Source organism: Aquarana catesbeiana, linkage group LG12 (genome assembly GCF_042186555.1).
Source record: "Aquarana catesbeiana isolate 2022-GZ linkage group LG12, ASM4218655v1, whole genome shotgun sequence".
In the NCBI taxonomy this organism is placed as follows: Eukaryota; Metazoa; Chordata; class Amphibia; order Anura; family Ranidae; genus Aquarana; species Aquarana catesbeiana.
The window spans coordinates 20,677,921-20,750,009 of NC_133335.1; the positions used below are offsets into that span (position 1 = coordinate 20,677,921).

The 72,089-nt window shown below is 45.8% G+C and overlaps 2 protein-coding genes and 1 long non-coding RNA gene across 4 annotated transcripts; 2 read left to right on the top strand and 1 right to left on the bottom strand.

Moving 5' to 3' along the window:
* The first annotated feature begins 15,852 nt into the window (after positions 1-15,852).
* PSMF1 (proteasome inhibitor subunit 1) lies at positions 15,853-39,190 on the top strand. Its single transcript, XM_073607350.1, has 7 exons — positions 15,853-16,035; positions 26,042-26,188; positions 28,005-28,087; positions 30,474-30,644; positions 32,616-32,669; positions 35,907-36,047; positions 36,142-39,190. Exons 1-7 carry the CDS (start codon positions 15,901-15,903, stop codon positions 36,191-36,193), a joined length of 783 nt encoding a protein of 260 aa, XP_073463451.1. The 5' UTR covers positions 15,853-15,900; the 3' UTR covers positions 36,194-39,190.
* A 7,480-nt stretch (positions 39,191-46,670) lies between these two features.
* Positions 46,671-56,179, bottom strand: TMEM74B (transmembrane protein 74B). Of its 2 annotated transcripts, XM_073607352.1 has the most exons (3): positions 55,679-56,179; positions 49,955-50,029; positions 46,671-47,999 (listed from the first exon to the last, which is right to left on the bottom strand). In XM_073607352.1, exon 3 carries the CDS (start codon positions 47,943-47,945, stop codon positions 47,268-47,270), a length of 678 nt encoding a protein of 225 aa, XP_073463453.1. In that variant the 5' UTR covers positions 47,946-47,999; positions 49,955-50,029; positions 55,679-56,179; the 3' UTR covers positions 46,671-47,267. The 2 variants fall into 2 exon arrangements, with proteins under 2 accessions (XP_073463453.1, XP_073463452.1); XM_073607351.1 differs by lacking the exon at positions 49,955-50,029 and having other exon boundaries at positions 55,679-56,177.
* On the top strand, positions 55,659-61,990 carry LOC141113965 (uncharacterized). The gene is made up of 2 exons (XR_012236837.1): positions 55,659-56,192; positions 60,990-61,990. It is a non-coding gene; the product is annotated as an uncharacterized lncRNA (long non-coding RNA).
* The last annotated feature ends 10,099 nt before the right edge of the window (positions 61,991-72,089 follow it).

Genomic DNA, 72,089 nt, shown 5'->3' on the forward strand with positions numbered 1-72,089 from the left:
GGGTGCCTGAGTTACAGTGGCGGGGGGTGGTTTTGAAGCACCTGATTGGAGCCATATACTTTAATAGGCATCAAAAAAAGTCACTCAGCTGTGTTAGAAAAGCGAATGAATATTCGCTTTCCTAACACTAAACTGCCTCTCCGCCAATCAGGTGCTCGGATCTGTTACCTGTCACCTGATTGGCTGAAACGACAGGTGCTGTGATTGGATGCCAGGCATCCAATCATAGCAGAGGATGGTTGGAGAGGACGGGAGAAGACATCGAGGAGCTATCCCACCGAGACAGTTAAGTGCAGATGGTGGGCCGGCGGGGGGCACACTGGCAGCATGTGTGATATGGCACAGTGGCTGCGTTTGACGGGGCACAGTTGGAGCAATTGATGGGCACAGTGGCGGCAATTGATGGACACAGTGGCTGCATTTGACGGCACAGTGGCGGCAATTGATGGGCACAGTAGCTGTGTTTGATGGCACAGTGGCTGCGTTTGATGGGCACAGTGGTTGCATTTTTTATTGGGCGCAGTGGCTGCGTTTGATGGCACATTGTCTGCGTTTAATGGCACATTGGCTGTGTTTGATGGCACAGTGGTGGCAATTGATGGGCACAGTGGCTGCGATTGATGGCACAGTGGGGCTGCAATTGATGGGGTTTTTTCAGAATTTTTTCGTTTGTTTGCGCCCCCCCCCAAAATTTTAAGCACCAGCCTCCACTGCTGTAGGTAAAGCCCACCTGTGATGCTGAGTTTTCATGATCGAGAGAACTGAAATCCGGTTAACGAAAGGGGGAGGTCAGGAGCAGCCAGGCTGGGGAAGAATGGGTTAGACCAGGGGTGGGCAACCTTAAAGAGGTGAAGATCTACCTGAACAACACGGGAGAAGTCAGAGATCACCGGACACAATGTCACCTCCTTACACCTAATTTAAACCTCTAATTGCCGTACCACCATGTCGCAATCACGTGCATTTCACGGCAATCATGGGTTTAAATCAGGTATTGAAGAGGCAACATATCGCCTCATCTCTACGTGTCAAACACACTCTGATCGCTTTTCAGAGGAGCAGCAGTGCCTGCTGCACTTGTGAATGAATCCTTAGTTGCATTCGGCAGCAGCACCCTTAGGGCTCATTTACATGTAAAGTTGGGGGGTGAGGGAGCAGCCATAGGTGTACACATGCTGCAGCAGGAATTAAAGCCCCCTGTTGCTTTTGGTGGGTGCTACAGCCTGCCAAATACGACCCATTCAAGTAAATAGGGGACACTCTGCAAGTGCCCTGCAATTGCATGCTTTTGTGGGGTCCATAGGGTTAAAGCAGGTGGTGAGAAAAAAAACACAACTGCCTGCTTTAACCCTTTGTTTGCTGGTGAAGGTTGAAGGTTCCAGCGATGTGATGTCATCGCTGGAGGCCGCTTCCATCTTCAGCCAACTTGCGTCCAAGTTTGTGGACTCCGGCTCTGTGACTGGCCGGAGCCGTGATGAAGTCACTCCCACGCAGGCACGGGGCTCTGAAGGGGTGGCCATTCCTTCAGAGCGCATGCACCAGTGATGTCACTGGCTGCATGCACAGTAAATATCTCCTAAACAATGCACGTTTAGGAGATATTTACACTGTTTATAGGTAAGCCTTATTATAGGCTTACCTATAGGTAAAATTTAGTGATGGAAGTTTACTTCCTCTTTACCAGTGCATGTCAGAGCACAAACCAAGCCATGAAGTCCAAGGAATTGTCTGTAGACCTCCGAGACAGGATTGTATGGAAGCCCAGATCTGGGGAAGGGTACAGAAAAATGTCTGCAGCATTGAAAGTCCCAATCAGCACAGTGGCCTCCATCATCCATAAATGGAAGAAGTTTGGAACCACCAGGACTCTTCCTAGAGCGGGCTGCCCGGCCAAACTAAGGGCCTTAGTCAGGGAGGTGACCAAGAACCCGATGGTCACTCTGACAGAGCTCCAGTGTTTCTTTGTGGAGAGAGGAGAACCTTCCAGAAGAACAACCTTCTCTACAGTGCTCCACCAATCAGGCCTGTATAGTAGAGTGGCCAGACGGAAGCCACTCCTCAGTAAAAGGCACATGACAGCCCACCTGGAGTTTGCCAAAAGGCACCTGAAGGACTCTCAGACCATGAGAAACAAAATTCTCTGGTCTGATGAAACAAAGATTGAACTCTTTAGCCTGAAAGGCAAGCGTCATGTCTGGAAGAAACCAGGAACCGCTCATCACCTGGCCAATATCATCGCTACAGTGAAGCATGGTGGTGGCAGCATTATGCTGATGTTTTTCAGTGGCAGGAACTGGGAGACTAGTCAGGATCGAGGGAAAGATGAATGCAGCAATGTACAGAGACATCCTTGATGAAAACCTGCTCCAGAGCGCTCTGGACCTCAGACTGGGATGAAGGTCCATCTTCCAACAACGACCCTAAGCACACAGCCAAGATAACAAAGGAGTGGCTACGGGAAAACTCTGTGAATGTCCTTGAGTGGCCCAGCCAGAGCCCAGACTTGAACTCGATTGAACATCTCTGAAGAGATCTGATAATGGTTGTGCACCAACCCTCCCCATCCAACCTGATGGAGCTTGGGAGGTCCTACAAAGAAGAATGGGAGAAACTGCCCAAAAATAGGTGTGCCAAGCTTGTAGCATCATACTCAAAAATACTTGAGGCTGTAATTGGTGCCAAAGGTGCTTCACCAAAGTATTGAGCAAAGGCTTTGAATACTTATGTACATTTGAATTTTTTTTTTGTACAGTAATATGTCACCTTTTAATTTTTTGTGAAAATGTGAACGTGTACTTTGAGCGTATTTTTAAATGCAGTCAGTATATGAATCTAAATTTGGCCTGATATCAGCCTCTTGGTGTCCCCTATACGGTAGAGCTCATACTGGAGGAAGGAAAACAACCCAAGGAGCGAATTAAAAAAGTTATCCCGCACTAGTTTGGGTCTCACCAGGTGTAAAGCTGATCTTGCTCTCCAGAGATGAGAGGTTCCAGGTGCTGGCTCATGCTAGTAGAGACTATGTGCAAACGAGAAGATCTGGACAGCCGCACTCCAGGAAGTAATAATCCAAGTTTCTTTATTTTAAAATCAGGAACACATCGGATACAGGACATCATAGACAGAGTGTACAGATCATAGGCTAACGCGTTTCACACTTGTCCAAGTGCTTACTTGAGCTATGAGTAAGCACTTGGACAAGTGTGAAACGCGTTAGCCTATGATCTGTACACTCTGTCTATGATGTCCTGTATCCGATGTGTTCCTGATTTTAAAATAAAGAAACTTGGATAATTACATCCTGGAGTGCGGCTGTCCAGATCTTCTCGTTTGCACTAAGGAGCCAATTAGTTGTGCTTGCGTTGCAGTCCAATACGTATGCTGATAGGAGGAGAGAGCAGAGTGACAGAGAACTGATCTCATTCATCTGCTGCTTCTCCTTTCACTGTCTAGACACAGGCTGGGGGAGGAACAAGAGCTGTACGTCTTACCTAACAGCAGCAGAGAAAAATGTGGTCTCCTGTCATGCTAGAGAGGCTGAGCTGTGTAAATCTCAGGACTGGATGGACCAAAATACAAATTTTAGTGTATTTAGCTATTTGCCTGGAGTTCAGCTTTGGGGCATCTGATTTTGTTAGCGGGATACTAAACCGAGCCAGTTGGCTGCAGTAGGGGGGCGGGTGATACTGACTAGCTGGCCGAAAAACGCAGGAAATATAAATCTGTCTTTAGTGACAGTTCTTTTGCCCATCTCCCAGTTCTTCCCCCGGGTTGTCCCTCTGTCACACACAATTGGCCATGCTGACGCACTCTGAACAGTTCCACCGCTGTCACCTTCAGGAAACATGTCCTGACAAATGCCCTGCCGTTATCGCCGGAGTGAGTCAGGAAGAGGCTAAAAAAAAGTTTCAAGATATCAGCAGCGCTGAGATTAAATAAAGGCTGAAAACAAGTATCTTGTTTTAATGGCAATTGTTGCATTAGTAAAGTAAATGTCATTCAGTCAGCCCCCTTTCACTTGAGGCAATGTCTGTGTAATGTTGAGGTCTATGGACCCCAAGTCGCCTCAAAGTCGGACCAAAAGTACTGCAGGGACTACTTTGAAGTCGCTGCCACTTGAAGTCGCACAGATATGAACGGTACTCATTGAAAATCATGGAGTATGACTTGTCATGCGACTTTGCAGCCCCAAGTATCAGGAGTCGCACAAGTTTGAAAGGGGCCTCCAGGGTTTTTTTATCTACTTTAAAGTGGTTGTAAACCTTTACATATACCCAGGTGATACACGGAGATGGAACAAATCCTCCTACATACACTATATTACCAAAAGTATTGGGACGCCTGTCTTTATGCAGCGTACACACGGTCAGACTTTTCGACCACACTTGGCCGGCGGACAATCCGATCGTGTGTGGGCTTCACCTGACCTTCAGCGGACTTTTCCAGTCGCAAATCTGACGGACTTTAGATTTGGAACATGCTTCAAATCTTTACGTCGTAACTCCGCCAGGCCCAGAAATCCGCTTGTCTGTGTGCTAGTCCGACGGACAAAAACCCACGCTAGGGCAGCTATTGGCTACTGGCTATCAACTTCCTTATTTTAGTCCGGTGTACGTCATCACGTACGAATCCGTCGGACTTTGGTGTGATCGTGTGTAGGCAAGTCCGTTCGTTAAAAAGTCAGTCGGAAGTCCGTCAAAAGTCCGCTGGAAAGTCTGTCGGACCAGTCCGGTCGAAAAGTCTGCCCGTGTGTACGCGGCCTTACACGCACATGAACTTTAATGCCATCCCAGTCTAATGCCCCGTACACACGGTCGGACTTTGTTCGGACATTCCGACAACAAAATCCTAGGATTTTTTCCGACGGATGTTGGCTCAAACTTGTCTTGCATACACACGGTCACACAAAGTTGTCGGAAAATCCGACCGTTCTAAACGCGGTGACGTAAAACACGTACGTCGGGACTATAAACGGGGCAGTGGCCAATAGCTTTCATCTCTTTATTTATTCTGAGCATGCGTGGCACTTTGTCCGTCAGATTTGTGTACACACGGTCGGAATTTCCGACAACAAGGTCCTATCACACATTTTCCGTCGGAAAATCCGACCGTGTGTACGGGGCATTAGTCTGTAGGGTTCAATAATTGAGTTGTCCCTCCCTTTGCAGCTATAACAGCTCAGTTCTTCTGGGAAGGCCGTCCACAAGGTTTAGGAGTGTGTCTTTTGTTCTTTTCAACTTTTAATAAAGATTTGATTGTGAAAAAAAAAAAAAAACAGGAGTGGTATGCCGACGCCTTAATGGGGCGTACACACAGTCGGACTTTTCAGCTACAAAAGTCCAATGGACGCCGACGGACCAAATCCGGCGGACAATCCGATCGTGTGTGGGCTTCCCAGGACTTTCAGCTGACTTTTCCAGTCGCAAATCTGACAGACTTTAGATTTGGAACATGCTTCAAATCTTTACGTCGTAACTCCGCCGGACCCAGAAATCCGCTTGTCTGTGTGCTAGTCCGACGGACAAAAACCCACGCTAGGGCAGCTACTGGCTATCAACTTCCTTATTTTAGTCCGGTGTACGTCATCACGTACGAATCTGTTGGACTTTTGTGTGATCGTATGTAGGCAAGTCCGTTCGTTAGAAAGTCCGCCAAAAGTCCGTCGAAAGTTTGTCGGACGGGCTGTCGGACTTTTGTAGCCGAAAAGTCCGGCCGTGTGTACGCGGCATAAGAGTTCCCTTCACTGGAACTAAGGGGCCAAGGCCAACCCCTGAAAAACAACCCCACATCATAATCCCCCCTCCACCAAATGATTTGGACCAGTGCACAAAGCAAGGTCCATAAAGACATGGATGAGCGAGTTTGGGGTGGAGGAACTTGACTGGCCTGCACAGAGTCCTGACCTCAACCCGATAGAACACCTTTGGAATGAATTACAGTGCGAGCCAGGCCTTCTCATCCAACATCAGTGCCTGACCTCACAAATGCGTTTCTGGAAGAATGGTCAAACATTCCCATAGACACCCTCCTAAACCTTATGGACATCCTTTCCAGAAGAGTTGAAGCTGTTATAGCTGCAAAGGGTCCAACTAAATATTGAACCCTACAGACTAAGACTGGGATGCCCTTAAAGTTCATGTGCGTGTTAAGGCAGGCGTCCCAATACCTTTGGTAATATAGTGTAAGTTGTACCTTTATCTGCAGTCTTCTGTTCTCTACAGCTGTTTAAAGTGCACAATTTATACAGCTTGTCTGAGCTTTAGAAAACAGGGGGCAGGAAGCTGAAGTTACGGTGGTAGCTGATTGGAGGGAAAGGATACGTCTCTCTTCACGCAGCACACAGGAACAGAGCTGAGGCTGTCAATCACAGGCTGTGTGCTGGAGTTCCCTCACCATTGCCATTTTTCTCTCGGTGTCAGAAAAAACTATGAGAAGAGACTCATGGTGATAGCAGAGGATGGAGGCAGCAGACAAAAATGACACTTAGTGCTCTGAATTGAGACAAGTACACACTATAGAGGGATATACTTTCTTCATTTTTTTTTCGTCTGAAGTTTACAACCAATTTAAGGCTACAAACTCACAAGCAATAGTACAAGATGCCAGGGATGGGCCCTGGATGTCAGGTATGTGTCCTCTTTGCTTGGCTTGTGGGCCCTTTAGGTTTAGAGAGATGAGAAGTAGCAGAATGAAGTATTTAGAGTTTGTCACCTATGCAGGATGAGGTGATCCGACAAAAGGGGGAAAACTAACTTGCAGTTTCCCCAGGATTGTTGAGTCCTTATATAGGACCCACAACTTGGAGGCTCAGAGAGATTTTGGATGGGAAAAAGCCTCCAACCCTGACTATAGATACTCTTGTCCTGAAGGGGTGAACCCCCCCGCACCTGTCAGAGAGGGCTGAAGAAAGGGCAGGAAGCAGTCAGCAGGTGTCTATTGCTGTGTACACATGAGCGGACTTTTCAGCATCAAAGGTCCGGCGGTCTTTCGACAGAGTTACGACGGACTTTCGGACGGCCGGACTTGCCCACGCACGAACGGACTAAAGTCCGTTCAAAAGTCCGTTGGTTTGAACGTGATGACGTACGAAGGGGACTAGAATAAGGAAGTTCATAGCCAGTAGCAAATTGCTGCCCTCGTGTCCTTTTTTTGTCCGTCGGACTAGCATACAGACGAACGGATTTTTCCACTGGACTCGAGTCCATCAGAAAGATTTGAAACATGTTCCAAATCTAAAGTCTGTCTGATTTTTGACAGGAAAAAGTCAGCTGAAGGTCCGATGAAGCCCACACACGGTCGGATTGTCCGACGGATTCGTCCCGTCGGACCAGTCCGGTCGAAAAGTCCGCCCGTGTGTTCGCGGCTTATGAGGTGTGATGTGGAACAGGACAGCTTGTATGGATGAGCTGTAGGCTGTTTGTTACTAAGACACGGCTGGCTGTAGTAATCTTTTTCTGTGGACCCCTTAAAGCAGGCGGGGACATTAAAGCCCTGTTAAGGGACACGTTTCACTGGCGGTAAGCTGAAGTTTTATTTTGATCTGGAGTTAGTTTGTGTTTAGTATACTTGTTTTTTTTTTTTTTTTTTTTATTTAAGGAATGCGGCTTTTACAAAAGAATAAGAAATTAAGCATGTCAACCAACCATTTCCATTATTGAATAAGGATAGAAACTTTTCCGTCAGGACTTTGTACATTAGTGAGAAAACAATCCTGGTTCCATTACCTCATTATAATAAAACGTAAGACTGTGGTCTAAAAACTCCACAACAGCTATACAATGCAGATTAACTGAAACCGTAGAGGATATGGAAGAGCCCTGGCTTTGAAACTCAGAAATCTTGACTTTTAATCACAGAATTCTGACTTTTAATCTCAGAATTCTGACTTTTAATCACAGAATTCTGACTTTTAATCTCAGAATTCTGACTTTTAGTCTCAGAATTCTGACTTTGAAACTCAGAATTCCGACTTTAAATCTCAGAATTCTGACTTTGAATTTTTTTTTTTTCAAACTCATAATTCTGTATTTTTTTTTATGATGGCCCCAGGGCTCTTCCATAAGAGGAAACCTCCCTAGTATACTTGTTTTTTAATCATTCTGTACAATAAACATTTTGCACTTTTTAATGAATGTATCGATTTTTTTGGTGCCGTTAAAATCCCATCCATTATTCTCGGCGTTTGCTAAAGGAAAGCTATTTCTGTTTGGTCATTTTGAAAAGTACAGAACATTTTGCTTTAACAAAGTCGGCTGGCTGGTGACCCGAAACCCCAGAATATCACACAATGTGTATGGAAATCCCATGTAAAAACCCCAATGATTTATTGATAGGAGTAGCAATTGATTTTCTACAATTATGAAACAAAAAGCTTCCTGCCAGGTGCAGCTTGTAGTAGTTAGTAGACACACGCATTTAGCGCCTAAAAGTTTCCCATGTACTTCTAGTCATGATCAGGTGACAATCTTGTATCTGGGTTGAGGTCTGAGCCAGGTGCCGGATACAGATCAATCACTAGTAGATCAGGGGTCTTCAATCAGACCAAGTGGCCTAGGTTTGGATGCTATCCCAAGCAGGAGCCCCCCCCTAGAGGTAAGAGTTGCCCAGCTTGAGAAGCCTACATTTGTTAAGCCAGAAAGGTGCCAAACAAATGTTTTAAATGTCCCTAAATATTTTATTGGTTTTGAGACAACAGAAAAAAACATAAGGCAAGCAACACGTTTTGAAAAAGGATTCCACCATCCACAGAACAGAACCAGGTGTTCTGTCACCACATCCCAAAAGTATCAACACAAAAGAACAACCCCCTTGGAGAGACAGGACTTTGAGGGTGACAAGAACACCAAATAGTATAAAAAGTATATATTTAATTACATAATTAGGGTACAAAGACAGGTAATGAATGTGCATGATTCATTGTAAAACATGTACAGATACTTCTGACATCTCTGGTGTACCCAACGTTTCTGGCTTGAGCGCCTTTCTTCAGGGGTTTATGCAAACAGAGCAGTAGTCGTACAGTATGTCATTAGGTATCTCGTGACTCCATGCATAGGTAAAAAACAGCAAAAGACCTGCAGAGGGTCCTATAGCATAGTGAATGCCGGATGGGCAAGAAGAAGAGGTGGCCGCCCCTCAGTTCAAAGGATGAACCTACAGAGGTCCACCTACGGAGGTCCACCTAAACAGGGGCCACAGTTAAGAGACACCAAAGATAGTTTGGCCTGAAATGTTGCTAACATGAGTGTAACAAGAGAATACCTTTAGTCAGAGTATCCTAGCTTGTAAGGTCTGACAATGAGGGGAATATGCCTCGAATCGTCAGCTCCCAATGTGTATGGTGTCAAGTCCGTCGCGGCTCTTAGAGACTTGACATCATACACATTGGGAGCTGACGATTCGAGGCATATTCCCCTCATTGAAGGGAACCCTCAAACCTTACAAGCTAGGATACTCAGACTAAAGATATTCTCCTGTTACACTCATGTTAGCAAAATTTCGGGTCAAATTATCTTTGGTGTCTCTTAACTGTGGCCCCTGTTTAGGTGGACCTCCGTAGGTTCATCCTTTGTCCTGAGGGGTGGCCACCTCTTCATCTTGCCTGTCTGACATTCACTGTTGCTATGGGACCCTCTGCAGGTCTTTTGCTGTTTTTTACCTATGCATGGAGTCACAAGATACCGAATGACATACTGTACGATTACTGCTCTGTTTGTATAAACCCCTGAAGAAAGGCGCTCAAGCCAGAAACGTTGGGTACACCAGATGTCAGAAGTATCTGCACATGTTTTACAATGAATCATGCACATTTATTACCTGTCTTTGCATAGACAGTTTTAACTGTATTGTACTCTAATTTTGTAATAAAATATATACTTTCTCTACTATTTGGTGTTCTTGTCACCCTCAAAGTCCCAACTCTCCAAGGGGGTTGTTCTTTTGTGTTGATACTTTTGGGATGTTGTGACAGAACACCTGGTTCTGTGGATGGTGGAATCCTTTTTCAAAACGCGTTGCTTGCCTTATGTTTTTTCCCGTCTCTCCAAGGGGGTTGTTCTTTTGTGCCAACACGGTTTGAGGGCCACAAAATCCCCTTCGTCAGAGTCTTAGCGGTTATCAAAATGTCTATTGAGCTCAGAGCAAACGGTCACTTATCAGCCTGAAAATGCCCGCTGGCTGACCTGTCTGATCACTGCAGTGTTGCCAACCATCAGTATTTTTACTGGCAGCAAGTAAAAAACTGGCACTTTTCTCCCGCCAGTAAATGCCAGTAATGCCGCGTACACACGATAGGAAATTCGGTCAGCAAAAGACCGATGAGAGCTTTTGGTCGTAAAATGCGACCGTGTTTATGCTCCATCGGACTTTTGCTGGCCGAATTCCAGCCAGCAAAAGATGGAGAGCATGTTCTCAATTTTTCGATCGGAAAAAGTCCCTATCCGAAAATGCGATCATCTGTAGCAATTCCGACGCGCAAAATTCCTACGCACGCTCAGAAACAATTTGACGCATGCTCGGAAGCATTGAACTTCATTTTCTCGGCTCGTCGTAGTATTGATAGGTCACCGCGTTCTTGACGGTCGAAAGTTCAGCGAACTTTTGTGTGACCGTGTGTATGCAAGGCAAGCTTAAGCGGAATCCCGTGGGGAAAGCCATCGTATCTTTTTCCGACCAAAATCCCGATCGTGTGTACACGGCTTTAGAAGAAAAGTTTGCCAGTAAAAAATATGGCTGTGACGCTTGGCTCGGAACTGGGCATGCGTAGCCAAGACCAGAAAAAGTGTCGGCTGCAGTGTGTTCGGACGGTACCTGTGGGGGGCTGGTCTGGCGGAGGCGGTGCCTGAGCGTTTTGTGTGATGTCATGGTGCAAGGGAGCCGACCGGAGTGGCCAGAGCCTTGTGTGCTGGTCTGCGGGATGGGAGCAAGGCAAGCCGGGAGCGGCACTGTCAGTGCTGTTTGGACTGGAGGGGACTGAAGGCACCACCTAGCATGGAGAGAAACTATCACTGTGACTCAGGAGGGGGGGCGCGTTGTGTCGGTGATCTGTGCTGCTACACACTGCTGTCAGTGTCACTATGAGAGTCAATATCATTTGTGTGCCACCCATTCTAATTTCCTGTCCCCGAGCCACTTACTTATTATATTATATTGATTAATTAATAAGAAATATGCTTTTTGCCTGAATAGCTACCTTAAATCACATTGCTAATTGCATATTATACTTATATGTAAAGCGCTGCATAAATTGACGGTGCTATGTAAGTAACTGAAATAAATAAATAAATAAAATAAATTTGTAGCCCAAATATTGAAATTTGCACTTAAAACTGTAAATTTGTAACTTTTGGAAATGCCAGTAAAAACGTGGCTGTGCCAGTAAATTGTGGGTGTCATGTCTGTAAATTTCAATCTGGTAGGTTGGCAACAATGGATCAGTGGATCACCCAGGCTGGTGTGAATTTTCTGTCTGGTGGCTAACATTCCCCCTGAAATAGATGGCACCGGGATTTTCTTGTTTGTTCTGCACCGTTCTGCTAATTATGAATGCTGTGGTGAAGCGGGTACACATGATCAGAAGTTGCACAATACCGGGCAGATCAGCTTATATGTTTGTTGCTCTTTTTTGGAGTAGAAGGCTTTACTGTTTTCATCCAGCAGTTTTCCATTTCACAGGGGAAAGTGCCCTAAGCAGATGATTCACGATGTATTAAGAAAGAGAAGGGGAATGGTTGGGACTTTAGATGATTCACGATGATGGGCACATTAGGAAGTCATCACTTGGTGTAGATTACTCTTGAAAATATGTTGCAACAAACAGAAGGACCTGTTGAGGCAAGCATGGTACAAAGGAAAAGTGGCCATTGGGTAAAGCGGAAGCTTCATAATAGTCTGAGGAAACAGAGCTGATGATACAGTTATCACTATGACGAATTAACAATAAAACGATCTTACTCAGCGTTCAGCATGGGGTAGGGACGGCGCGTGTCTCATCCTGACCAGCTGCACTTCCATCCTGTCACTTCCTACTGAAAAAGAGCAAAACAACAATACAGGTCAGATCAACCAGGAGACATGCTACTGACCCTAATGGACGGGCTTTTTCGTAATCTAAGCAAACATACAACTTTTATTTCCTGACTGTTATTCCCAGTTTGTTATTTATTAAGTGTACACATCTAATAAACTATAACAGAAAAAGACAATCCAAGAAGATTGGAGCTTGGCCTCAAAAAGGAGAAAGTGGTACAGTAAAACCTTGGTTTGCGAGCATAATGCGTTCCAGAAACATGCTTGTAATCCAAATCACTGGTATATCAAAGTGAGTTTCCCCATAAGAAATAATGGAAACTCAAATGATTCGTTCCACAACCATTTATCCATAGGTCCTTCAGTTTATAGTCCATATAAAAAGATTATAGCAATGTGACCAGGTTGTGTAACCATAAAATGTCCATCCACAAGGGGATTAGAGGCAAAATCCAGCAGGAACTACAGAGTATAAAAGAGAAGAGAGGCGCCTCTAAGTGTAGAAATATGGTTACATTTAATGAAGATACAACGCTTAGTAACTCGCATGGTTGATGAATAAAAGAGGCAAATCTAAGTATGCAGGCATCCGAGGTAAAGCTGTCCACATAGACCATCCTCCACACCGCCGGCTCTCACCGCTGTCAGTCTGCCATCGTGACCGGGAAGACTACCCTGCAGTAGAGCGATCTGGAAGCGAGGCTTGAAACGCTCGTAGAGCGCAGCGTGGAAGGGATGACGTTGATAGTGGTGCGGAAAGCGGTCTATGTGGACAGCTTTACCCCGGATGCCTGTATACTTAGATGTGCCTCTTTTAATCATCAATCATGTGAGTTGCTAAATGTTGTACCTCCATTAAATGTAACCATATTGCTACACTTAGAAGCGCCTCTCTTCTCTTTTATACTCAGTTGTGACATGACGCTACTTGTATATAAAGACATCGCTTGTATATCAAGTCAAAATTTATTCAAAAAATGTTGCTTGTCTTGCAAAACGCCCTCAAACCAAGTTACTCTCAAACCAAGGTTTTACTGTATTTTATCACGTTATCTGGTATTTTACATTTTTAACTGGTATTTTAACAGGCAAGGAGCAATTTCTTTTCTTTTTTTTTTTTTTTTTTTATATTAAACCTACAATAAAACTACACATTTAACCACCTCCCTACCATAGTCAAACGACGTCCTCGGTAGGAGGTGGAATACCAGGGTTACAGCTGCAGCAATGTGCCATAACCCTGGTGTTGTTTTTTTTTTTTTTCAGCCGGCGACTCTCTAATCAATAAAAGTAGTCAGAGCGATGGATTTGCTGGATGACTTTTAGAAGTGGCGGGTGTGGTCAAAAGGGGCAGTGTAAAAATAAATAGTAAAAAAAATTAAACCGCCTTCATCCCCCCATGCTCGCCTGCAGTGGTGAACACATACTTAGGTCACACCTACATATGTAAACTGTGTTCAAACCACATATGTGAGGTGTCACCACGAACTTCAGAGCGAGAGCAATCATTTTAGCACTAGATCTCCTCTGTTACTCTACACTCGTAACCTCTAAAAAAAAAAATTGAAATCATCAAAATTTTTAAATGCAGTCGTTTTGTGCCATTTCATTAAAATTCCATTAAAATTGCGTGTACAATTTTAAAGCATGACATGTTGGGTATCTATTTACGCGGTGTAACATCATCGTTCATATTTTACAAATATATATATATATATATATAGTTATATTGGATTATGTATTGTGTTTTGTTCTTTTTTTTTTTTATCAATTAAAATGTTTTTTTTCCAAAAAAATTGCATTTAAAAAAATCGCTGCGCAGTGTGACATAAAAATTACTGCTATTTTATTCTCTAAAAAAACACAGAGTTTTACATATATGAAAGAAGTGTCAGAATTGGCCCGGTAAGTAAGTGGTTAAAACATGTTACCTTATATAACACGGTCTTTAAAGTGTAACTAAAGGCAAAACATTTTTTTTTTCTTTTTCTATTTTGGATAGAGTAAGGGAGAGTTTATAATTCCTGTTAGTTTTTTGGGGGTTTTTTTTTTTTTTTTTTTTGCCATAGTAACATAGTAGATGAGGTCGAAAAAAAGACACAAGTCCATCAATTCCAACCTATGTGTGTGATTATATGTCAGTATAAATGTATATGTTGTGTTCCATTGGGGAGATTTCCTCTCACTTCCTGTCCCATAGCCAAAACAGGAAGTGAGAGGAAATCCCTCCAAAGTGAGTGTCACCAGAAATAGTGCCCCCATGGGAAGATTTCCTTTCTATTACTGTTCTGTTGTCAACCCAAAATTTGGGATTTTCTTTTACCTTCTCTTTCAGTGATACCGGTAAAGTGAACAAATAGAGAGGGTGGATCTCCCTAAAAATAGGCAGGGGTTCCAATCCCTCTCCACACTATCCAAAAGAAAAAAAAAATGAAGGTTACATACTGTAGACAGTGACACCGCTTTTTACCAAATAAGCAGTTGGTGAAACCACTTCACTATTTCATTTCCTAACATAAAAAGTGTATTCAGACACCAAACAATTTGTAAATAGAATGGTGAAGGACTAGAACCCCTATCATTTTCTACTGCTGTCCTGGGCTCTGTTAGAGAGATTTCCCCTCACTTCCTTTCCCAGTCTCTGGTGTTTAGGTGCGGATGGAAGGTACAGGCGCTCCATCCAGCCCCAATGCTGGCTGCCTATAAAACTCTATGAGTGGCTGACAGCTGCTGCGGCTGGACGGTGCACAGGGTGGTAATAACGTTTAGGGCAGTACCTGCCCAGGGATGAATGCCTGGATCACAGACTGCTTGTGTTTCAGGTATCTGTCCCTGGGAGTATACTGCCCTAAACATTAGTGCCGCTCGGTGCACCGTCCAGCCGCAGCAACTGTCAGCTTCACGTGCGTCTGTACCTTCCACCTGTACGTAAATACCACCAGAGTCTCATACACCAGAGCTAAACCTGTCAACTGCCAGCATGCTACAGAGAAGGACCCTTGCTCTGTGTGTGAAAGCAGTGGTCTCTCTGCAGAGGTCTGGCCCTGCTATGTCGGAGCTAGAGCCCTCCAATCAATAGGAAGCAAGAGCTTTGCTTAGTGTTAAAGAACAACAGTGAACGTTTTTTTCTTATAAGAACTCAGCAGTGCAACATGTCGGACTGCTGCAGAGAGACCGCTGCTCACGCAGAGCACCAGTTCTGCAGTCTGGGCCTTGTTCTTTGGCCTGGGAAGGTCATTTGACTTCTAGTTACAGTAAGAAATGTACATTTTGCACCAGAAAAACATATCTCTGATTCGTGTTAAAGCTTTCATCGGAAAACATCAGAATATAGACTGCTGCATGCTGGAGTCCTTCTTTAACCCCTGGCTTGTATGCTGGAGTTCTTCTTTAAAACCTTAGCTTATGTGCTGGAGTTCTTCTTTAATCCCTGGCTTGCATGCTGGAGTTCTTCTTTAAAACCTTGGCTGGCTTGCATGCTGGAGTTCTTCTTTAAATCCCTGGTTTGCATGCTGGAGTTCTTCTTTAAACCCCTGGCTTGTATGCTGGAGTTCTTCTTTAAACCCTTAGCTTATGTGCTGGAGTTCTTCTTTAACCCCTGGTTTGCATGCTGGAGTTCTTCTTTAACCCCTGGTTTGCATGCTGGAGTTCTTCTTTAAACTCTTAGCTTGCATGCTGGAGTTCTTCTTTAATCCCTGTCCTGCATGCTGAATGTTTTGGGGCGGGGCGTCCTCTGTGTTCTGTCCCGCAGACAAGCTGCGATCTCTGTCGCCATCTAGTGTCCAATATAAGAAATTACACTGAAACTTTCCTTTCTGTTTCGTTGGTGCCATCGAAGCCGGCGATCCCGGAAGTGGCAGATTCCCCATAAACATGGCGTCGCCGGGTTTGGAGCTGCTGTACGCTTTGGCGTCTCCGGAGATCAGTCAGCCTCAGGACCCCCTGGTCTGCTTCGTCCACTGGGAACTGATCAGCCAAGGCCTCCGCTGCCTGGGGAAAGGAGAGAAGGTAACACAAGACACTTCCTGTGTGATCAGAGCTGTAGTGCAGGGCTGGAGGCTCATCATATAATGTCCATAGAGGGGAGACTGATAACTGATTGTTATAGAATTCATCTGTATCTTTATGAAGATTGCTACATGAGAACTTTGTTACATTGTCACAGAGATAGGAGAATTGTAACTTTCTGTATCCAAAAATGTCAACCTAATGACTCCACAGCCCCCTAGATCAATACTCCCTGATCACAGACCCCTAGATCAATAAACCTACCTGATCACAGACCCCTAGATCAATACTCCTTCTACCTGATCACAGACCCCTAGATCAATACTCCCTGATCACAGACCCCTAGATCAATACTCCTACCTGATCACAGACCCCTAGATCAATACTCCTTCTACCTGATCACAGCCCCCTAGATCAATACTTCCTGATCACAGCCCCCTAGATCAATACTCCCTGATCACAGACCCCTAGATCAATAAACCTACCTGATCACAGACCCCTAGATCAATACTCCTTCTACCTGATCACAGACCCCTAGATCAATACTCCTTCAACCTGATCAAAACCCCCTAGATCAATACTCCTTCAACCTGATCAAAACCCCCTAGATCAATACTCCTTCAACCTGATCACAGACCCCTGGATCAATACTCCTTCAACCTGATCACAGACCCCTGGATCAATACTCCTTCAACCTGATCACAGCCCCCTAGATCAATACTCCTTCAACCTGATCACAGACCCCTAGATCAATACTCCTTCTACCTGATCACAGACCCCTAGATCAATACTCCCTGATCACAGACCCCTAGATCAATACTCCTTCAACCTGATCACAGACCCCTGGATCAATAAACCTACCTGATCATAGACCCCTAGATCAATACTCCTAATACCTGATCACAGACCCCTAGATCAATACTCCTTCTACCTGATCACAGACCCCTAGATCAATACTCCCTGATCACAGACCCCTAGATCAATACTCCTTCAACCTGATCACAGACCCCTGGATCAATAAACCTACCTGATCATAGACCCCTAGATCAATACTCCTAATACCTGATCACAGACCCCTGGATCAATACTCCTTCAACCTGATCACAGACCCCTGGATCAATACTCCTTCAACCTGATCACAGCCCCCTAGATCAATACTCCTTCAACCTGATCACAGACCCCTAGATCAATACTCCTTCTACCTGATCACAGACCCCTAGATCAATACTCCCTGATCACAGACCCCTAGATCAATACTCCTTCAACCTGATCACAGACCCCTGGATCAATAAACCTACCTGATCATAGACCCCTAGATCAATACTCCTAATACCTGATCACAGACCCCTGGATCAATAATCCTTCTACCTGCTGGATGTGTGTTATACAAGTGCCTGGGTTTTCTATTGATCACAGTCCGCACTCCATTTCTTTTTCACATATATATTATATATAATATTTTAGGACTGTCAGTTGTTCTTCTGCCTCCCATGTATTGGACCCGTCATTCCTGTTCTTCCAATGATTCATCATCAGTTGTTGTTTCCCATCACTAACTACCTCCAATGTGTCATCATCGCCCATTAACTTTTATAATTGCTTTTTTTTTTAATTTTCACTTTATTTTTTGGAGTAATTAAAATTACACTCAATGATATCTGTGTGCTCCAAAAATAATCCATATACATCCAATACTTAATGGCCTTGTGATCTATTTTTAATGTCATTGTGTTATATGATGTTTTTCCTGCCTCCTTCTAACATCCTCCCACAAGCTCCCTAATAACCTTCTTTTTCCCATCACGTTTGTTTGAAATGAGTGGTGCCATTTAAAGGCGTTGTATATCCTCCCCCCTTTAAAAAAAAAAAAAAAAAATGTATATATATATAATATTTTTTAAAAATAACAAGCATACCTATACTTCCCTGCTCTGTTTTGCACAGAGCAGCCCCGCGCCTCTCCCTCTGAGGTGCCCTGGCGCTCCTGGCCCCTCCCTCTCATCGGGTGCCCCCACAGAGAGCCGCTTTCCATGGGGGCACCCGCACTGGCTCACTCCTGAGTCCCACTGCCGTGTCCATTGACACAGACAGCGGGAGATTTGTCCCCCCCCCCACCCACCGCCCTCATGTCACTGGATTTGATGCTATCAATCTGTCCAGTGAGGAGAGAGGCAGTGGCTGGAGCCGCTGCTCACATGCACATTGCTGGATCGGGCTCAGGTAAGAAAAAAAGGGGGGGGGGGGGCGGTCTGGTGGAGCTGCAGCACAGAAGGTTTTTCACCTTCATGCATAGAATGTATTAAGGTGAAAAACCCTGAGGCTTTACAAGCGCTTTAATTGTGGTCATGTGCACAGTATAAATCCCATGGTCCAGTGGTCATGAGATGGCGGGCCGCGGTACTGACCCAGACCAAATGACACTCCTGTGCAGACCATCAGCCCACCAGTCTGCAACGCTAGATCCCCGCTGCTCAGCAGCCATTGGTTGCTAGGACCACTGCCATCATAGCAACCAATGACATCACGTGTGTCCCGCTTCTCTGCCGAAGTCCTGCCCCCTGCAGGTCACCTCTTCTCCAGCCACTGCCCCCTTCCTGCCTCTCTACAGGGACATATCCATCAGGTACAGGTACACTGTTCACTTTGAAGGGCTCTACTCTGATGGGCACATCTGATGTAAGGGGGCACTCTTATGGGGACAAATTTTTTTTATTTTTTATAAACAAAAAAAGAGCGACAATTTTGGAAAAAAAAAAAAAAACAATATTTTTTACTTTTTGCTGTAATAAATAACCCCCCCCCCAAAAAAAATGTTTTTTTTTTTTTTTGTTTTTTTTTGTTTTTTTTTTTTTTTTTGCGATATTGCGGCGGACAGATCGGACACTTTTAACACATTTTTTGGGGCCACTGACATTTATACAGAGATCAGTGCTATAAAAATGCACTGATTACTTTATAAATGTCACTGGCAGGGAAGGGGTTAAATGCGTTCCCTCGTTTGTGTTTCTAACTGTGGGGGGGGGGGTGGGACCGACTATGGGAGGAGACATTGTTCCTAGCTAGTAGGAACAGACGATCTGTCTCTCCTCACAGAACAGGGATGTGTATGTGTGATTGCGAATTTCCGCCAGCAAAAGTCCAATGGAGCATACACATGGTCGGAATTTACGACCGAGAGCTCACAGCAGACTTTTGCTGGCGGAATTTCCGATCGTGTGTACAGGGCATAACAGATTTTCTTCTAAGATTGCCCTGTATTTGGCTCCATCCATCTACCCATCAACTCTGACCAGCTTCCCTGTCCCTGCTGAAGAAAAGCATCTCCACCACATGATGCTGCCACCACCATGTTTCACGGTGGGGATGGTGTGTTCAGGGTGATGTGCAGTGTTAGTTTTCCGCCACACATAGAGTTTTGCTTTTAGGCCAAAAAGTTCAATTTTGGTCTCATCTGACCAGAGCACCTTCTTCCACATGTTTGCTGTGTCCTCCACATGGCTTCTCGCAAACTGCAAACCGGACTTCTTATGGCTTTCTTTCATCAATGTCTTTCTTCTTGTCACTCTTCTATAAAGGGCAGATTTGTGGAGAACACGACTAGTAGTTGTCCTGTGGACAGATTCTCCCACCTGAGCTGTGGATCTCTGCAGCTCCTCCAGAGTTACCATGGACCTCTTGGCTGCTTCTCTGATTAATGCTCTCCTTGCCCGGCCGGTCAGTTTAGGTGGACGGTCATGTCTTGGTAGGTTTGCAGTTGTGCCATACTCTTTACATTTTCGGATGATGGATTGAACAGAGCTCCGTGAGATGTTCGAAGCTTGGGATATTCTTTTATAACCTAACCCTGCTTTAAACATCTCCACAGCTTTATCCCTGACCTGTCTGCTGTGTTCCTTGGCCTTCATGATGCTGTTTGTTCACTAAGGTTCTCTAACAAACCTCTGAGGGCTTCACAGAACAGCTGTATTTATACTGAGATTAAATTACACACAGGTGGACTCTATTTACTAATTAGGTGACTTCTGAAGGCAATTGGTTCCACTAGATTTTAGTTAGGGGGTATCAGAGTAAAGGGGGCTGAATACAAATGTACACCACACTTTTCAGATAGTTATTTGTAAAAAAATGTTGAAAATCATTTTCCTTCCACTTTACAATTATGTGCCACTTTGTGTTGGTCTATCACATAAAATCCCAATAAAATATTACGTTTTTGGTTGTAACATGACAAAATATGGAAAATTTCAAGGGGTATGAATACTTTTTTCAAGGCACTGTACCTGAGCCCAACTCAATCCAGCGATGTTGCAGGAGTGTCTTGGCTGCCCTGGGACTCCCCTCCTCATTGGCTGAGATGGCAGGATGGTGCTGCTGCTGTCAATCAAAGTTGGTGAACCAATGAGGAGAGAGGGGGCGGGGGCTAAACTGCAGCTCATTGTCTGAATGGACACACAGAGCAGTGGCTCAGCTCAGGTGCCCCCCTAGCAAGCTGAGCTGCCAGAATTATGAATTATTCTGGCCAATGAAATGAATTAATGCCCAAGTGCTTGACGCCTGTAAATGCGACTAAACGCTTGTAGAAGCGTCGGGAGTTATTTCTGCAAAAACGCTGCTTCCAGGAGGAAGAATTCTAGGAGAGTTGTTGTGTTTTTTTTTTATTTATTTATAACGTCCTGTGTGCATGAGGCCTTACTGTTATGGGTTCACCACGCAGGGTCGGCATGGCCAGAGTTAACATATATAGTATTGGTAAGCCTTGGGCAGAGCGCAGGACCCACCAAATCATTGTGTTTTCTCCGGTGTCGGTTGCCTCCCATCTCCTCTCGTACCTTTTGGGCTGAGTATTACCTGTGTGGACATGCATTGAGAGCAGCCGTAGACACCGCCGATAACACATTGATTATTCTAGATGTCACCAGATGCAAAGATGAGGAAATCTAACTCATGCAAATCTTGAATTACATAAAAGAATTTCAGAACAACCTATATTTATATCAGGGAGTGTCCGCATATTCTGGGAGTTTCTTGTTTGGTGTTTGCCTAATACCTATAAGCTCTTCTATTAGCCAGAAAACCTCCTTGGCGCGCCTTTGATGCTTCTTTCACTTGTTAATGTGGTTTCACTATTTTTAAATCTACAGGTTTCATTAAAATAGTACCTGATTATCCTGTCATAGGTCCCTGTTCAGTTATTTCCCGTTTTATGGGGTGCCAACTGAACCCTAGTTGTACAGCTGTCCTGTTACATGCACTTCCGGTGGGGACTACAAGCGAAGGTGCTGATATGCATTGCATAGACATGGTCCACTGTTGCTACTGTAGCGGCACCCCCGACTTCTGAAGGCCTGATAGTGACCTCCAGAGTTAGGGAGAGCTGACCTCCTTCTTCACAGTATGGGTTACTAGGCATGGTGGGTGTAATGCAAGTTGAAAACATGGGTGCCAGTCACTTTTTGGATGCAAACAAAATAGATTTATTGTCTCTATTATTATTATTATTATTATTATTATTATTATTATTATGATCTTTTTCACATATACAAAAAACATTCCATATCATTTCAAGTTCTTATGTATAAACATCCTTTTAAAATACATATACATACAAAAATAAGACATATAAAAGACCACAATCAATATAACCGTCGCGACGGAGCCATGCACACTACGTCACCTCCGGGAACTCGAGAGGGTGGAACGCAGCGGGCCGCTGCCGCCCCTTATCTCGGGCTCACATTTAGCATTTTGTCTGCGGCTTGCTCGCCGCCAGCTCCAGAGCTGGCCGTAGACACATACGCCGTTTGAACTTTTTTTGTATGCTGCTTTTTATTTACTTTTTAATAAATGGAAGAATATAACTTTTACTACACTATGGGAGCCAATCTCTTCTTTTCACGAGGAATATACTAATGGTCATGTCAGCCTTATCTGGAGTCAAAGGGATATCTTTGGGACCTGCATAGCAGACACCTGGGTGAACCGGCGAAACAGAGTGTAGCTACATGCGTAATACCCCTGCAGGGGTGATAGGATCTGGTGAGTAGGGACCCTTGAGGGGGAGCACATACCGTATATACTCGAGTATAAGCCGAGTTTTTCAGCACATTTTTTTTTTTTTTGTGCTGAAAATGCCCCCCTCGACTTACACTCGAGTCAAGCACTTTTCTGCAGCAAAAACTGTCATTTTCCGAACTGACTTTGGTGCCCTATATCTCGGGGCCACTTGGTGCTAGGAACCCCAAATTTAGTGTGCAAACCCATTGGAACTAGTACCACAACACATCCAACTGAGGTTCCTAGCACCAAGTGGCCCCGAGATATGGGGCCCCAAATTCAGTTCAGAAAATGTAATTCTCTGCTGCAGAAAAGTGCTTGACATTTTCTGAACCGACTTTGGGGCCCCGTATCTCGGGGCCCTTGGTGCTAGGAACCCCAGCTTTAGATATGTTGTAGTGCTAACTCCACTGGGTTTGCACACCAAATTTGGGGTTCCTAGCACCAAGTGGCCCAGAGAGACGGGGCCCCAAAGTCTGTTTGGAAAATGTAATTCTCTGCTGCAGAAAAGTTCTTGACATTTTCTGAACCGATATGTGGGGCCACGTATCTCGGGGCCACTTGGTGCTAGAAATCCCAGCTTTGGATATATTGTGGTGCTTGTTCCACTGGCTTTGTACACCAAATTTGGGGTTCCTAGCACTAAGTGGCCCCAAGATATGGGGCCCCAAATTCGGTCAACTATGTCCATCTGCAGCAATGTCATTTCGGGACCCTTTGGGTCCGGAGACCCCAAATTTTGGCTGCAGCTAGGGGGCATCTAGGAACCTTTAACTACGGCGTTTGAAGTTCGGGGGACCTATGGCTGCAAATGGGCACAGTGAGGCTGCAGATGGGCATTGTTGACCCTCTTTTCCACTTACAGTAGCTGCGCATTTCTCACCCTAGGCTTATACTCGAGTCAAGAAGTTTTCCTAGTTTTTTGTGGTAAAATTAGGTGCCTCGGCTTATATTCGGGTCGGCTTATACTCGAGTATATACGGTAAGTCATCTGGAGATACTCCAAGCACTCAAGTCACCTGTGATGATCTATGTTATATCCATGTGCACATTTCTGATTAATACCTATATGTGGGCTGTTATTTACCCACACATATAGACGTTATACGCCTTCTTTTGTGGTGTTTTGGATTTTTGGAACTTTGCTATAACCCTATTTTTATGAATTTTTGGTTTGTGGGACTTTATCATTTTATTATTTTTTCAATCTATTTTTTGGATATCTTTCGCTTTGTAATTTCTTTAATTAATATTTATTTTATGTATGCAACATTTGTGTACATTTACTCATGGATTTTTCTGATTGTATATACACATTTTATCACTGTAATTGGTATAACGCATATGTTATACATTTCTTTTATTTATATTGGTATCTTATGGATTTGCGCATATATACACACTATGTACCCACAGGACAGACCCTGTGGTCACTCCTTTTAGGTAGGGCTCTGCATGATAGGTTATTTACACGGTTTCTAAGGGTGTATGTTTTTTACACCTATGCACCTACATATATCCGTAAGGAGTCTCCTCATATGAGGTAGTTTTTAAGCTGGGATATTGGGAGCTGAGTTCTGGTGGTGATCGCATACCTTAGGCATAGTCCACTGCACACTTAGGGTACAGCATTCCGCTCCTTCCCATACCTTTTTGTGCCCTCCGGTACCAGGTAGCGCCACTTAACCCCACTACTAGACTTCTTTATTTATCTAGAGCTCCACTAGGGGAGCCCTATTAGGGGAGGCAGCAACCTTTATTCATTTTTTAGTTTTGCCCTAAGCGCTGCTTTTCTCTCTATCATTATTATTCTGGCAGAAAGCCCCAACCCCGCGCTGCTTCTCTCAAACCTGGATAGGCCTCAAACAGCTTAGCAGCCAGGTGCTCCCGGGATAGGCTTCAGGCTTCTGGCTTAGCAACCCGGAGCCTTGTGACACACGTCCACCCAGACAGCCATCCGGGTGGCACAGAACCCCGATAAATAGGCTCTCCCCGCAGGCCAAGGGACTAAAGAAACCCCTGCCAATTGGCTGAGACAACCCATCCACTCCTAGTCTGAATTCACTATGCCCTAGTCATTCTAATGCCACAGGCCACAATGCCACCTAGTGACAGGAAGAGAGAGGTGCATCAAATCCAGAGTTGGGGAAAAGCCAGTGAATCCCCTATCAATCAGCCAGGCTAGTTACCACCTAGCAAACTAAATTTGTTAGCAACCCTGCCTACTACCAGGGTGCTACACTACTTACAGGAAGCCAGTCTAAAGCAATGATGTTCAGGCCACACTGGATCAAGTCCATGTAGACAGTAATGCAGCGTACACACGGTCAGACTTTTCGCCTGGACTTGTCCGACGGACGCCGACGGACCAAATCCGGCGGACAATCCGATCATGTGTGGGCTTCACCGGACCTTCAGCAGACTTTTCCAGTCGCAAATCTGATGGACTTTAGATTTGGAACATGCTTCAAATCTTTACGTCGTAACTCCCCCGGACCCAGAAATCCGCTCGTCTGTATGCTAGTGCGACGGACAAAAACCGACGCTAGGGCAGCTATTGGCTACTGGCTATCCACTTCCTTATTTTAGTCCGGTGTACGTCATCACGTACGAATCCGTCGGACTTTGGTGTGATCGTGTGTAGGCAAGTCCGTTCGTTCAAATGTCCGTCGGAAGTCCGCTAGAAAGTCTGTCGACAAGTCCGGTCGAAAAGTCCGAACGTGTGTACGCTGCATAAGGGGCTCAAAGAAGCTAGAAGATCAGTCGCACTGAGATGGGAACAGGGCTAAAAAAAACAAAAAAACAGGAGTTTATGTGGAAAAAAAAACATGGCAGTTGTATAGATACTCCGAGCTTCATCAAACAAAATGTCACCCAACTAGAGTTTAAATCTATTTTTTTTAAATATATAAAATTACTTTCAGCCTTGAGCTAAGCATATAACGACTTCAGCTCCAGGAGGTTTTAATGGAATCATTCCGTCAGACATTCCGATCGTGTGTGGGCTTCATCTGACTTTTTTTTTCTAAAATTCTGACGGACCTAGAAATAGAACACGTTTCAAATCTTTCCGACGGACTCAATTCCTATCGGGAAAACCGTTCGTCTGTATGTTAGTCCGACAGACCAAAAATGACGCAAGGGCAGCTATTGGCTCCTCTTTTCTAGACCTGTCGTACGTCATCGCGTTCTAAATGAACGGACTTTGGTGTGATCGTGTGTAGGCAAGTCCGTTTCAGCGGAACTCCGTCGGAAAGGCCATCAGAGTTTATTCTGACGGAAAAAACGGTCTTGTGTACGCGGCATAAGGCAGATGGGATCCAGGGTGAGATGTGAGATGAGCTTGCTGAGGGAAGAGCCAGGGGCTTCTCCTGCCGGCCCAACAGGAAGTGGGTCCTGAGACCCGATTGGCCGGGAGTCCTAAGACTCCCGGCCAATCGGGTCTCAGGACCCACTTCCTGGTTTGGCCGGGAGGAGAATCAGGAAGATAATAGCGAATATTAATTTGCTATTGTCACACAAGTGGGTGGGCTTGGGGCACAGTGCTCTGCCTCGGGTGCCTCGGGTTCTTATCATGTGCTTCAAAAAAAAACTCCATTGAAATCCATGTATCCAGCACCCTGCATGTAGATTAGGGGGCCGGGCGCATGGATTAGGGGGGTCTCCGGCTCACACTTCCTAGAGGTAGGGGCTGGGGGGGGGGGGGATCGCAGTAAATACAGGGGGGTCGCTAGCATCCAACACTCCTGGAAATGCCAGATGCTGAAGATTCTGCCAAAGTTGTAGCTTTTCAACCCAGGTAAGTTCGGTGTCACGCTTGCTGAAGAGGTAAGTATCGAACGTCTTTTTGCAGGCTGCCTATGTAAGAATTTGTTTTAAACAGGTTTGTATCAATCCTGCAATCTGTTGTATGTATTAGGAAAGTTTTCATGTGTTTTCTTTGCCCCCACAGGCCGGAGCCAATGAGAAAGAATCAGAGCGACTTCCAGAGGGCTGGGCCAGCAACAAAGAGCTGTACACCCTGCGCTATGGGAACGACAAGGCGAAGATCCTACTCAAAGCACTGACAGTGGATGGCACTTTGATAGTCAATGTTATGGTGAGGATAGTGTCGTACCGGGCGGTGTACACCATTGTTTAGTGTTCTCATATTTTTTATATTTAGCTCTTTGTCATTTCACGTCTTTAAATTGGAGCTCTTCTGTGGAAATAAACTGACCCTCCAGGCAAACGGCTAAAAAACACACACATGTTTCTAGTCCTACCTGCTAAAGGATTTGCCATTTTGCCCAGCCGTTCTTGTGGCACCCATGCCAGTCATGGCAATCATCCTGTTACGTCCTGGTTCAGCTTTGTTGCTTCCTGCTAGGGTTGCCACCTGTCCGGGATTCACCCGGACAGTTCGGGTTTGGAATCATGCGTCCGGGTTTCAGACTGCCTGAAACCCGGACACATTATTCAGACTGGACTATGGCTTCCCAGTAGGGTTGTTGGCTGCAGTTGTCTAAGCTGTGAGTGTCTGTTATGCCGCGTACACACGAGCGGACTTTACGGCAGACTTTGCCCGGCGGACGGCATTTCGACGGACAATTCGATCGTGTGTGGGCTCCAGCGGACTTTGTTTTCTCAAAAGTTGGACGGACTTAGATTTGAAACATGTTTTAAATCTATCCGTTAAACTCGAGTCTGGTCAAAAAGTCCGCTCGTCTGTATGCTCGTTCGACGGACAAAAAGCCACGCTAGGGCAGCTATTGGCTACTGGCTATGAACTTCCTTGTTTTAGTCCGGTGTACGTCATCACGTACGAATTAGACGGACTTTGGTGGATTGTGTGTAGGTAAGTCCGTTCATTCGGAAAGTCCGTCAAAGTCCACAGGACAAAGTCTACCATAAAGTCCGCTCGTGTGTACACGGCATAACTCTCTCTTTCACACGTCTCAAGGCCAACACTAACAATCCCCCCCCCCCCAAACACAGACGGGAGAGGAGAGAGGGCTCAATCTGCACCTCTTTCTCCCACCCCCACCCCTCTGTGTCTGCCCACACTCCAATCCCCGGCGCTGTGCCTCAGAAAAGGAAAGTGGGGGCCAGAAATTTGAAGTCGAGCAGCCTCAGAAACCTCTGGATGAGAGGTGCTGAGTGAGCTCACAATCCGTCCATCAATCCAAAGTCTCCCCCCTTCTCTCTCCTGCCTCTGAGTGAGTACAGTAAGGCAAATCAGGGTTCTCCGAGCACCCCTTACATCAGAGTTCCCCTTTACACCAGAGGCCACAGTGGTTCCGCCTTACATCAGAGTCCTCTCCGTACATCAGAGTTCTCAGTGTTCCCCCTTAGATCGGGTTTCCCAGAGCATCCCTTATGTCAGAGTCCCCAGAGTTCTCCCTTACATCAGAGTCTGCAGAGTTCCCCCTTACAGTGAAAGGGAACTCTGTGAATTCAGATGTAAAAGGTAAACTCTGTGGACTCTGATGTAAAGGGGAACTCTTGTTTTATTAACTTCATATGATTAGAAATGTTATTTAATAGCAAAATTTATGTATAGTTTATCCTATAGGAGAGAAGTGAGGGCCACAGTGAGTTGCCTGGCAGGCCACATTCGACCTACAGGCCTTTTGTGTTAGGGCATCCAGCAAGGAGAACAGTGAACAGCACAATAGCAACTTTACCAGAATTGCTGAGACCAGCAGTCAGAGGCAGCAATGTCTTAGATCTCACACATAACAGAAGTGGGTGACTAGGCTCCTTCACATACCAGGAAGTACACCGCTATTTCCCAGGAGGAATTCAAGACAAAGGGTACATTGTCATTCCTGTAATGTCAAATTATGTGCAATTGTTTTTTTTTTTTTTTTTTTTGTATTTTTTTTCCTGCAGCTGAACATTGTTAATTAAGCCTTGTTGTTTTCTACACACAGAACACGCAGACAGAAAAGGTCAGCAATCTGACGCTGAATGTGGCCGACTTCATAGACACCGCCAACCTGAAAGACTTCCACAAGTCAGCATTCATTATTACTATCATTTATTACAGTCATTCATTATAGAGTGTCATTCATTATTCTGAAAAAGACAAAAATTGGTAAATGCGCACACATTTTTGAAAAACACTTTTTTTCTCATTTTAGAATTTTCTGTGGCATGTTCACACCATAAAAACGCAGTCCGAATGTATTCCAGGTGCTTTTCTGCATAGGCATATTTGATGCATTCTAGTGCATTCCTCGACCCCCCCCCCCCCCCCCTTTTTTTTTTTTTTTCCTCGCTTGCGGGTTCCAGTGCGTTTTTGGTGTGTTTAGCTGAGTTTTTGATGTGTTTTACTGCGTCCCAGTACAGTTCAGTGCAGAAAAAATGCAGCATGTTCTACCTTTTTTGACCGCACTGGTGTGAACTATGCCGTTGAAAACCATATAACCATGAGTTTTTTGATGCAGGGAAAAAAAACACACCGGACTGTGAACTGGCCCTAAAATGAACCTGTCAAAAATTTGGGTGTGTCTGAATACCAATAGTGGCTGGTCTACATGTACGTTTTTTATTTCTCATTTTGTTTTTACGGGGTCAGGGTAGGCCATGGATGGCAGCCAAAGCAGATACATGTTATAGTCAAAATCTGGTTTGTTTGGTTTTGCTGAAATTTGACACACTCCTACACAATTTGGACTTCTTTATTAAAGTGGAGTTAAAGGCACAAGTGTTTCTTTTCTTTTAAGTAAGGGAGAGGTGTAACTCCTCTCATGTTGTGTGTTTTTTTTTTTTTTTTTTTTTTATTTGTTCATTTTTTCCACCTATGTCCCATTGGGGAGATTTCTCTTCACTTCCTGTCTCATAGCCAAAACAGGAAGTGAGGGGAAATCCCTGCAATTTGAGTGAATAGCTGGTTGTATTACTGTTCTGAATTCCCTGTATTAATGTTCTGGGGACAACTCCATCCAAAACAACAACAACAAAAAAGTTTTGCTTTTTAGTTACTTTTTATAGTAATTTTAAAAGCAAAATAAAAAAAAAATTAAAATAACAAGCATGTTATACTTACCTGCTCTGTGTAGTAATTTTGCACAGAGCAGCCCAAGTCCTATTCTTCTCGGGTCCCCTGCCAGCCCCTCCCCCCTGCTAAGTGCCCCAATAGCAAGCCGTCTGCTATGCAGAACTCATGCAGGCTCTCTGTGTCCATTGATACACACAGTGTGGCTTGGCTCTGCCCCCTACTCTTCCTCACTGGCTGTGATTGACCGTGTCTGAGCCAATGAGGAGAGAGAGAGAGATGTGATGCTGCTCTCATGCTCAGCACTGGATTGACACAGCACTGGAGGTTCAGGTAAGTATTTGAGGGGGGGGGGGGGGGGGGGGCTGCACACGGAAGTTTTTTTTTTTTTTTTTTTACCTTCATTCATAGATTGCATTAAAGGGTTACTAAACCCTCGTGTGTTTTTATTGTTTTTTGTTTTAAAAAACAAACATATACTTACCTCCTCTGTGCAGTTAGTTTTGCACAGAGTGGCCCCGATCCTCCTCCTCTCGGGTCCCTCAGTGGCGCTCTTGGCTCCTCCTCCTCTGGAGTGCCCCGTCGGAGAAGCGCTCTCCTTCAGGATACCCACGTGGGTGCCCTCCTGAGTCCTGCTGCTGTGTCTATTGACACAGACAGCTAGCCTCGGCCCCGCCCCCTGGCGCCCGCGTCATCGGATTTGATTGACAGCAGCGGGAGCCAATGGCTGCGCTGCTATCAATCTATCCAATCAGGACACAAGACACCGGCCGGAGCTGGTGTGCTCGTTCCCGTCGCAGAAGTTATGGGGCTCAGGTAAGTAAAAAGGGGGGGGGGGGGGCTGCACGACAGGAGGTTTTTCACCTTAATGCATAGTTTACAACCCCATTTAAGGTAAAAGCTTTTTGCCTTTTAAATCCACTTTAAGTAACTCACTTTATGATTTCAAGTAAAAAATAAAAAAAACCCCAACAAATGAATGCAGCTCTGCTTTTCAATACACAGACAATATAGGTACCTGAATTTGGCCCAGTACCTCTATAGCAAAGCAGAATCTAGGGGAAGGAGAGAATGCTGGAGCCAATCAGTTGTATTGTAGCACCCATGTGCTAAGAAGGCACATGCTGATAGGAGTAGAGAGCAGAGCGACAGAAAAGGTGAGCCCATCAATCTGCTGCTTCCCCTTTCACTGTCCAATCACAAGCTGGCGCTAGACCTGTAGGTCTTATTTAACTGCAGCAGAGATGACATGGCTGTGCTGTGTGGCAGAATTGTGTAAATCTCAGGACTGGATCTACAAATCCTTTGGTGGGTAAAATGGTTCAGTTTGTATATATTTCAGAAGTTTGCCTGGAGTTCCACTTTAATACCTTGTTACCAATGTGTTTTCTTTCCTATACAGGGTGTTTAAGAAAAAAAAAGCTTTAAAACGCCAGCTGCAGACTGAACTCCTGTCCTCAATACTCGGCTCTAAGGAAACAAGTGGGAAACTTGAGAGAGAACGGGAGAGACCCCCAGATTATGTACCCCCCGGTGTGCCAACTGGTGGCCCCGCACCCCACTACACTCCACGGTGAGAGCCCCTTTCATTTCTCATCCATGTAATGGTCTATTGTGGAACAGGCCCTCCCACAGACTGATCTAGTAGTCGGGAGGGACAGCCTTATAGGAAATGGGAAAAATATGGTAACACCGGACTGAATGTGAAACATGTACCCGAGGGGCCAGATTATAACAAAGCTAAACCTTAAGGAGTAGAATTTTTAAAGGATTGCTCACGGTGCTCAGTGCAGTGTACGCTCTGGAGAATGATTATAATAATGGGTATATGGGGGGTTTTGGGACTTTAAATGCTACATACTATAGTCATACGCCTCCATCCCTAAATCTGAAATATTAAAGGAAAAGGTTTGGGACTTTAAAGTGATTGTAAGGGTAATTATTATTTATTTTATTTTTTTAAATAACAAACATGTCATACTTACCTCCACTGTGCAGCTCATTTTGCACAGTGTGACCCCGAACATCCTCTTCTGGGGTCCCTCTGCTGCTCTCACGGCTCCTCCCCGCATCAGATAACCCCCCCCCGGGAGAAGTGCTCTCCCGGGGGGGGGTTACCTTGCGGGCGCGCTCCCGAGTCCAGCATTTGTGTCCATAGAGGCTGAATGCAGGACTTGTCCCGGCGCCCGCGTCATTGGATTTGATTGACAGCAGCGGGAGCCAATGGCTGTGCTGCTATCAATCTATCCAATCAAGAGCCGGGAGCCTGTGGAGAGAGACACAGCGCGTCTCCGCCGACTGAATGAAGGGGCTCAGGTAAGTAGAACGGGGGGGGGGTGTCTGCCAGATGCTCTTTCACCCTAATGCATAGGATGCATTAAGGTGAAAAAACATGAACCTTTACAACCCCTTGAAATGAGGCATGTGACACATAGCTGGTAAAGTGGTCAAATGCAAGATGGTACATTTATTCTTATATATATAATCTCTTTTATGTGTGTGTGTATGTATGTATATATATATATATGTGTGTGTGTGTATGTATATGTATATGTATATATATATATATATATATATATATATATATATATATATATATATATATATATATATATATATATACACACACACACCATGATGGCATATTATCATTATAATTTTTTATATATACACAGATGTCATAAAGATCACATTGTAGTATGAAGTAAAATTATTGTGAGCTGGCTTGTAACCCTTTATCATAAAATATGTATTAAAATCATTAAAGGGGTTGTAAAGGCAGAAGGTTTTTTTTCTTAATGCATTCTATGCATTAAAATGAAAAACCTGTGTGTAGTAGTAGCCCCCCTTATACTTACCTGAGCACCATCTCTATTGGACCCAATTTGGACATTTTCACTTAGGGGTGTACTCACTTTTGTTGCCAGCGGTTTAGACATTAATGGCTGTGTGTTGAGTTATTTTGAGGGGACAGCAAATTTACACTGTTATACAAGCTGTACACTCACTACTTTACATTGTAGCAAAGTGTCATTTCTTCAGTGTTGTCACATGAAAAGATATAATAAAATATTTACTAAAAATGTGAGGGGTGTACTTACTTTTGTGAGATACTGTATACCATAGTTTGTGGACTCTATAACTTTCCTAAAAATTAAATAATAAACACTGATTTGAATTATTTTCACCAAAGAAATGTAGCGGAATACAATTTTGCCTACATTTTATGAAGAAAAATTATTTATTTGCAAAAATTTTTAACTATTTTTTTTTTGTTTATTTAGCAAAAACTAAAACGCCAGTGGTGATTAAATACCACCAAAAGAAAGCTTTTATTTCTGTAAAAAAAAAAAATATACACATTTCCTATGGGTACAGTGTTGCATGATTGCGCAATTGTCATTTAAAGCGCTGAAACCTGAGAATTGGCCTGGGCAGGAAGGGGGTAAAAGTGCCCGGTGTTGAAGTGGTTAACTTACACTACAAAAGCTTCCTGACTGTCATGTCTTCCAATTACAGCTCTTTTCCTTTTTTCCATTTCCAGGGAGAATCCCAGTGCGATCCCTCCTTATGGTGCTGCAGACTTGAATCCCTTGGGGTGAGTATATGGAGCGTATCTCTGTGATGTTACAAAGAATAAAATATGCGTCCAAGTTTTTTTTTTTTTTTTTTTTTTTTTTTTACTAAAGAAAATGATATACGTGATTTGCCATAAGAGCCGATCTCTCTCTCAGGACCCCACAGGCTCCTATTGTTCCATTTGTGCCGGTGTATCTGGGCAGAATGAAAAAAATAATCGTATCCAATGCATCTCATCAATACATGCAGCTTACCAATCATTAGATGTGGCGGCTGCATCCGTTTTTTTCTTTTTTTTTAGGCTTTTTTTCCCCTCTGTTCTCACCTGCTGATCTGGCCGGTAATACATTATTGTATTAGACCTGATTCACACCTATGGCAGTTTTAGTGCTTTTTGCATTTTGCACTACAGTCCATTTTACATGGTTTCCTATGGAACACGTTCTGTAGTGCAAATCTGCAAAATGCAAAAAGCACAAAAAAATGCCATAGGTGTGAATCCAGCCTTAGAGCGCCCCCCCATTCTCCATGAAGGAGCACCGGGGGGCAGCTTTGAAAAACAGCATTGTTAATCTGGGAGGATGGGGCGTGTTAGATGGACTTGCAGATTCCAATACACTAACAAATTGAAGTCAGATTCCAGATAATACTCTTATAATCAGTTACAGCAAACCGTTTTTTTTGTTTTTGGGATAAAGGTTTTACATAAATATAAGAAAGCTGATCGTTGTGAGCACCCCCTGTCAGTGGTAAATGGTTTCTCCCATCTCTGTAACTGATACATTCTGCTGGAGAGCTTGTTGTTTTGAAAAACAGACTTGCTGGCTGGATCTCCAAATGATAACAGAAGAAAGGAAGCCCAAAAAGGAAAACAACTGCAGCCATCACATCTATGAACTTACAATCTGCAAAATGTTGTTTTTTTGCAGATTGCAAGTTCTTAGAAATTTTTGGGGTTTAATATCTCTTTAAAGAAGAATTCCAGGCATTGGAATGTGTTACGTTCGTCTAGCTTGGACCATGTCATGTAACTATGTATATACGGTACCATACCTGCCTGATGCCCTTGGAAGATGGAAATCACTGAAGTAGATACCGCTATCAGTGTTCTCCACTTGCTTCCAGGTCCTGTGCTGGACCATGGGCACCATTTGGAGAATGCTTTGCATGCTCTGATTAGACAAGGTGGAGAAGCGGGGCGGTGATGTCATACTCTCTCCACCTTGTCCAATCAGAGAATGCTTTGCATTCATTCAGAAAATGCAAAGCATGGGAAGCAAGTGAAGATCCTTAGGGAAGGATGGAATATTTGTGTGATTTCCAGCTGTCAAAAACCGTTCCATTGGTCAGAGCTGGACCAATAACTAATAGAACTATGTATAACATGCTCATGCCTGGAATTATTCTTTAATAATGTTGAGACTGTTTAAAAACATAGCAAGTACAGAAAAATACATGTTGATTTTCCAGAAATCCAGTGTTGTAATTTCCTGTAGTGAGTCCAGCAGGGAAGAACTCGGGCAAGGCTGACAATCATGCTTGGGATGTCTGTGCAGCAGAGGCAGTGCTGTCCGCCCGCTATGTTAAAGTTGGGAGCTCAATGGATTTTCAGCAAACTAAATAAGTGTTTTTTTTTTTTTTTTTTTTTTTGCTTGCAGTATCTTAACCGCTTCCCGACCGCCTCACGCAGATATACTGCGGCAGAAGGGCACGTACAGGCAGATTAACGTACCTGTACGTTGCCCTTTATAAGGCGGCTTGCGGGCACACGTGTGCCCCCCGGGAGCTCCGTGATCGCGGGTCCCGCAGACTGGATACCCGCGATCGTCTCTCGATGAGGAAGAATGGGGAAATGCTGATGTAAACAAGCATCTCCCCGTTCTGCCTAATGACACTGATTACAGCTCCCTGTAATCGGGATCGGTGATCAGTGACGTGTCACACACAGCCCCCCCCCCCCCCCCCCACAGTTAGAATCACTCCCTAGGATACACTTAACCCCCTACAGCGCCACCTAGTGGTTAACCCCTTCACTGCCAGTCACATTTTTACAGTAATCAATGCAATTTTTTAGCATCGATCGCTGTATTAATGCCAATGGTCCCAAAAATGTGTCAAAATTGTCCGATGTGTCTGCCATAATGTCGCAGTCACGATAAAAATCGCAGATCGCCACCATTACTAATAAAAACAATATCAATAAAAATGCCATAAAACTATCTCCCCTATTTTGTAGACGCTATAACTTTTGCGCAAACCAATCAATAAACGCTTATTGCCATTTTTTTTTTTTTTACCAAAAATATGTAGAATGCATATCGACCTAAACTGAGGGGAAAAAAATAATAAATATATATATATATATATATATATATATATATATATATATATATATATATATATATATATATATATATATATATATATATATATATATATATATATATATATATATATATATATATATATATATATTTTTTTTTTTTTTTTTTTATGTACACACACCCACTATATTACCAAAAGTATTGGGACACCTGCCTGCACATGACCTTTAATGGCATCCCAGTCTTAGTCCGTAGGGTTCAATATAGAATTGGCCCACCCTTTGCAGCTATAACAGCTTCAACTCTTCTGGGAAGGCCGTCCACAAGGTTTAGGAGTGTGTCTATGGGAAGGTTTGACCATTCTTCCAGAAGTGCATTTGTGAGGTCAGGCACTGATGTTGGATGAGAAGGCCTGGCTTGCAGTCTCCTCTCTAATTCATCCCAAAGGTGTTCTATTGGGTTGAGGTCAGGACTCTGTGCAGGCCAGTCAAGTTCCTCCACCCCAAGCTCGCTCATCCATGTCTTTATGGACCTTGCTTTGTGCACTGGTCCAAATCATTTGGTGGAGGGGGGATTATGGTGTGGGGTTGTTTTTCAGGGGTTGGGTTTGGCCCCTTAGTTCTAGTGAAGGGAGCTCTTAAGACGTCAGTATACCAAGACATTTTGGACAATTTTTGGGGATGGCCCCTTCCTGTTCCAACATGACTGCGCACCAGTCCACAAAGCAAGATATGTATAGAACAATATTCTGGGCAAAGTAATGCTTTATCTGACAGAGATGCAGAGGGTGCCAATATTTTTAAACATGATACTGTGTGTGTGTGTGTGTGTGGATAGATAGATGGATATGTAATCATTTTGTCACACATACTTTAATGGCTGTGTATAACTTACCATAGACAATGACCTAGCATGTCATTCTGTTCCTACAGGGGGCATGGAGGTATGCTCTTCGATCCTTTTGGACCAGGTTCAAGACCCAGACCTGACCCCACGATTGGCCTCCCTCCAGGATCAGTGCCACCTGGTGCTCGGTTTGACCCTTTTGGCCCTCCGGGTTCTAGACGCCCTGGGTGAGTGTAATGCATGCCTTTCTGTATAGAGCATGGTACACATCTTACAGACAAATGTCAGAGACTAACTGACTTTTTACTCTTTCCTGTCCAGGCCTGACCCCGACCATCTCCCACCTCCGGGTTATGATGACATGTTCATGTGATGTCCGATGCCTCATATTGCCTTTTAATCCTCCTTCTTTTGCTTTGCACTATTTGCTTTGTTTAAATGAATCGATGTCCAGCGTGGTATTTCTAAAGGACTCTAAAGCACCGTTTGGTGTTTAGGTGCATTAAGACTGGACTTATGTTACAAGTGTAGGTAAAGGCGTTAGAGAACAATCGCCTGTTCAGGGGAAGGTTGGTCTGGCATGATGGATGATCACTAATGTTTCTAGGTTCATTAGATCCAAACTTGAATGTTTGATCATGTTTAAAAGAGTGTTCCATGTCTGGGTTGTGTGTGAACATCTGGGGCTGACTAATGTTTGTAGGTAGCCTTAAAAAAGAAATTGGGGTTGATTTACTAAAACTGGAAAGCGCAAAATCTGGTGCAGCTGTGCATGGTAGCCAATCAGCTTCTAACTTCAGCTTGTTCAATTAAGTTTTGAAAATAAAACCTGGAAGCTGGTTGGCTACACTGTACAGCACCACTAGACTTTGCACTCTCCAGTTTTAGTAAATCAACCCAACTGTCCTCACATAACACTTTGCAGACTGCAAACATGAATCGAATGCTTAGAATTAGCACTTACTGATGCTAACCTGGCAAAGCAATCTATTAAGCCTTTTGTTGTAGTTTCCTTCAACCTTTTAAATCTTCCGGGAATGGAGGCTTCCTGTAGCATACAGCCCACACTTCTCCCCCTGACATCACCAGGGTGTCTGACTGCTGCCTGTGAAGCCTCCTTCGCTTTGTTATCGACAGCAGAGAACATGCTGAGTTTTCTCTGCCTGTGCAGAGTATTGAAAATCACCTTATTTTCAAAGAGCACGCATTCTGAGTGGTGTTTAAAGTAATTTTTATGTGTTTTGTTTTACGTGTTTAGAAGTTTGTACTTCATTTTTGCTGTTTCATTAAATGTAGAGATTTGTAAATTAGCTACTACAACCATTTTGCCTAACTGATTAAAGAAATGTTAAAGTGGAATTAAAGGCTACATATAAATCTGCTTGAGAACACTGCTTCCCCCCTCGTCCTACCTATGCTGTAACAAAAGGGAAGTTTCGAAAAGCGTTACCGCCCCAGGAGCAGCACATCCTCCCGCTGACGTCACCTCCGGTCCGATGCCATCGTGTGTTCCACGGTGGTCGTCCATTTCCTGGAACTGCCACTGATGAGGGATGCTCAGCCGAGTCCCCACGCTCAGCCGAGTCCCCACGCTCAGCCGAGTCCCCACGCTCAGCCATGGATCATTTCTATACATGCCTGCTTGTGTCTACTAATATGTGAGTTGCCAGTTTTTGCGCTTTTAATAGATCAAGGTGACTTAATATTGCACTTAGTCTGGCACCCCCATATGTTTCTCTCTTACCTTCCTATGCTGTATTCTCCTGGTAAATAAAATCTGTGCATATAACGTGGCTGTAAAGGCTAAGAGTTTTTTACCTTAATGCATTTTCAGGCATTAAGGTTAAAAAAAAAAAAAAAACGTTCAATGTCCGCTTCCCTCAGCCCCGCTAAATACTTACCTGAGCCTGATCTCGATCCAGCGCTTTGCCTCTATCTCTCCCTCCTCACTGGACTCGGTGAGATCAGCGGGAGCCATTGGCTCCTGCTGCTTTCAATCAAATAAAGTGACGCGGGGGGGCGCACTGTGTGTCAATAGACAGACACACACACACAGCGCGGCTCAGGATCGAGCCTGCATTAGTGCCCCCATAACAAGTGACTTACTATGGGGGCAGGAGCGCCAGGGGGCACCTCAGAAGAAGAGGCTCGGGGCTGCTCTGTGTTTATCTAAAAATAAAAATCTTTTACAATCACTTTAATTCGATTCGCTCTGCTCTGGTCACATGATGTAGAAGCTCCGCTAACCCCTGTGTCATGGAGCTGCTGCTGCAGGGGAGAGGAGGGGGCGTCAACAATCTGTGGGCAATCAAAGCCTCCCAAATTTGTTGTCGAGCACTCCATGGCACCGAGCAGCTGGAGCCTCTGCACCACATAACTGGACCAGAGCGGAATCAAATAATGTATTAGTTTTTTACCAGCAGTATACAGCATAGGTAGGAGTAGGGGGAAGCAGCAGAGCTTCATGTAGCCTTTACTTCGACTTTAACCCTTCACCACTATATTTAAAATTTAATATAAAAAATCTCTGAAGTTCGACATAAAGCGGAGCTCCGCCGAAAAGAAAAAAAAATTAAAAGTCAGCAGCTACAAATACTGCAGCTGCTGACTTTTAAAATATGGACACTTACCTGTCCAGGGTGCCCGCGATGTCCTCACCCGATCTGTCCTTCGGTTCTGGGTGGAGGCGCTGCCATCTTCAGTAAGGGAATCAGAAAGTGAGGCCTTGCGGCTTCACAGACTGGTTCCGTACTGCGTGTCCTGACTGGTCCCTGCTGTCTTCTGGGACCTGTGTGTCTCCCAGAAGACGGGGGGACAGAGGAGGGGCTGGACATGGCGTAGTTTGCTGCAGATTCTGCGGCGATCTATTGCCAGAAGTGGGAGCAAATACCTGGATTAGGCAGGTATCTGCTCCACCCCCCCCCCCCGAAAGGTGCCAAATGTGACACCGGAGGGGGGGAGGAATCTGATAAGCGGAAGTTCCATTTTTGGGTGGAACTCCGCTGCTAAGATAAAATATCCTTTACACAGGGAGTGCATTGTTTTCAGTGAGTTTCTCACCTTCTAGTTCATTATGAAAAGGAACAGTAAAGCACAATCATTGTGTAGCACTGAAAAGGAAGAAGCAGAACCTGCCAATGTAATGGGCAAATATGGCTGCCCCGTGTACATATAGGATTAAACATTATATATAGAAACAAGATAACTTTACATTAAACCGATCTCTTTTACAGGTATAACAAGGTTGACAAGACTGTATTGCTCTATAAAAATGTATAATTATCTCTTAACTGTCGGGTGATTGTAAATATTCTAGTAGAAAAATGTATAAAGGTTAATAAAGGAAAAAAAAAAAGTTGCAGAACCAAAATATTGTGCTTTTTCACCTTTATTAAAAACCAATGGCAAGATACATTGATATGGGATCCTTGGCTTCAATGACAGTGCTGGTATCATGAATGCAGACTTTCTGTATATTACACGCAATCTGCAAGAGATCGATCAAATCCACTTGCAGTATGGATTTCTTATTGCACTGCCTTGACCTGTAAGTGCCGATCTGTTTCTACAGTTTAGTGTATCTAGAGATTCTGGCTAGCCCTTCGTTCGTTCTTTGGCTATGCGATCTATTAAATAAATAAAATGGCTCATCACAGATCCATCATTAGAGGGTAAGTAACTTTTCAGACTTTGGACCCCTCCACCCACCTCCATACCTAACAACAAGTTTGTGCCATTGTGTTTACATCCTGGTGCCTTGCCCTCATTCTCCTGTCTGTATGTAGTAGAAGCCCATAGACATCTATGAAGTCGTCTCCAGCTTTTGTGGGGGTTCTACTGCACACATGCAAAGTGGCTGGTCTGCAGGATGTAAATGTTGTGATGGTCTGCGGCTATAAGAACTCAAGAAGTGCGATATTATCACATTACCTCTGCACGTAGGAGGTAGAGAGTAGCAGTTTCCATAAGGGGATTCTCACACACTTTGCTTTATGACAGATCTCTTTTACCAAGAGGGGTTATTGACTGCTGTGGCAATTTCAGAGACAGTGGCGAAGTAGAATAAATTGCCTAAATACTAAATGTTATGTCACACTACTGATCCATTTGCTCATGAGGATTTGCCATCTATAGGATCGCTGAAAACAGCAGGCAGCATACACTACTTCAGTGGTCTCCAAACTAAAGCCTGAGGGCCAGATGCGGTCACTGTCCGGCCCTTAGTGCACTGTTTCTCCCACTGATACAAGGCACTCTTCCTCTCACTGACACCAATGATGGGGCACCATTCCTCCCACTGATGCCAATGAGGGACCACCGTTCCTCCCGCTGAGGCCAATGACGGACCACCGTTCCTCCCGCTGATGCCAATGAGGGACCACCGTTCCTCCCGCTGAGGCCAATGACGGACCACCGTTCCTCCCGCTGGGGCCAGCGACGGCCCAGCGTTCCTCCCGCTGGGGCCAGCGACGGACCAGCGTTCCTCCCGCTGGGGCCAGCGACGGACCAGCGTTCCTCCCGCTGGGGCCAGCGACGGACCAGCGTTCCTCCCGCTGGGGCCAGCGACGGACCAGCGTTCCTCCCGCTGGGGCCAGCGACGGACCAGCGTTCCTCCCGCTGGGGCCAGCGATGGACCAGCGTTCCTCCCGCTGGGGCCAGCGATGGCCCAGCGTTCCTCCCGCTGGGGCCAGCGACGGGCCAGCGTTCCTCCCGCTGGGGCCAGCGACGGGCCAGCGTTCCTCCCGCTGGGGCCAGCGACGGCCCAGCGTTCCTCCCGCTGGGGCCAGCGACGGCCCAGCGTTCCTCCCGCTGGGGCCAGCGACGGCCCAGCGTTCCTCCCGCTGGGGCCAGCGACGGCCCAGCGTTCCTCCCGCTGGGGCCAGCGACGGCCCAGCGTTCGGCCAGCGACGGCCCAGCGTTGGCCCAGCGTTCCTCCCGCTGGGGCCAGCGACGGACCACCGTTCCTCCCGCTAATACCAATGATGGGACATTGATTACTTCCACTAATACCAATGATGGGACATTGATTACTTCCACTGAAATCGGGCATTGTCTACTCCCACTGGCCACAGTCCAGATCCCTTAAAGTCTGAATGATAGCAAATTGGCCCTTTATTTAGACAGATTGGAGACCCCTGCACTACTTTCTCACTGGCTGGATAAGTCAGTCATTGCCTTATGGAAGTATAGTTGAGCTTTTGTATTTGTCATGCCAAACTGGATTACCATAGCACTGAATACCCCCTTTGTTTTAACTACACGTGATGCCTGCCGTGTAGATATTAATCCAGCTGGTCAAAAATAATTGTTTTGTAATTTATGATTAAATCTAAATAACATTTTGACATTAAGAGTGATTGGATTAATGCAAGCAGCTTTGCTCTTTGTGTTGCATCAGAGTTGTCTCAGTAATTCAATCCAAAAAAAAACAATTGGTTGAAAAATCATTGCACAGGTAGCCGGATTTAGAAGCGTCGTCACCAAGACTTGTAGCAGGAAACACTACAGCTCAGGGCACAGAGCTACACAGGCAGGAGGCCATGGGCTTCCTAAAGCTGATCTCCAGGCAGTACAGATGTTACATAGAGCGCTCCTTTGCCCAGCATGCACCCAAAAGATTTTTTTTTTTTATTTCGATACCTGGCTTTCAGGCTGAGATCATCTTGTCTTTCTTCCCTGTGACTTTACACGGGGTTACAGGACAATCTGCAGGGCACTTTTTTATAAGCACACCCTGCAAGGCTACAAGTCTGTGGTCTGGCTCTGGCAGTCAGCGGGTGGTGCAGAGAGCACAGAACTGCCCTGTCATCACTGAGGCATCACTGTGAGAGAAGAGCACACTGCAATGTCTCTCCCATGGGTGCCTCACTCTCGCCTGTCGGTGTCCCGAGCACCTAGGCAACTGGACACTGCACAGAGGAGCAGAGAGCGGGAGAGCAGGGTGTAGTATGGGCGTTCAACCTGGGGCCCTCCAGCTGTTTCAGAACTACAAGTCCCATGAGGCATTGCAAGGCTGACATTTTACAAGCATGACTGCCAAAGGCAGAGGCACAATGCGACTTGTAGTTCCACAACAGCTGGTGGGCCACAGGTTGAGCATCCACTACTGTAGCTGGATGGGGAGAAGCAGAGTGAACTCTGCCAGCAGCAGATGGGAACTTTCTATTACAGACAGTGCTGACTAGATAACATAGCTCCCAACTGTCCCTGATTTCAAGGGACTGTCCCTGATTTGGAGCAATGTCCCTCTGTCCCTCATTCCTCCTCATTTGTCCCTCATTTTGGTCTGATCTATAGAGTTGTATACAAAATGCACTTTTTATCTATCAAAAAGTGTTTTCCAGTGCTAAACCTTTCATCGGATTTCTAAATTGCTGCATTTGTAAATTCCAAAAGCCAATATAAAGGAATAGTAGTGGTAAAAAAAGCACTTGTGGGTTTAACCAATCTTTTTTTTTTGTACAATTCTCCTTTTAAGGGGGCGTGGCAAGGGGTGTGTCCTATGCCTGCATACTTTTGCTGATAGGTGTCCCTCATTCCCATCTCAAAGTTGGGAGGTATGAGATAACGTCAACACTTCCTGCATAGAACTACAAGGGGACAGTGAGGTGACCACCCAGCACATAGACAGCAGGCTAAGGTAACTGGTCTCCAGAGCAGGAAGTAACTGTTTGTTTGTTTTTAATCAATGGCAACCTTTGATGACAATGTGGCCGAGACTGAGACATGCTGCAAATGCATAGCAAATTGAAGTCTTGCACACTTTTTATGTCGTTATAATATATTCTGATTTCTGCTTTGTGGATGTTTTGTAATGCCCTTTCCTCTTGGTGAAAATGCTGCTTTCTGCCTCCTATTGCAGTGTTCTTTGCTGGCATAGCTGAGTAACAGTCACACCCCTAAGCACAAGTGTCCCCACACAGTACTGCAGACCAGACCTATGTGACTGATCGGACCAGTGGGTTTTTTTTTGCTGGTGCCTATTAAACTGCAGTCCTATTTTAGATGTCCTAACAGGAAAGAGAAGGTAAGGCTATGATAGAGGTTATTAGTAAAATGTCTGTCTTGGCCTGGGTTCACACTAGTGTGTGCGGAGCACTGCATGTGATTCGCACCGTATTCTTGTGCACATCACATGTGATAGCTGTGCAGTGCGATTTAAACCATGCATTTTGGACCCTTTTTTTTTTTTTTTTTTTTTCCCCCGCACCTGAATCGCATCACATGCAATGCGATTCTAGCAATCGCACTCAGTTTTGTGCTCTGTTTCAGGGTGTCGTTAATCTAATATTGACACCCGCAGCAGATCACATGGACGCTGTGCGATTGCTTTGCAGTGCAATGCGGGGGGGAAACACAGCGAATCTTGTGCGTTTCCCGCACCGCAACCGTGTGAACCAGGGCTGACTGTGCTTTTTAATTCTGTGACTTCATTTGGGCGTTGTACCATCATTTGTGCCTGGGGTTCAGCTTTAAAGTTAAATCTATAAATTTTATGTAGTTATCAGCAGCTCCTTTATATTAAAGGGAACCTGTTGCAGCCAAGAGTGCTGCCCTTTACTAGAGTCTGTATCGCTCCCATAAGTAGGGCTGGTTCCAGAGCAGACCACACAAGCATAATACATGGTGATGTGCCTATTTTAGAATCAGCACCTCTTCTGGGAGTCAAACAGCGGCAGCCTCCAACACAAGATAACAGGTACCCTATTGAGGGGCTGTGGGAGACATTTCTAAAATTAGGGCAAGCTGAAAGCTGGGCAATTTCTGTGATGTGCATTATTATTAAAGAGTAACTTCACTTTTGTTGAGAGAAAAAAAAAAAAAAAAACACACCCCTCTGTGTGATCTGTGTACATTGCAGGGATTTTAAACACTTTTTTGCAGATTCCTACCTTTTTGTTATATAAGAAATATCTGTTTCTCTGTGTCAGTGTTCAGAGTGGCTCTGTATGGGGGGGATTTTATAGTTATCAATCAGCTGCTGCACCTGCAGGGCTCTCAGGAAAGCTGCAAGGTCTGCATCCCTTTTTAAATTTGATTTTCGTTTGAGAGTATCACACCAAAATGACATTTTAGTTGCAGGGGATGCCAAAAACCTGATTTGCATCTTAGTGCAGACTTCTGGGAAAATGAGTGAGCCAATCACACAAGCAGGGACATCTCTGGGGGGCGTTCTGTATACAGAACACCTCCAGGTAGCCATATTTCATTGCATTTTACAGAAAATTACAGCACTGCAGATTAAAAAGGAAAGGTCATTTTAATTAACATTCAGTTACCATATGTCTTATGTGGCAATTATATGCGCTATATTTTTTTATTTGCTAATTTTTGTACCCACGAAAGTGGAGTTACCCTTTAAAGCATATCTAAATCTAAAAATGAATATTTAACATTTTGCAGCTTACCAATCTTTAGGCCACATGCACACTGGGTATTTATCCTGTGTGCATCCAATCCCATCGTTTTCGCGTGCCATCGAGGCAGAGCTGGAGCAGTCAGTTCTGTTGCCTGCAGACTGTCAAAGTTTAGAACAGACCGAAATTCACTGTGGCTGGACACGGTACCTGCATACCAAGCATATATTCCTGGACGCATACGGCAAAAACACGAATACCACCCGGTACAGTGTCCAGCCGCAGCACATTTCAGCCTGTCATAGACTGACAGTCTGCAGACAGCTATACACCAGTGTGCATGTGGCCTTAGATGTTAGGCTGCATTCGTTTTCTTTTTTTCACCTGCTCATCCTGCCAGTAACAAAACCCTCACTCATTATACTGCTGTACTTTATGAAGGATGCAGTGTTATCATATTCGGTTGCTTTCCTGATTTGGACTGGAAACATGTCCTGCCTTCTTTTCCATTATATAGAGGGTGGTGAGATTTGTAGTTCACAGAAGACAGGGTGGCGTATCAATAACATGGTTTGATATTTTAGTTCAGCTTCCAGCAGTGGTCTCCAAACTGTGGCCCGGGGGCCAGATGTAGCCCTTTGTTTGTCTTTATCCGGCCCTTGGGACACTATTCCTCCCACTGACATCAACAAGGGGGTGCTATTCCTTCCACTGACATCAACAAGGGGGTGCTATACCTCCCACTGACCCCAACGATGGGGGCGCTATTCCTCCCGCAGCCGACAAGGATGGGGGTGTTATTCCTCCCGCAGCCGCCAACAATGGTGACACTATTCCTCCTGCTAACAATGGGGGCGCTATTCCTCCCGATAACGATGGGCGCGCTATTCCTCCCACTAACAATGAGGGCACAATTCCACCCACTAACAATGGGGGCGCTATTCCTCCCGCAGCCGCCAACGATGGGGGCGCTTTTCCTCCTGCCAACGATGGGGGCGCTATTCCTCCCGCAGCTGACAACGATGGGGGCGCTATTCCTCCCACAGCCGCCAACAATGGTGACACTATTCCTCCTGCTAACGATGGGGGCGCTATTCCTCCCGCTAACGATGGGTGCGCTATTCCTCCCACTAACAATGAGGGCACAATTCCACCCACTAACAATGGGGGCGCTATTCCTCCCGCAGCCGCCAACGATGGGGGCGCTTTTCCTCCTGCCACCGATGGGGGCGCTATTCCTCCCGCAGCCGACAACGATGGGGGCGCTATTCCTCCCACAGCCGCCAACAATGGTGACACTATTCCTCCTGCTAACGATGGGGGCGCTATTCCTCCCGCTAACGATGGGCACGCTATTCCTCCGGCTAACAATGAGGGCACAATTCCACCCGCTAACGATGGGGTCGCTATTCCTCCCGCAGCCGCCAACGATGGAGGCGCTATTCCTCCTGCCAACGATGGGGGCGCTATTCCTCCCGCAGCCGCCAACAATGGTGACACTATTCCTCCCGCTAACGATGGAGGCGTTATTCCTCCCGCTAACGATGGGGGCGCTATTCCTCCCGCTGAGGCCGACGACGGGGCGCTATTTCTTCCCCTAGTGCATGTTTACCTGTGCTAGGGGGAGGAATTCTTTGCATTGCTTACTCCTACTGACACAAGGACAATTTCTACTTTTAATGGCCACATTCCACCCCCCCACCCCCAACCTAAAAGGCTAAAGCACAGTAAACTGGCCCTTTGTTTAGAAAGTTTGGAGTCCCCAGGCTTACAGGAAGCAACAAGGATTTATTAAAGGCAAATAGACTGCACTTTGCAAGTGCCGTTACCCCAGAGCTTAGTAATTGAGGGAAGGGACTTCCCTCATCCAATCATGTGCAAGCAAAATGCATTTTTTTTTTCATTTTCCCTTGCATGTGATTGGGTATTCTTTGCAGAGTGAAGCTTCGCCTCATTTACTAAGTTCTACATTAGAGCAACTGCACTTGCAGAGATGCAACAGCACTTGCAAAGTGCACAATTCAATTGCCTTTAGTAAATCTACCCCTATATTTCTGGCAAGTATTTTCTGTGCCCACTGAAAATGTTCTTAGCCTGAAAAAATAAAAATAAAAAACGAAAGCAGCCACAAGTATACAAGAAAAAGAACCGCTGCTCCAGGTGTATAAAGATAAGGCTGATTGGAGTATCTTGCAGAGTTCTAGCCCCGGCCCCCCTCCATAGGAAACTTGGAAAGAAGAAAGAAATGGCTGCACATCCAGAACTTCTGATTGCCTTTTATTTTGTTTCACAAAGATAACACCAAAGACACCAAACTGTGGTCACGTAGAGGCGTTTCACGCATACATCTTGTGCTTAATCATGATTAAGCACAAGATGTATGTGTGAAAAGCATCTACGTGACCACAGTTTGGTGTCTTTGGTGTTATCTTTGTGAAACAAAATAAAAGGCAATCGCAAGTTCTGGATGTGCAGCCATTTCTTTCTTCTTTCCACCTCACCCAAGGACGGGGAAGCTACAAAATAAATTTTTTTGCTATGTATGTTACTAAAGCATGTGGCATTTACAACACATACAAAGTTTAAGCTGTAACGGGCACATCTTTGAAATGTAGAGTTTTCAGATTTTTATCTTGCCCTGATTTTATAAATGTCTGACTCCCCACCATGCCAGCCAAGCCTCAACTGCCAGAGACCTGCGAGCTGGCAAAGCCAAATGGATGCAGTTTAGGCTCAGTCATAAATTCAATCTGTGCTAAAGCAGGATTTATTGATAAGAAATCCTGGTCAACATTCTTTTAATCGGAACATTCACATTCAACAGCACAGGTTGACAACCTGCAGCTCGACAGCCGGTGTGGTACTGCAAATGCACCAGCAGTCGTGGAGCTTATTGCTATCAACCTGTTTTACAGTGCATCTAGAAATAATTCTCTCTCCCCCTCCCCCAGCGTCACTGACATCGAAACAGCAGGAACCTCTCAGGACGGAATACTCTGGCCTCATTAAACATTAATGCCTCTATAGCAGAATATTTGCTCATCTAAATCATTAACCCGTGTCGGCATATTTGAAATGTCCTTGGTGCTCTTAAGGCTCGTGCCCTTGGTGGGTAATATTGTTAGTCATCTCCATCACTTCATGTTCTACCAGCACCTGACCACCTTCTGTGGTCATCTGTCTCATTCTCAGGTTGAGAGAACCATATTTTGTCCTGGGCCCTCTGGCCACGCTGAATTTCCTTCTCCGGTATAGTTCCCCCTTACAGATGGAGATCATGAGTAGTATGGAAAGGAGAGTGCCCCCTAACGTGAGAAGGCCCAGGCCTGCGATGATGCACTTGTCTAGGTTGGAGCCCAGGTGTGCATAATAGAGTTCTAGTCGTTCCATCTCACGGGCAGACACAGAATCGGGGCTCACTCGTACCTCCCGTGGTATGGTGTAGGCTATGGCCACCAGAATAATGCCACTAACCAGCAGTACTAAGGAACAGATGAAACCGTAATCTATGGAATGGCTTGCCGGCTCAGGTTCTCGACTGTCCTCGGAGTGAGGAGATCCATTCTCTTTCCCCCATCCCCTCACCTCCGATACAGGACTCGACTGCAAGGCATCCCGTGACTCTTGGCCAAAACTGGTCTCCCCGATCTCCTCGTAGGATGGGTTCTCAAATCCTCTGACGGTACCTGAACTCTCTGGGCGAGCGTGGCCATCTGCATTATGTCTTCTGCTGATGTCACTTAGCTCCAAGGAGTGAGGAGAAGCCATTGACCGAAGGTGGTCCTGCTCATCCTGGGCTTACAAGATTGCATCAGATGGCAGCTGAGAGGAAAGGTAGAAAATACGTTGAAATAAATTAAATTATGAAAAAAAACGTGTTTTACAATAAATGATCATTCCCTTTAGTTCCTTTTTAAATGTTTCCCCATGCTTCACATCTGTGTACTTGACCATACGGTAAACAATGTAATCTATTGATTATTACATGGACTGTTATTGATTCCTATGGCGCTAGTGTCTTCCACGCCACTGTAGTCAATATAAGAAAAAAAAGCAGCTTTTAAGTGGAACTCCAGCCAAAACTTTATGTGAAGAGTTAGAACATATATGTGCTGATGACCTATCACATACACTATATTGCCAAAAGTATTGGAACGCCTGCCTTTACACGCACATAAACTTTAATGGCATCCCAGTCTTTGTAGAGCTCAATATTGAGTTGGCCCACCCTTTGCAGCTATAACAGCTTCAACTCTTCTGGGAAGGCTGTCCACAAGGTTTAGGAGTGTGTCTATGGGAATGTTTGACCATTCTTCCAGACGCGCATTTGTGAGGCCAGGCACTGATGTGGACAAAAAGGCCTGGCTCACAGGCTCCGTTCTAATTCATCACAAAGGTGTTCTATCGGCTTGAGGTCAGGACTCTGTCAGGTTCCTCCACCCCAAACTCGGTCATCCATGTCTTTATGGACCTTGCTTTGTGTACTGGTGCGCAGTCATGTTGAAACAGGAAGGGGCCATCCCCAAACTGCAGGCCAGTCAAGTTCCTGCACCTCAAACTCGCACATCCATGTCTTTATGGACATTGCTTTGTGCACTAGTCCAAATCATTTGGTGGAGGGGGATTATGGTGTGGGGTTGTTTTTCAGGGGTTGGGTTTGGCCACTTAGTTCCAGTGAAGGGAACTCTTAAGGCTTCAGCATAACGAGACATTTTGGACAATTTCATGCTCCCAACTTTGTGGGAACAGTTTGGGGATGGCCCCTTCCTGTTCCAACATGACTGCGCACCAGAGCACAAAGCAAGGTCCATAAAGACATGGATGAGCGAGTTTGGGGTGGAGGAACTTGACTGGCCTGCACAGATTCCCGGTAAATGGTAATGGATCTCTTGTTTTTTTTTTTCTATTATCAAAGGAAACCTGGCCCAACATAATGAAAAATTTTTTTTTTTTAATTTAGCTGTATATTTCTTGTTACTACCATGACCTACCACCAAAAGAACAACTCAAAAAAAATTCTCCTGCTTCTGACGATCACAGAGATGCCACATATGTGTATGTTAGTTGTACCCATAGTACAGCCCAGAAGCAATAGTGCGCATTTTGCTTTTTATTATCCTAAAACTCTAATGCTAATTTTTTTTTTTTAAAAAAAAGGTGTTTACAGTCTGCCCAAAGTATACTGACCCCGACCTTTGACCCTCACTTGACCCAGACACTAACCCTGGCACTGACCTAGATGAAACCTTGATCTAGGTATTTTGTCTTTATTTTATTTTTATTTTTTTTTCACACAGTTGTTTTTCTCTTTCTCTACAAGGAGAGAGATACAATGTATCTTTCCTTTCCATTCACAGAGAGAGAAACACAGGGGGCAGGCATCACAGTGACCAATCAGAGGCTATCACAGCGATCAGGTGACCCAGAACCAGGATTTTCGGGTACCAATCGTTCATATGGGTCCGGGGTCTCCCATTCTGTGCTGGGAGCGTGCTGTGTGGCGCACACCCAGCACAAAGACCGATACAAATATATATGGCCCCACAGAAAAAAAAAAGCCCAGTCCAGTGAGGCCGCATGTATACGCACTGTCAGCGTCAAGAGGTTAAGATTAAGCCTAATGCCAAGTCTATCACTTGTCAAATGGCAGAACAGCATAGGCGTGCACACAGGATGTGCCTGGGCACACCCTAATCCTATGCCTGTAAATGTGTAACACAAGCAGTTACATATATGTTTGCATGCATTTTTGCTTCTCCTCCACTCAGGATCCTCACCTGATGATCACTCCTGGTCTGCATACTTGTTCCAGGGCAGTAACAAAGCCATTGGATCAGCACAACCCCCGGCAGCTAGCATTTTTAAAATAAGAGAGGTGTCAATGGACCCTACCTTACTTATTTCTGCACAATATTCCATTCAAATCAAATATTTGAACATACAGTTATTGCAGCCATTTGCTAAAATCATTTAGTTCATTTTTTTCCCTCGAGAGTGCCGGTTCACACAGGGGCGACTTGTCAGGCGACCTAGCCGCCTGACAAGTCGCCTCCCGTTCTGTACAATGGAACCGTTCTAATAGGAGCTACGCAAGTCACTCCGACTTAGAAAAAGGTTCCTGTACTACTTTGGGGGCGACTTGGGGCGACTTGCATAGACTTCTATACAGAAGTCGTTTTGCAAGTCGCCGTGGCAGTCGTGTGCAGTTCGCCTCGGTGAGGCGACCTGCAAGTTGTGCAGCCCCTGTGTGAACCGGGGCTTAATGTAAACACAGCACCCCATATTAACAGAAAAACACAGAATTGTTGACATTTTTGCAGATTTATTAAAAAAAGAAAAACTGAATATCATATTGTCCTAAGTATTCAGACCCTTTGCTGTAACACTCATATATTTAACTCAGGTGCTGTCCATTTCTTCTGATCATCCTTGAAATGGTTCTACACCTTCATTTGAGTCCAGCTGTGTTTGATTATACTGATTGGACTTGATTAGGAAAGCCACACACATGTCTATATAAGACCTTACAGCTCACAGTGCATGTCAGAGCAAATGAGAATCATGAGGTCAAAGGAACTGCCTGAAGAGCTCAGAGACAGAACTGTGGCAAGGCACAGATCTGGCCAAGGCTACAAAAAAAATTTCTGCTGCACTTAAGGTTCCCTCTGCTACAGAGCATCCATCTTCTTTCCGGGTATCGTGGCTTCAGCGCTGTGATTGGCCGGAGCCACAATGACGTCACTCCCACGCATGCGCACAGGAGCCGCCAATAATGGCATATCGCCGTTAGCAGCGGCATGCTCAGTGCGCCTGCGCGCCGCTCGTAGACAGCGGTGCCTGTCTTTTTGCAAATATCTCCTAAACTGTGTAGGTTTAGGAGATATTTCTTGAACCTGCAGCTAAGCCTTAATCTAGGCTTACCTGTAGGTCAAAGTGGTCTGTAAGGGTTTACAACCACTTTAAATGGAAGACATTTGGGACGACCAGAACCCTTCCTAGAGCTGGCCGTCCGGCCAAACTGAGCTATCGGGGGAGAAGAGCCTTGGTGAGAGAGGTAAAGAAGAACCCAAAGATCACTGTGGCTGAGCTCCAGAGATGCAGTCGGGAGATGGGAGAAAGTTGTAGAAAGTCAACCGTCACTGCAGCCCTCCACCAGTCGGGGCTTTATGGCAGAGTGGCCCGACGGAAGCCTCTCCTCAGTGCAAGACACATAAAAGACCGCATGGAGTTTGATAAAAAAACACCTGAAGGACTCCAAGATGGTGAGAAATAAGATTCTCTGGTCTGATGAGACCAAGATAGAACTTTTTGGCCTTAATTCTAAGCGGTATGAGTGGAGAAAACCAGGCACTGCTCATCACCTGTCCAATACAGTCCCAACAGTGAAGCATGGTGGTGGCAGCATCATGCTGTGGTGGTGTTTTTCAGCTGCAGGGACAGGACGACTGGTTGCAATCGAGGGAAAGATGAATTCGGCCAAGTACAGGGATATCCTGGACGAAAACCTTCTCCAGAATGCTCAGGACCTCAGACTGGGCCGAAGGTTTACCTTCCAACAAGACAATGACCCTAAGCACACAGCTAAAATAACGAAGGAGTGGCTTCACAACAACTCCGTGACTGTTCTTGAATGGCCCAGCCAGAGCCCTGACTTAAACTCAATTGAGCATCTCTGGAGAGACCTAAAAATGGCTGTCCACCAACGTTTACCATCCAACCTGACAGAACTGGAGAGGATCTGCAAAGAGGAATGGCAGAGGATCCCCAAATCCAGGTGTGAAAAACTTGTTGCATCTTTCCCAAAAAGACTCATGGCTGTATTAGATCAAAAGGGGGCTTCTACTAAATACTGAGCAAAGGGTCTGAATACTTAGGACCATGTGATATTTCAGTTTTTCTTTTTTAATAAATATGCAAAAAAGTCAACAATTCTGTGTTTTTCTGTCAATATGGGGTGCTGTGTGTACATTAATGAGGAAAAAATGAACTTAAATGATTTTAGCAAATGGCTGCAATATAACAAAGAGTGAAAAATTTAAGGGGGTCTGAATACTTTCTGTCCCCACTGTACATCAATGATCATGTATCCAGTAATAGAAGCAGACTTATTAATCAGGCAGTGTAGCTAACAGGGGCAATAGGTTTAATTTTTCATCATCTCCAAGCAGTGAAAGTTGAATGCTGCTCTTTGCCTTCCTAATACGTATGTTTTTTATTTTTATCCCTTTGCTATATCCTAATCCTCAGCAATAAACAATCATCTTTCATTACTGTAACTGCACTAAGCTGCTTGCTGATTGGCTGCTGTCATTAATCTGGAGCCTTGCACAGAAGGGTAGTGATGTCAGGAGTCAGCTGGAGCTGTCCATTCAGCACCACATTACAAACCGGGGCTATCCTCCACAATACACATCTATCCATTCACCACCACATTACAATCCAGGGCTATCCTCCACAATACACATCTATCCATTCACCACCACATTACAAACCGGGGCTATCCTCCACAATACACATCTATCCATTCACCACCACATTACAAACCGGGGCTATCCTCCACAATACACATCTATCCATTCACCACCACATTACAAACCGGGGCTATCCTCCACAATACACATCTATCCATTCACCACCACAAACCAGGGCTATCCTCCACAATACACATCTATCCATTCACCACCACAAACCAGGGCTATCCTCCACAATACACATCTAACCATTCACCACCACAAACCAGGGCTATCCTCCACAATACACATCTATCCATTCACCACCACAAACCAGGGCTATCCTCCACAATACACATCTAACCATTCACCACCACAAACCGGGGCTATCCTCCTCAATACACATCTGTCCATTCACCACCACAAACCAGGGCTATCCTCCACAATACACATCTATCCATTCACCACCACATTACAAACCAGGGCTATCCTCCTCAATACACATCTATCCATTCACCACCACATTACAAACCAGGGCTATCCTCCATAATACACATCTATCCATTCACCACCACAAACCAGGGCTATCCTCCACAATACACATCTATCCATTCACCACCACATTACAAACCGGGGCTATCCTCCACAATACACATCTATCCATTCACCACCACATTACAAACCGGGGCTATCCTCCACAATACACATCTATCCATTCACCACCACAAACCAGGGCTATCCTCCACAATACACATCTATCCATTCACCGCCACACCACAAACTGGGGCTATCCTCCACAATACACATCTATCCATTCACCACCACATTACAAACCGGGGCTATCCTCCACAATACACATCTATCCATTCACCACCACATTACAAACCGGGGCTATCCTCCACAATACACATCTATCCATTCACCACCACAAACCAGGGCTATCCTCCACAATACACATCTAACCATTCACCACCACAAACCGGGGCTATCCTCCACAATACACATCTGTCCATTCACCACCACAAACCAGGGCTATCCTCCACAATACACATCTAACCATTCACCACCACAAACCAGGGCTATCCTCCACAATACACATCTATCCATTCACCGCCACACCACAAACTGGGGCTATCCTCCACAATACACATCTATCCATTCACCACCACATTACAAACCGGGGCTATCCTCCACAATACACATCTATCCATTCACCACCACAAACCAGGGCTATCCTCCACAATACACATCTAACCATTCACCACCACAAACTGGGGCTATCCTCCACAATACACATCTAACCATTCACCACCACAAACCGGGGCTATCCTTCACAATACACATCTGTCCATTCACCACCACAAACCAGGGCTATCCTCCACAATACACATCTATCCATTCACCACCACATTACAAACCAGGGCTATCCTCCACAATACACATCTATCCATTCACCACCACATTACAAACCAGGGCTATCCTCCATAATACACATCTATCCATTCACCACCACAAACCAGGGCTATCCTCCCCAATACACATTTATCCATTCACCACCACAAACCAGGGCTATCCTCCACAATACACATCTATCCATTCACCACCACATTACAAACCAGGGCTATCCTCCATAATATACATCTATCCATTCACCACCACATTACAAACCAGGGCTATCCATTCACCACCACATTACAAACCGGGGCTATCCTCCACAATACACATCTATCCATTCACCACCACAAAACAGGGCTATCCTCCATAATACACACCTGTCCATTCACCACCACATTACAAATCAGGGCTATCCATTCACCACCACACCACAAACCAAGGCTATCCTCCACAATACACATCTATCCATTCACCTCCGCTATACAAATATCACCAGGGCTATCCAGCATAACACACCACTCTCCATCCACCACACTATCAATGGTGGAACTCTGCACCCTACACCTCTACACAAAGCATGCCCGCTGCCCCCAGACACGTACACAAATCACACATGTGCTGATGGAAGGATTGTACACAGAAGAAAGCAGGCACTCCTCTTACATTGATGAAGACTGATCGGGGGGGTGCTGGACACCAATCCTCCATGTATTGCAAATGAAGGCGAATCATTGCTGTAGTAATAAATACAAACCACCCTCACACATAATACACCAGGAGGCATGGATGACATCAGCACAACAGTCCCTGTGGCACCTCCACCCTGCTGGGCGCTCCAACCTGACAACACACAGCAATCAACACTGCTGATGGGGGAAGGGGGACTACAGGTGCCAGGCCAGGTGCCCTCTAGGACCCTACCGGGGGGGGGGGGGGGGGGCTACAGGTCTAAGTATGCCAGGTGCATTCTGGTAACCTCCCTATGAGGGGGGACTACAATGCCAGGTGCATTCTAGGACCAACCCCAGGGGGGGGGACTACAAGTCTAAGCATGCCAGGTGCATTCTAGGACCAACCCCAGGGGGGGGGACTACAAGTCTAAGCATGGCAGGTGCATTCTAGGACCAACCCCAGGGGGGGGGGACTACAAGTCTAAGCATGCCAGGTGCATTCTAGGACCAACCCCAGGGGGGGGGGGCCACAGGTCTAAGCATGCCAGGTGCATTCTAGGACCAACCCCAGGGGGGGGGGGACTACAAGTCTAAGCATGCCAGGTGCATTCTAGGACCAACCCCAGGGGAGGGGGACTACAAGTCTAAGCATGCCAGGTGCATTCTAGGACCAACCCCAGGGGGGGGGACTACAAGTCTAAGCATGCCAGGTGCATTCTAGGACCCTCCCCAGGGGAGAATACAGGTCTATACATGCCAGGTGTATTCTGGTACCCTCCCCATCAATTAGCGGGCCAGCTGTCACATTGAGCATCATGCAACACATCGGCAGCCCCAATCTGTGTGTATGACTCCTCTTCACCATCAATCCTCCCACACAAAGGAGGACGTACAAAGCAGTCACTGCACACAATTGGACACAGATCACAATCTGGGGTCCCCCCAATCTGTACATATATATATAGACATACAGACAGTCACTGACCTGTGCACCCCCCAGGGATGGCTGGCATCCTCCCCCAGACACAATGAATCTCCACTCTCAGTAAAGGGACAGCTCTTGCTGGGCATCCACCGATGTGTGTTGCAGCGGCTCAGGCAGACGGCTGCTGTACGATGACCCCGGAGACAGCCCAGGACTCGGCTCCATCACCGACCATGTGGGAGGAGACTGGGCTCTCAGCGCCATCTACCGGCCGACTCGGGGAAGAGTGTCCCCCTGTCCTTAGTGGGGATCGCCATTTTTAAATCCCACCACAAGTGGACATTTAAAGGGGGCCGCCTCACCATCCGCCCAGGGGCCACAAGTGCACCACCCATCCTTTATCAATGCCCCAATTCTTTTCTGCATTCTCACCACCAGATGCCAGCAATGCCCTTCAGGTGGGCTCATTCTTCACCTGTCAGCTGCTGAGATCAGAAGGTTTGCAGCTGGCAGGAGAGATCTGACTATGGAGGGGCCCCTGGAACCCGCCCTGTGCTGGCTCAGGAGGGAGCTGGTAAGAACTGGGGATGGATGGAGCATACAACATTGTGTTATCATTGTGCAGTCACATCATCATCACCCCTGAGATGGGAGGGAGATTTCTCCCCCCCTCCCCCCCTATTGTACAAAGGGGGGGAGGAGACCACCAGCATGGGGGGAGAGATCCCCCCCCAACTAGGGTTGCCACATCATCCCTTTAATCCAGGACACATGAATTACACAGGTTCTGTGGATTAAGGCGGTAATTAAACTCACTTGGTGCCTTATCTGCATTAAATCAGCCTCAGAACCTGTGTAATTCATATGTGTCCTAGATTAAAGGGATGATGTGGCAACCCTACCACCAACATGGGGGGGAGAGATCACCTTCCCCCCATTGTACACAGGGGGGAGGAGGCAACCAACATGGGGGGAGAGATCACCCCCCACCATTGTACACGGGGGCAGGAGACCACCAACATGGGGGGAAAGATCACCCCTCCCCCCCATTGTATACAGGGAGGGAGGAGACCACCAACATGGGGGGGGGGATCACCCCCCCTCATTGTACACAGGGGGGAGGAGACAACCAACATGGGGGGAGAGATCACCCCCCCCATTGTACACCGGGGGGGGAAGAGACCACCAACATGGGGGGAGAGATCACCTTCCCCCCATTGTACACGGGGGGGGGGAGACCACCAACGTGGGGGGAGAGATCACCTTCCCCCCATTGTACACAGGGGGGAGGAGACAACCAACATGGGGGGAGAGATCACCCCCCCATTGTACACAGGGGGGGGGGGAGACCACCAACATGGGGGGAGAGATCACCTTCCCCCCATTGTACACAGGGGGGAGGAGGCAACCAACATGGGGGAAGAGATAACCCCCCCCCCCCATTGTACACAGGGGGGGAGGAGGCAACCAACATGGGGGGAGAGATCACCCCTCCCCCATTGTACACAGGGGGGAGGGGACCACCAACATGAGGGGAGAGATCACCCCTCCCCCATTGTACACAGGGGGGAGGAGACAACCAACATGGGGGGAGAGATCACCCCCCCATTGTACACAGGGGGGGGGGAGAGACCACCAACATGGGGGGAGAGATCACCTTCCCCCCATTGTACACAGGGGGGAGGAGACCACCAACATGGGGGGAGAGATCGCCTTCCCCCCATTGTACACAGGGGGGAGGAGACCACCAACATGGGGGAGAGATCACCTTCCCCCCATTGTACACAGAGGGGAGGAGGCAACCAACATGGGGGGAGAGATCACCCCCCACCATTGTACACGGGGGGAGGAGACCACCAACATGGGGGGAGAGATCACCCCTCCCCCCCATTGTACACAGGGGGGAGGAGACCACCCCTCCCCCATTGTACACAGGGGGGAGGTGACAAACAACATGGGGGGAAAGATCACCCCCCCCATTGTACACAGGGGGGGAAGAGACCACCAACATAGGGGGAGAGATCACCTTCCCCCCATTGTACACAGGGGGGAGGAGGCAACCAACATGGGGGAAGAGATCACCCCCCCCCCCCATTGTACACAGGGGGGGAGGAGGCAACCAACATGGGGGGAGAGATCACACACACTGTACACAGGGAGGGAGGAGACAACCAACATGGGGGGAGAGATCACCCCCCCCCCTCATTGTACACAGGGAGGGAGGAGACCACCAAGGGGGGGGGGTACATTCACATCTGACACCAGCAAAAGAGAGGGGTGTGACCAACCTCACCTATAACAACAGCGCTCATGGGGACTGAGAGATGCAAAAGGAGATTCTGTACAGCTTAACCCCCTCAATACTGGGCACCATAGGTGTGCACCCAGCCTATTGCATTAGGGGGGCTTCGGGGAGTGCAAAGCCCCTTTTTTAATTATTTTTGGATTTTTATTTATTTATTTTTTTACATTTTTTTAACTGCCTTTTGGGGGGGGGGGGGGGCTTTGGTAAAATATCAGGGTTCTAAACACACTTTTCATGTCTTACATTTAGCACTGAAAAAGGGGGACTGAGGACAGGATGGAGGCGCAGATGCTAGAACTGATCCCCCTACAGCGCAGTCAAAGGGAAGGAGGAGTTGGAAGCGCTGCAATGGGAACCGGAGGTCCGATATCTACAAAAGGCAGTACAGCCGGTCCTAATAGGACATGGGCCCGGTACAGGAGGGCAGGCTGTACTGTACAGCCGGTTCTAACAGGACATGGGCCCGGTACAGGAGGGCAGGCTGTACTGCCTTTTCATCGGCCCTGGTGCACAGGGTGATAAGGGTGTGCCCTGGCATAATTAATAATAACTGCTGCAGTAGGGAACAGACACAAAGAGATACACTCCGCATCTTTCCAAATAACTGTTCTGATTTATTTTGATGCAATTGAAGGTTTTTATACACATGATTACGTACGTATCACATGAATATTGCACTTTTATGGTAACTAGGGGCGTAACATAGGCAGGCTAATTCTAATCAGGACTAGAAAGAATGCAAACATGTAATGAAAACATTGTGAGGGCAGTGTGCAATACATACAAAATAGAATACAATTATATACAGAACTTAAACATTTCCTTTACAGTGCTCAAGCTTAGAGTCAAGATGGGACAGCTGCAGCAAAGGGGAGTATGGGTGTTTGTTTGTTTTTATATACCCCACGCTTCTTCTTTAAAGTGATTCTAAAGGTTTATTTTTTTCTAAAATAACAAACATGTCATACTTACCTCCTCCCCCCAAACCTCTTCTTCTGGCACCCTCCCTGGCGGTCTTGGTTCCTGTTCTTTTCTGCATCACTGTGGGGGACACTCCTGCAGGCTCCATCCTGAGCTGCACTGTGTGCGTCTATTGGCACACACAATGTGGCTCAGCCCCGCCTCCACTTTCAGATCACAGGATTTGATTGACAGCAGCCAATGGCTCTCGCTGCTGCCGGGCCTCCTGTGAAAGAGGGAAGAGAGGAGCAGCACTGCGGCAGAGGTGTACAGCACTGGATCGAGATCAGGCTCAGGTAAGTATTTAAGGGGGGGGGGGCTGGGAGGAGCTGACATTGAGCCTGGGTTCACACATGTGACATGCGGGAACCAAAGCTATTACAGCGCCGGCTTACGCATCACATCTCTCCCACAGGCAGCTCACACTGCCCTCTGCGAACCGCTGTGGGTGTCAATACAATGTTAATGACACCCCCAGATCGGTTCACAGATTTGGACAGGAATCGGATCCGATTCCAGCGCGGGGTAAAAAAAAAGTCCCTGCAACTTTTTTTTCTGCGAGTCCAATGCGAGTTCAGCCATACAACTGTATGGATGAACTCGCACAGCACAGACATCGCATGTGATCGGCACCCGCGGTGCAGGTGCGAATCAACTGCGATGTCTGAGATCGCACAAGTGTGAACCTGGGCTCAAAGGAGTTGTAAAGGCCGAAGGTTTTTTATCTTAATGCATTCTATGCATTAAGATAAAAAAACTTCTGTGTGTAGCAGCCTCCCCTGCAACCCTCTAATTACTTACCTGAGCCCCATCTCTCTTCAGCGATGTCCACGAATGCCTAAGCCATCTGGGACACTCTTCCTGATTGGCTGAGACACAGCCAGTGGTGGCTGGTGGGGGTTTTTGTGGGGAGGTGGCAAACAATCCACTACTGCCCTCCCCCCACGGCACTAACACAGCCCCCCACCACCACCCACTGTCCTTACCTTGGATGCAGGCGGTGAGAGCGTGGCGGGCTCAGGGAACGCTGCTCCGGTGGATGGTGTCCTCTCCTGGAGCAGCTTCCGCGGTGTCTCCTCTCTCCTCCCCCCCGGCGCTAGGCGTCCAATAGAATTGCCTGACAATTTGGCCAATCGGGAAACCTGTTTCTTACCTGCTTCCCGATTGGCCGGGAGGAGGATCAGCGTTGCAACAGAGAATTTTCCTTCGCTGTTGCAACACACCTGGGTGGGCTCCAGACGCAATGCTCTGCGTCCCGAGACCACCCTATTTTGAAGCCTATTAGAGCCTTTGGTTCTAATCAGCGCTTCAAAAAAAACCCTGACCGCTCTAATTTATATGCCCGGTGACCCGTAAGGGGCCGGACACATGAATAGGGGGTGGCAGGGGCGGCCATGGATAGATTCATGCTATGCATGAATCTATCCACTGCATATAGGGAGTGGAGAGGATAGAGGGGGGGCGCCCCTAATGGACGGGCCTTCCCTGGACACAGCAGCGGCGCCATTGGCTCTCACGGCTGTCTGTTGATCAAAGTCAGTCAACCAATCAGGGGAGAAAGGGGGTGGGTCCAGGTCGGGAGTCAGTGTCTGAATGCACACACGGAGCTGTGACTCGGCTCCAGTGCCCCCATAGGAAACTGCTGACTGTGGGGGGCTCTTCATAGGAGGGAGGGGCCAGAAGCAGCAAAGAGGGACCCGAGAAGAGGAGGATCTGGGCTGCTCTGTGCAAAACCAACTGCACAGAGGAGGTAAGTATAACATAAATAAAAAAAAAAAAAAAACAGACTTTACAACCACTTTAATTAGAAAGATTTAGGGCCTGTGTCAAAGGCATTATTTGCCATAATTTTAGGAAGCTTCTGAGCCCATTCAAAATTCATTGAGAAGAGCATCTGACCTGTAGTTTATCTTTTTCTGAAATGCATTTGACCTGCTTCAAGTTGGGTTTGCAGTTCCATAGACTTGTATGAGAAAGTGTCTGACCTATCCCAAGCTGGACACAAAAAAAAAAACAGTGTCTAAACATACACTTTACAAAAAGTAATATATACTCATCTATTTTGTTGATTTTTTAAAAAAAAACTTTTTCTATTGCTCTCCATAGTGTGAGATGCGCCAGCAGGATGAGAGGTTGTTGTCTCAGCTGAATGACCTTCATGGCAGGATTCGGGAGCACCGGCTGGAAGCTGCATTCTGGGCTAGCCGACACCCCATTCAGGAGTCACAGCCGGTAAGAGGGCGCTCCACATCGGAGGATATCGGAACCGCGGCTCATAAAGACGGCGACTCTCCGACCTCTTTACAGATTGCACTTCGGAGGAACTCTGCACCATAATTGCTCTCTAAAGCCCCGTACACACGATCGGACTTTCCGACGGGAAATGTTCGATGACAGGCTGGGGCTGGGGCTCTTTTCATTTGGAGGATCTGAATCTTTTCATCGGTCTATCAGCCTAGACCTACCTGAGTGGTGGAGTATTTTTCGATTCGACTTTGCTGAGTTTGCACCCTTCATCTCCAATATACTAGGACGGTGTGAACACAAGCGATACCACCTGGAGCGGTAATTTACCTTGATTAAAAGAAGGTGCCCAAAGGGTGGCGCTCAAGAGCTGAAATTCCACTACGTTCGTGTTTGTTGGCCGACAATTGTGTACCGTTTGTATGTAGGACAAGTTCCTGGCACGCTCCCTTTGGACAAAAGTCTGTTGGCCAACAATCCGATCGTGTGTACGAGGCTTTACAGTCAACACCAACCTGGTATGGACTCAGACTAATTGAACTCAGTATATTACAGGACTTTGTAAAAAAAGGATTGAAGATCGTTATAGGGGGGTTTAGTATCTGTGGCCTAGAAATTGGAATACCTTGCTAAAACTTTTAAGTTCAAACACTTGAATGAAGCTAACAAAAGCCCATCTGTACAGGCCTTTATTTATCATTTGTGTGTACGATGGCCATTTAGCATAACCCAATGGAACGACCTACATGCAGACACTTCACAGAAGGCATGTGCTGTATAGCGATAATGGTGTTTAGGGTTGCTAACATTGGATCAACCAGTTATGAAATAAATACCATGATGGTCCATTTTCATCCCAAACATATATTGTAATTGAATGTTATTAAAAATGACCTTTCCTTTTCAATCTGCTGCCCCTGTAATATTCTGTAAAATGCAATATGGCCACCCGGAGGTGTTCTGTACACAGATGGGATACAAAACGCCCCCCAGAAATGTAATTTCCTGCTTGTGTGATTGGCTCACTGACATTCCCAGAAGTCTGCTCTAAGATACAAGTCAGGTTCTAAGCATCCCCTGCAATATGAATTTCAGCCTTGTTGAGATACATGGGTTAAATACATCTAAAGGGGTGAAGACTCTTTTCTCATTAGAATACTGAGATGCACCAGCTGATTATGAAGAAGCAGTCACTCCCTTTCACAGGACAATATTGAACAAACAGCTTTTTTTTTAAATGCACAAAAGGTAGGAATTTGAAACAGTTTATTAAAATGTGTGCAATGTACGTCAATCATCCAAAGGGGTTTGTTAAAGTTACACCTAAAGCCATTTTTTTTTCTTTTGAAAGCATGAGAAATAGTTAAAGCGGAGATCTGGCCAAAATATGACTTTTAAGATAAAAATACCCCTAGAATACTCATGCCCCGTGCAATGTAACAAAGGTATGCTGTAAACTATGCCCAGTTTTCTATTTGTGCAGAATCGTTTTCTTACTTAGTGAAGTTCCTGCACAGTGCGGCCATCTCCAGTGTGGGCATCTGAAGCCGCAGTGGTGTCCTTCTTCCTGGATTCCGTGGATGCTGGCTACCCAGCATCCACCTGCCGATCTCGCACATGTGCAGTGCGGTGCAACCTTGGTCAGCTTGACATGGCACAGCCATGCCAAGCTGACCAAGATTTTCCATTGACGCAAATGTTAAATGTTACGGGAGCAGTGCTGTGCCAAGCTGACCAAGATTTTCCATAGACGCTAATGTTAAACGTTACGGGAGCAGTGCCATGCCAAGCTGCCAAGATTTTCCATAGACGCTAATGTTAAATGTTACGGGAGCAGTGCCATGCCAAGCTGCCAAGATTTTCCATAGACGCTTATGTTAAATGTTACGGGAGCAGTGCCATGCCAAGCTGACCAAGATTTTCCATAGACGCTTATGTTAAATGTTACGGGAGCAGTGCCATGCCAAGCTGACCAAGATTTTCCATAGACGCTTATGTTAAATGTTACGGGAGCAGTGCCATGCCAAGCTGACCAAGATTTTCCATAGACGCTTATGTTAAATGTTACGGGAGCAGTACCATGCCAAGCTGCCAAGATTTTCCATAGACGCTTATGTTAAATGTTACGGGAGCAGTGCCATGCCAAGCTGACCAAGATTTTCCATAGACGCTTATGTTAAATGTTACGGGAGCAGTACCATGCCAAGCTGACCAAGATTTTCCATAGACGCTAATGTTAACCAAGATCTCCCAGGAGCCAATGCAAGACCGAAAATGAGGTATGGTGCAGCGGCCCCTAAAAGGAGGAAGTGAAATTAGATATAGGCATAAATCAGGTAAGTGAACAGAAAAAAATTTATAAATTGCCAATTCATTTTAAGGATGCACATTAGTGCTGCATGGTGAGCAGTGAAAAATGTGGGTGTAACTCCGTTTTAAAGTGTTACTAAACCCAGGACCCTGCATTCACTATATCTGGTCCCCCACAGAACATGGAAATTAAAATATTTTAGTAAATATAAACTGCTAAATACCTTTTCTCTTCAGCAGTATATAGCAGTCTTGTGACTTCTATCAGTGTCTGGTTAAAGCTTGGAGGAGTTTTCATTTTCCCCTGTCCTGTGAGGAGGCAAGACCCCTGACCCTCTGTCTGGACAGTGCTGATTGGCCCTCTGCTGATCACATGCACCTTCCTAAGGAAAAAAAAACACTCCATAGCAATATACTGTCTTATCAGGAGATGGATTGGGTACTGTGGAAATGGCATCCCAGTCTTAGTCCGTAGGGTTCAATATTGAGTTGGCCCACCCTTTGCAGCTATAACAGCTTCAACTCTTCTGGGAAGGCTGTCCACAAGGTTTAGGAGTGTGTCTATGGGAATGTTTGACCATTCTTCCAGAAGAGCATTTGTGAGGTCAGATACTGATGTTGGACGACAAGGCCTGGCTTGCAGTCTCCACTCTAACTCATCCCAAAGGTGTTCTATCAGGTTGAGGTCAGGACTCTGTACAGGCCAGTCAAGTTCCTCCACTCCAAACTCGCTCATCCATGTCTTTATGGACCTTGCTTTGTGCACTGGTCCAAACCATTTGGTGAAGGGGGATTATGGTGTGGGGTTGTTTTTCAGGGGCTGGGCTTGGCCCCTTAGTGCCAGTGAAGGGAACTCTTAAGGCGTCAGCATACCAAGACATTTTGGACAATTTCATGCTTCCAACTTTGTGGGAACACTTTGGGGATGGCCCCTTCCTGTTTTAACATAACTGCGCACCAGTGCACAAAGCAAGGTCCATAAAGACATGGATGAGTGAGTTTTGGGCGGAGGAATCTGACTGCACAGAGTCCTGACCTCAACCCGATAGAACACCTTTGGGATGAATAAGAGCAGAGACTGTGAGCCAGGCCTTCTCGTTTACATCAGTCCCTGACCTCACAAATACTCTTCTGGAAGAATGGTCAAACATTCCCATAGACACACTCCTAAACCTTGTGGACGGCCTTCCCAGAAGAGATGAAGTTGTTATAGCCGCAAAGGGTGGACCAACTCAATATTGAACCCTTCGGACTAAAGCTGGCCATACACCTTACAATTTTCTTTAGATTTACCTTCAACTATGTAGTACAAGGGCCTGCCTGATTGCATACAAATTGAAAGTGTTTAGGTTTGGCCTCCTGTTATATGGTTTTGGTAAATCTAAAGGAAAGTTGTAGAAGAAAATTGTATAATGTATGGCCAGCCTAAGGCCCCATACACACTATTAGAATTTCTGCAGATTTTTGTCTTCAGATTTACCAAAACCATCTAATACAAGGGCCTGCCTGATCGCATACAAATTGAAACTCTTAAGGTTTGACCCTTTATTATATGGTTTTGGTAAATCTGAAGACAAAAATCTGCAGACAATCGAATAGTGTGTAGAGGGCTTAAGACTGGGATGCCAAGAAAGTTCATGTGGGTGTAAAGGCAGGTGTCCCAATACTTTTGGCACTATAGTGCACATCATTAGAAGTGCATTTTGACCTGAACATTTAGGAAGGTCATTACCTCTGGTGGGTTTGCTGATTGCACACAGGTGGAAGGCAGAGAATGACTTGAAGTTTATTTCTTTCAAGGAGGTGGTGAAGGAACTAAAGAAGACAAATTGTTATATTATAAGATGATTGGTTTATTTACATTGAAAAAGATTTTTCAAGATTGATACATTTGTGGTGTCAGGAGATTTCAGAAGAAAGACCAGAAGATCAAGGATTGGTGATGCTTCACAAGTATATATTTATTTTATGGTATTTTTTTTTAAATCAATATTTGGTGACGTGTAATTTTTGTAAATCACATTGACCAATGAGATGATTGATAAGAGCGTTTCTTGTTCATTTTGATTTTAAAATCTATAGACAAGGCCAATATGGGAATCGTTGACCAAAGGCTTGGCTCTCTATAGCTGGTGTGGGTGCAATGAATGGTTTGATGCCTTCAAAATGCTGAACATAAAAGGTCTATAGATTTGTTACAAGCTACTATAAATAAATAAAAATACCTGTGTGTACTTAGTTTAAAGGTTTCAAAAACGTGACAAATCTGTAGAAGGAAGCACAATGGGAAGAAGGATTTTCCAGGACACAGCTGATTTCCTATCTCACAGAATACTGACAGCTGCCACTAGTAAGTCTCCAATAACCCAAAGTGGTCTCCTCTATGGAACAACAAGCGTTCATCAATGTCCATAATCTGCAGGTATGGGCCGGCTTCTCTAAGTATTTGTAGTCATTTGTCAGCAAAGTAGCTAGTTTGTGGCTTACCAATACCTGAAATGTATTTATCTCGCTCTATAACTTTTTCTTTATAAGTGTAACATTTTGTAATTGTGTATCAGATGTCCTTCCATGCAAAGGGAGTTGGAGAGAAGGTCTAGGGTAGGGGTAGGAAACCCTTTGAGCACAGTATGCCAAAAAATGTTTTCAAAGAAATTGAGCGTTCCGAAATTAACATCCTGCACTCTCACGCCTCCAATCAGCCCCAATTCATGCACCTTCACACCTCAGATCACTGTCCCTCCTGCTCATGTGCCCCACTACTGTACTACCCTGCACATCTGTCCCAACACTGTACTACCCTGCACATCTGCCCCACTACTGTACTACCCTGCCCATCTGCCCCACTACTGTACTACCCTGCACATCTGGCCCATCACTGTACTACCCTGCACATCTGGCCCATCACTGTACTACCCTGCACATCTGGCCCATCACTGTACTACCCTGCACATCTGGCCCATCACTGTACTACCCTGCACATCTGCCCCACTACTGTACTACCCTGCACATCTGGCCCATCACTGTACTACCCTGCACATCTGGCCCATCACTGTACTACCCTGCACATCTGGCCCATCACTGTACTACCCTGCACATCTGTCCCACCACTGTAACCCGCTGCACATCTGGCCCATCACTGTACCCCTCCCCCTGCTCTTCTGTCCCACTGCTGAACCCCCTTCTCATCTCTTCCATCACTGTACCTCGCTGCACATCTGCCCCACCGCTGTACCGTCCTACTCTTCTGTCCCACCTCTGATCCCTCCTGCTCATTTTCCCCACCACTGTACCCTCCTGCTCATCTGCTCCACAGCTGTGCCCTCTTCTCATCTATGATATGCAAAGTGGTGAAAGGAAGCAGAGATGAGGGAGTGATTCTAACGGTGGGGGGGGGAGGGGCTGTGTGTGACATGGCACTGATCACCGCTCCCGATTACAGGGAGCTGTAATCAGTGTCAGTGTCACTAGGGAGAACGGGGAAATGCTTGTTCTTCCTCTCCGTGAGACGATCGCAGGTATCCCCACTGACATAGAGTCCGCGGGACCCGCGATTGCGCTCACGAAGCTCCCGGCAGGTGTGCGCAAGCCGCCTCTTAAAGGGCAACGTACAGGTACGTGATTCTGCCTGTACGTGCCCTTCTGCCGACGTATATCGTGGTGAGGCGGTCGGGAATCGGTTAAAGGGATTGTAAACCCTCAAGGTTTTTCACCTTAATGCATTTTATGCATTAAGGTGAAAAACCTTCTGTCACTCAGCAGCCCCCATTATACTTACCTGAGCTCTGCGTTTCCCACGACGGAAACAAGCACACCAGCTCGTGTCCTGATTGGATAGATTGATAGCGGCGCAGCCATTGGCTCCCGCTGCTGTTAATCAAATCCAATGACGCGGGGGGGGGCGAGTCCTGCTTTCTATGTCAATGGACGCAAAAGGAGAGCGCTTGACCGACGGGGCACTTGAGAAGAGGAGGAGCCATGAGCTCTGCTGGGGGACCCCAGAAGAGGAGGATCGGGGCCACTCGGTGCAAAACCAACTGCACAGCGGAGGTAAGTATAACATGTTTGTTATTTTTTTAAAAACCCTGAACCCTTACAACCCCTTTAAGCCGTTTCCCTCAAGGTGGCATTCCCGTAACAATACTCAATGTGAAGCCCCAAGGGAGGGTTTGTATGCTGTCATGCTTGTGTATTAGGAAAGGAAAATTCCCATCAGGTAAGTATACAATTTTCCTGACACAAGCATTCTATGGGAATGGTTGATGTAGCACGCCACAAATCACAAGGGAGGGTAATGCTGAAGTATTTTAATTCACATATTCGATCAATTTCGAACTGAAGTCAAACTCCCCTGTTTTCAATGTTGCTTGATTAACTTTGTAATGGACTAGAAGTGGTTTGTAGTACCTGAACCAGGTTGGTGTTCTGTAGACTAATTCTGGACCCCTGAATTCTGCCCATGAGCACGAAATTCGTCTGAGTACGATTGTCTTGTGCACCATGTGGTGCCTTACCTCCTGAACGCCTCGTGGCCAGCAGGAAGTCCAATGAATGTTCATCCATGGAGTCATGATGAAGGACACACTTGTATAATCCCATCCTGCACCCCACTACCTGTATTATGGGGGAGACCTCCCCCTAATGGGCGGTTTACACCCGAGTGGAGGGAGCTTCATCACAGGAGAGGCTAAACCTGTGCGGCTAGGCCAGATGAATCCGGCAAGGTGAGGGCAAACAAACAAAAAAAAAGTCTTTGCTTTAAGCGGCTATAACCGGCTGAGCATTGAGGACCAAAAAGAGAATGCCCCCTTGAGGGAAAAGACTTGCTTATATTGTATAACCTGTGATTGGGCAGGGGGCAGAGCCTACCCATTTGTATATGCTGTCTTGCTTGTGTCAGGAAAGTAGGTTATATGGTTTCCAAATGTATAGTTCACACCAGCGCAGTGCTTTTCAGTTGCAAAAAAAATAAAATACAACATGCTGATTTTTTCCTGGACAGAACTGTACTGGAACGCAGTAAAAAGCACCAGACCCCAGTACACTGGATAAGAAGAAAAAAAAAAGAAAGAAAGAAAGAAGAAAAAAAAACACTTGGAATACATCAAAAACAAGTTAAAAAAAAAAAAAAAAAAAAAAAACACATGCAGAAAAGCATCTGGAACGGATCTGGAGGACCTTTTTTGTGCTGTGAACCGGCCCTGAGTCATTTTTAAGGGCTTGCATGAACTATAGAAAACCTATCACAAGGGAAACATGGCTTCCTCTCCTGAAAAAAAATGCTAGCTTCCTGGCTGCTATGTTGACTCTTTTTTGATTCAGGGTTAAAGGGGTTGGAAAAGCAGAAGGTTTTGTTTTTTTTTTGTTTTTTTTTTTTTTTTTTTTATTTCAACCATTTGACCATTTTCTTGCGATACGGCACTGCGTTACTTTAACCGACAATTGCGTAGTCGTGCGACGCTGTACCCAAATAATGTATGTCCCTTTTTCCCACAAATAGAGCTTTCTTTTGGTAGGTATTTGATCACCTCTGCGGTGTTTTATTTTTTGCGCTATAAACAAAAAAAAGACCAACAATTTTTGAAAAAAAAAAACATTTTTACTATCTGCTATAAAACGTATTCCTTATAAAAATTGAAAAAAAAAAAATCTAATTTCTTCTTCAATTTAGGCTAATATGTATTCTGCTACGCTTTTTGGTAAAAAAAAAAAAAATCCCAATAAGCGTATATTGATTGGTTTGCACAAAAGTTATAGCGTCTACAAACTATGGGATATTTTTACTTATTGTGTTACTAGTAATGGCGGCGATCAGCGACTTATAGCAGGACTGCGATATTACGGTGGACAGTTGGACAATAACTGACACTTGACATTTTTTGGGGATCATTGACACCAATACAGTGATCAGTGTAAAAATATGCACTGTCACTGTACTAATCACACTGGCTGGGAAGGTGTTAACTGTGTTCCTAGCCAGTGTTTGTGTACTGTGGGGGAGGTGCCTTTACTAAGGGAAGGCAAAGATCGATGTTCTTGCTTTGCAGGAACACAGTATCAATGCCTTCCCTACTGACGGAACAACAATCTGCCTTGTTTACATAGGGCTGCTTTCCTTATATATGCTTGTTTTTAATGTCATATTTTTATCCTTATGATGAAGGCCTAAGGCCGAAACGCGTCAGTTTTGGATGATGTTATTGCTGTAATGCTTAAATAAATATTTTCTATGGAGAAGCTGTCGAGTTGCCGGCCTGTACTTTCTATGGATCTTTTGTGAGCTTAATCAGCCAGAGCACCGACTACTCTACACACCAACTATACTATATAGCAGTAGAGCTTGGGTGAATTTTTCTCAGACTGCCGTTCTGCCTATGTAACGAACAATCGCCGGGTGCCGGCGGACATCAAGTCCACGGTACCGGCCAATCAGCTCCCGCTGTGTAAAATCACGGCGGGAGCGGACCGCCGGCGGCGCCCCCAACCCAGAATTGCTCCATTGCGTACTAGGTACATGATCCAGCGCAGTAGAGCCGCCTTGCCGCCATATATCTAAGTGATACGGTCAGTAAGCGATTAATGCATTCTATACATTAAGATAAAAAAAAACTTCTGTGTGCAGCAGTCGCCCTAATATTTAGTTAAGCCGCATTTCTCGATCCAACAATGTTGCACGAGCACCTCGGCTGCCCAGGACTCCCCCTCCTGGTTGGCTTAGACACAGCAGCGTGCACCATTGGTTCCTGCTGCTGTCAATCAAAGTCAGTGAGCCAATGAGGAAAGAGAGGGGGTGGGGCCGAGCCGCGGCTCCGTGCCTGATGGACACACAGAACAGCGGCTCGGCTGCTCCCATAGCAAGCTGCTTGCGGTGAGGGCAGGAGGGAGGGGCCAGGAGCGCCGGCGAGGGACCCGAGAAGAGGAGGATCCGGGCTGCTCTGTGCAAAACCATTACACAGAGCAGGTAATTATAACATGTTTTTTTTTTTTAAACCAAAAAAAAACAAGACTTTAGTACCACTTTAAGAGCCACTGGTCTAGAATATGCAGGTCGGGATTTTCTCCGATCTATCTTGATCAGCATAATTACTCCAGGCCCCATCGCCACCATCCATCACTGGGCACTGATCCACCAGAAGACGTTTCTTCCTTCTGCCCAGATGAATGCCCACTCAGGACCAGCGACCTATCCTGCCAGTCCAGCATAATCTCCAACACAAGGTCACAGACATGGAATCCAGAGGTCAGCATATCAGGAAACTAGCATTTTAAGGTAGTTAGTAGTGACTGCCATTGTGAGGGCATCTTCACACTGCCCGGCTGTGCTTTGGGCAAAGCGCAGCTAACCCGTGGTTTTGGTACAGGCTAGTTGCGTTTTCTCATAGCCTTCCATTCTGTCCCGTGGTTTTGGTGTGCTTTCAGAAAGGGACATAATTGAAGTCTATAGGAAAGCGCACGAAACCCGCAACTTTTCCCAGAGTACGGCGAGCAGTGTGAAACCACCCCAGCTCTCTTCGGACAGAAATGAATAAAAATATTGCTGTAACTACTGATGTGTTCCTTTGATTTCAGGGAACTCGGGATCGGTTTTACATATTAAGAACCTTCACCTAATCTGCAGTTGGGATCTAGAAGCCCATCTCTTTGTATCCCAATTTAAGAGTAGAGGTGGAAATGAATGACGGCTTCAGGTGTTGTTTGTGTTTTAAACGCTAAATTCATCTTAAAGAATACACTGTATTGTCAAAAGTATTGTGACGCCTGCCTTTACACGCACATGAACTTTAATGGTATCCCAGTCTTAGGCCCCTTTCACACTGAGGCACTTTACAGGCGCTAAAAATAGTGCCTGTAAAGAGCCTCTCCTGTTACTCCAATGTGAAAGCCCGAGGGATTTCACACTGGATCGGTGCGCTTGCAGGACGGTAAAAAAAAAAAGTCCTACAAGCAGCTTCTTTGCTCCTAAAGTGCCCCCGCCCATTGAAATCAATGGGCAGCGCCACCGAAGCACCAGCAAAGCACCGCTGCAGCCGCGCTTTTAACCCCCTTTTCAGCCGCTAGCAGGAGTTAAAAGCACCCCGCTAGTGGCTAAAAAGCGCAGCGCTTTATCACCAATGCCCGGGCGCTGTGAGTGTGAAAGTGCCCTTAGTCCGTAGGGTTCAATATTGAGTTGGACCACCCTTTGCAGCTATAACAGCTTCAACTCTTCTGGGAAGGCCGTCCACAAGGTTTAGGAGTGTGTCTATGGGAATGTTTGACCATTCTTCCAGAAGCACATTTGTGAGGTCAGGCACTGATGTTGGTGGCTCGCATTCTCCGCTCTAATTCATCCTAAAGGTCTTCTGTCGGGTTGAGGTCAGGACTCTGTGCAGGATAGTCATGTTCCTCCACCCCAAACTCACTCAGACCCCATACACACTATACAACTTTTGTTGTCTGATTTCCTTTAGATTTATCAAACCATGTAGTGCAAGGGCCTGTCTGATTGCATACAAATTGAAACTCTTAAAGTGGTATTCCGGCCGAAATTATACTTTTTAAATAAAAATACCTCCTATAATACACAAGCTTAATGTATTCTCGTAAAGTTAGTCTGTAAACTAAGGTCTGTTTTGTTAGTTTATAGCAGTAGTGTGTTATTTTATAAACTTACAG

Bases quoted from the DNA above. Each gene is read 5' to 3' on its own strand.
- PSMF1 (XM_073607350.1), top strand. From the start codon at position 15,901: ATGGCGTCGCCGGGTTTGGAGCTGCTGTACGCTTTGGCGTCTCCGGAG. The intron at 30,645-32,615 runs GTGAGAGCCCCT...TTCCATTTCCAG, and splicing joins GCACCCCACTACACTCCACG to GGAGAATCCCAGTGCGATCC. The intron at 32,670-35,906 runs GTGAGTATATGG...CTGTTCCTACAG, and splicing joins GCAGACTTGAATCCCTTGGG to GGGGCATGGAGGTATGCTCT.
- TMEM74B (XM_073607352.1), bottom strand. From the start codon at position 47,945: ATGGCTTCTCCTCACTCCTTGGAGCTAAGTGACATCAGCAGAAGACAT.